The following is a 72089-nucleotide window of genomic DNA, read 5'->3' on the forward strand; positions in this document are numbered from 1 at the left end:
AAATGTTTTATGTTTTAATAATACTAAAAAAAAGGGGTGCATGTGTGCTCCGGTGTTTGGTGCTCAGGTGATCACACAATGAATATCAATGTAAACAATACATGGTATTGAATAAGACAGAAACAGTATTGGTACATTTCAGTAATCTTGGTAGAAAATATTGTTTAATATTTATTCATAATATGGATTTCATTATTTTCCAGTTTCAGGGAGAGTCCATTGTATTTCAACCCACAAAATGTGTGTTTGACCCGGGAGGTTCCTCGGGGACCCGCTCCTCCACCAGGAATAGATAGGCAGGGTATATTTACCATGCCCCCTATACCTTTTTTCCTCATTTATTTAGGACTGAGGACACAGTCCTGAGCCATATGATGGCTACTAACACATCTTTGTTGATGTGGTGGCAGCCATTCAGATCTAATCTTGAGCTCTACTGGCCTGCAAATCCTTCACAATGTGATGGTTATACCCATTTTGAGCTTTAATTTCTTGAAGAATAATGAATAAATCTTCACCAAATCACAAACAGAATCACCAAATCACTTTCTGCACCAAGATTCATCTTTCTGCCAAAGGTGGTGTGATTCTGTGTTGCTGTTTTCACTGTTCAATTTGCCCATTGAAAATGAATAAGGAAAATGTGCTTTGGTACCCCCCATTTTTTGCGGTTGACCCTTGATGGATGGAGGTGGGATCCCCTGGGCTCACAAATGGAATATTGTCTTCAGGAGTATTAAATGTTGGAGAGGGGCAGCAAACACCTCTTCCCTGTTTAATTGTGATTTGGCCACAAGGGATAGGATTCCCAGAGCCTTTTAAGGCTTGGGGAGTGAGGCCACATGGCCTGCACCCCATTTGATTGGAACCGGCCCCTGGTCAGGGAAGAGACTGCATACACCCTCCTCTTAAAATGCATGTTTTGCCACAGGGGTTGGGTCACTGGAGCCCTAGAGACAAACCCTACTCTAGTATATGCCAAATACTGTGAGCGGTGTGGGATTAGCAGCCTGCTGGGGATTTGGCCACAGGGCCTGGCTGCAAGACAGGTCCTTTGGCTAACCCCATGCCATGCATAACCGAAGACTGTGCAAGTCGCAGATTTTGGATGAGTCCAGGTGAGGATTTGGATGCAGGGTCAGCCTTTAGCACCTTCAGACCTTGGTTATTTTGAGAGAATCATGTCTTTTTAGACAAGTGTTGCAGAGAGTGTACACAATTTTTAGTAGATCCTTTCTAATACCTTGTGGTGTATTTCTCATTAGAGTTTTACTGTCTGCAAACAGTGTGGTACAGAGTAAACTCTCTCCATAGAGTAAACACTATTTAGAGTATCCACTTTTCGAATCATAGCAAATTCATTTCTCAATTTAGGTTCTGTGAGAGGTTTGACACAGATTAAAGCTGTCCGTTGTAGACCATTCATTTTGGATCAGATGTTGACTTTTCTTGATGAATTTGGCTTTGTCTAAACAGTTGTATACATATTAAATAATTGCATCATTTGTGCAGCGTGTTCGACTCACCTTCTTTCCAGCTTGGAAGAGGAATTGTAAGCATATTAAATAATGTGTGCAATGAGGAGAAGCACAATTGATTGGAACAGAAGAAGATGTTTAGGGAGTATGCTAATTTTATTTATACTGCAATGAACCACTAAGCTGAAGGGTAATCAACAGCAGTTACAGATCATGGTGACACATTGTTTGAGATAGTTGTCATAATTGATAGGACAATCTGTGCAACATCACTACAAATTTCTGAAACTATCTGACTGCCATGTGTATCAACTCAGATTTGGATAAGTTATGTTTATAACCATAAAATACCCAAAACATTCCTCCTCTTCTTCTGTTGCAGCAATACCGGTCTGTCTACTGAAAAGAAGGTAGTGACTTTATCAGTGTAAGCAGAGAGTGTAACCACTATGTATATTTTTGTTTGTTAAATTCTGTTATAGGTAGGGCTCAGAATAGGCAGCAAACAGCAATGATGAAACAGGCCATTATTTATTTTCATTTATACATTTTTGATAGTACTAGCAAGACCAGAAGGTAACAGAGCACTTCACAAATAATGCAAGATCATTATATTGAAGTACATGCAAAAATACAGACAAAGAAAATATTTTGGCCGGAGTGGTAGTTACAGTATGCAGACATGGGAACCGCTTGAGCTGAAAACATGCAAGACATAGTAGTCAGCTGAAACACTAATTTAACCACTGCACATGGTCAAGGCAGAGTGGGTGTGAGCTTTGGGACATAGCTCAGTTAGGGTGCGTGTTGAAGTATTTGTTGAGCAATAGGTGTTTAACATCCCGTTAAAACAGGAAAATGAGGGGTTGCAGCGCAGGTCTCTAGGGAGTCAGTTTCACATCGAGGGAGCATTTCCAGAGAAAGAACATGTCTGGGAGGATTTATTTTTCAGATTGGGGTGTATGAGAAGTGAGTTGGCGCTTCTTAGAGATCATGGCTCTACCAGCTTTCAAAAGTTAGTTCTCCAGATTGTTGGGGTTATGTGTGTGAAGGGTTTTGTGGGTAATGCCAGCAGTCTTGTAGAACATCTTCCTTTGATTGGAAGGCAATTGAAGATCTTGAGGGCCTATGTGATGTGCTCAAACCTTTGGCAACCTGTTATTAGCTGGGCTGCCATGTTGAGAACTGAACTTAAGGGGGCAAGGTGAGTTTTCGAAGTTCCTGTGATGATGTCATTACCATAATACAGTTTTGAGAGGACTAGTGATTGCACTACCATCTTAAAATCTTGAAGGGAAATGAAAGGTTGGATTTTCTTGAGGTGTTTTAGTGTGAAGAGTGCTCCATTGGCTGAGTTAATGATGTGGTTTTTCAACGACATGTTTCTGTCCAGGGTGATGCCTAAGGACTTAATGGTGTTGGACAGTGTTAGAGAACAATTTTGGGCATCCAAATTCTTGAGCCAGACTTGGATTGGTAGCAGGTAATTTTTCTGTGAGAAAAGTAGTAGTTCAGTTTTGTTGGGGTTCAGCTTTAAGTGGTTGATATTAAGCTAAGTTTGTATTTTGATTAGTGTGCTATTCACATGTAGGATATCACTGGGTGATTTAATTTTGTAATAGAGTTGGGTGTCATGAGCATATAGGTGATATTTGACCTGTGCTTGGTTCAGGATAACCTTAAGGGGTTCCATGATGATATTGAAAAGGTCTGGGGATAGAGTTGAGACTTGGGGTACACCATGAGGAGCTAGTGTTGGTTTCGAGAGACAGTGTTGATTTTTATTTGTTGCGAGCGATGTTGCAGGTAAGATGTGAACAATTTTAGGACTATGCCATTGATCCCAGTGTGGTTCTTGAGTGTTTTAAGTAAAGCTGGGTGATTAACGGTATCGAAAGCCGCCAATAGGTCAAGTAGGATTAGGAGGCAAGCATCACCTTCATCTAAGGATCTGCGAATGTCATCTGAGATATTGAGCATGGTAGTTTCAGTGCTACAGCCTTTCCTGAACCCAGATTGGAAGGTGTCATGGAGGTTGAATTTTTCTACATGTTGGTTTAGTTGTTGTAGGTCGCATTTTCCAATGTTTTGGCTAGAAAGGGAAGGTTAGTGATAGGTCTGAGGTTACTGAGGTCATTTGGGTCGGTGCCTGGTTTTTTGAGTATGGGTGTGGTTTGGCCTAGTTTAAGGCAGTCAGGAACACTGCCTGAGGATAGAGATGAGTTGGTGATTTTAGTCCAATGGGGTAAAGATATGGTTCAGGTTTTGAACTATTGTGGATGGTATAAGATCCGAAGTGTGGGATGTGGGCTTCAACTTCACAATTATATTGAAAACTCCACTTTCAGTCATGGGTTCAAAAGTGGACCAATTCACTTTATTTTTCAGTTGAAGAAGATCAAAGTTGAAATTAGTTTTTATAGAGGCCATATAGTCTTTGGTTACAGCAGGAGGGGGTGCTGCCATGTAGGGGAGTGAAGCTTAGGGGAATGTAAGATCTGTGACATGGACCAGGGATTGTTCAATTTTTGCAACTTTATCAGTGAAGAGGTTGGCAATTTCTTCACAGCGTTCATTGGTAGCTTTTGTTTCAGGTATGGAGGAAAGGGTAGTTGGTCATTTAATAATGTTGAAGAGCTCTCTGGGTCTGTACTTAACATTGTCAAGTAGGTTGCTAAAGAAATTGGCTTATTCTCTAAAGACGTGTTTCTTCTAGGAAAGCTATGCTGCTTTTAGGAGTGAGAGGTTCACTGTATAGGGGTTTTATCTCCATAACCTTTCTGACTATCTGAGTTGTCTCCTCTTGTTGTTAAGATCTGAGTTGAACCAAGATTTAGATTGGATAGATCTAGACTGCTTCAGTTTGATCCCTGACAGGTTCCTTAAGTAATCAGTACTGGCTTTTGAAACATTGCCCTTTGTCGGCTCCCTGGTAGATGAATTGTTATATATGGTGTGCCTCACATCAGATCTAAGTTTTTCCATTACCAGCCAAAAGAATACCAAGAAATACTGCAAAAGCCCACTCAGCTTTAGAAGGGTCATACTGACCACTTTATCCAATTCATTGACTGGATTATGTAATGTAGCTGAGGTAATAATATGAGGAGTTGTGTGATGTCAGGAATAAAACCATGCTGATCTGGAAACAATGCAATTACCCAACACAAGCACATAGCGAGAATTCAAAGTATATTTATGAGCTGGAGTTTATCAGAGAAATAGGCCATTATGAGCCTCTCTCATCAAAAGGTTTTAACCTTTTCATGAACACAAGTATATGTATAAGATGTGGATGGATATTCGCTTCCCTTATCAAAGCCTTCTCAAAAATTGCAGTAGAAGGGGGGCAACTGAGTGCCATGTTCCAAGATGGTCACACAGTAGTAGGGCTTTGAAGGTCATGGGAAGAGATAGGACATAATTATTTGCAGCAAAGTGGCATTGACTGCCATGACTTCCAGAGTAGTTTAGGGTGCCCATGGCCAAACTTGTGGTTTGTTGATTTTGCCCCCTGCGGAAGGATGTACCACCAGTTTATGGATAGGACTATGAGCGAGGCCTGGGCCTACTGAAAATTGCTGCAGCAGCCTGAGTCGTGGATGGTGAGGCACAGTGATGACCTGTGCGCTTCTGTGAGGGCTTCAGGCATCTATCCTGTTGGCCGACGGAGGCAGCACATATTGGAGCACAGAGAGTCTGTACCTGAGATTTGTCTCTGTTGGGCTTCTGCACAGTGTGTACCCTGGCGGTGCCCTGAGAGACCTGCAGCATTAATCCTGTCTGTCCCTTGTAGGGGGCTCATTGAAAAGCAAGAGGGTATGAGATGAGAACAGACCCAGAGACCAGGCTTTGTTGAGCTCCTCCATGCCACTGGGCATGGCAGTGTGCTGTATGGACTTTAGAGGTATGACCATGTGGTCTGGGGTCTGCAGGGACGTGAATAATGAGGCTCCAACCTGTGCTGAGATTAGTTGGGGGTTTCGGAGATGTCTCCCAGCTCGGGCATCTATCATGATTGGAAGGGTCCCAGTGTGGAGGAAAGAATCCTAAAATAAGTTGGACCATGATATCTTAAGATATAACAGGCACCGGGGGACTCTGAGTACTGCAGAATTCTGATGTCTATTGAGTCAGCATTAGAGGTAATTGTGCAGCCGCTGTGACAACCTATAGATCTGCATGTGGCCTCCCAGGCTGATGTTATGAAAGGGGAGGTGTGCTCTACCCTGCCATTAGAGAGAGGGCCCATAGAAGACAGAACACCTAATTCTATGGTAAACTGTATTGAAAGACACAAACTGCCAAGCTTTAATGTTCAAATGAACTCTGTCCATGAGAAACTTTCAAGAATTTGGGGATATGGTTTGGAGAAGATCTTCGTTTCTCGACGCAAATTAAGAAACTTACTGGAGTGTGCTTTGGCACTCTTAAATCTCTAAGACGATTCTTCCCTCTGCTCCCCTGGCCAGCTAAGAAAACTGTCACTCGAGCTCTTATCCTCTCTCGCATTGACTACGCCAATGCTCTGTACATTGGTATCCCAGTCTATTTGGTTAAAAACTGCAGACCATACAGAATGCCGCGGCTAGACTTCTGTTTAACATCTCCAGAAGATCAAGCGTAAGACAGCACCTGCGCGATCTACACTGGCTCCCTGTGACATGCAGAGTGCAATTTAAAGCTCTCACTCTGGCCCACAGAGCCCTGCACGGCCTTGGTCCAATGTACCTCATGAAGCGTTTTGCTTTTTATGCTCCGAGCAGGGCGCTGCGCTCAGCCTCCCAACTCCCAGATTCCGTAGGATGCGGCTTGGTGGCCAGTCCCTCTCTGTGAAAACAGCTAAAGCTTAGAATTCTCTTCCCTCGGAATTAAGCGACATCCATGACTCCAGGTTATTTAAAAAGCAACTCAAAGCCTTATTCTTTAACCTTACAGTCTAAACTCCTGTGCCTCCCCAGGACACGGTAACTTTGCACACCAGGATACTCTTGTGTAATTGTGCCCGATATTAAATCTTCTATAACATAACATAACATAACACAGTCGAGAAGAGAACTGATGTCATCTGTGTTGACAATCAGCATGATCTCAATGCTGTGGTTGACACGGAATCCTGATTGTGAAGTGTTGAGTAGGTGGTTGAGGTGCAGGTATTCAGTGAGCTGTTGGTTGTTGGCTTTCTAAAGTACTTTTGCCAGGTAGGGGAGCAGAGAGATAGGTCGGTAAGATTTGAGGTTGGGACGGCCAGCCAAGGGCTTCTTTAGGAGGGTTCTGACCTCTGTGTTTTTCTATCCATCTGGAAATGTTGCTGTGGAGATGGAGGTGTTGAGGATGATGGGGAGCTCCAGGCTGATTGGGTTGGCTCTGAGGTTGAAGAGATGGTGGGGGAAGGGGTCGAAGGTTGCCCCGGATTGGATGGATAACATGATAGTTGAGGTGGTTTGCTCAGTGAGTGGAGACCAGGTGGTTATCGTTTGGCTGGTGTGCGCTAGTTGCTTGAGGTTGTCTAGGCCAGGGGGTGATGAGTTGGAGGACAACGTTGTTGTAGATAGTGACAACAACTTTGGATGTGGATGTAGCCTAAAAGGGTGTCTCAGAGTTTTTGGGAGGGGTAGGTGGTGTTCTCTGTGGCTAATGGGATGGCAAATTATTTGACAATTTTGAATAGTTCCCTTGAGTCATTGGCTGCTGTGTTGATGCGGTTCGTGATGGCTGCTCTCTTGGCTTCCTTATGTGCATGTGGTAGTCGCTGAGGGCTGCTTTGTGGGCAGCTCTTTTGAAGGGGTCCTTGGAGATATGCCATAGCTTTTCAAGTCGGTAGCAGGTGTGCTTAGTGGTTCTGAGCCCTGGGGTGTACCATCTGGCTTCTCTTGAGGCTTTGTTGGTTTTTTCTGGTTTCAGCGGTGCAACTATGTTAGCATATTTGTCGATCCATGTGGAAAAGTTCTGGCCAGCCTGGTCACGATCTGCTGAGGTTAGGGTTTTGGGTTGTGTGGTGCTGACTCTGAGGGCCTGGGTCCATTGACTCTTGGTAACCTTGTAACATCTGCGGGTGGTGGTGCTGTGGTGCTTGGCGGTAGTATGTTGAGCTTTGCTGGCGATGATAAGTGGATGATGGCGTGGTTGTTCTGTGACGTAGGTGAATTTGAGTCTGTCACTCGAGGTGAAAATGGTGTCTAGTGTGTGTTCGGCTTTGTGCATGGGTACAGTGTCTAGTTAGGTGATGCTGATATTGCTGAGGTTCTCCAGGAGGGCGTCGGTGTTGGTTTTCTTTGGGTCATCGAAATGGAATATGAGGTCACCGAGCAGGACGTAGTGGTGGTGGTTGATGGCAAGGGGGGTGATGAGGTTGCAAATGGCGTCGTAAAAGACAGGTCGGGGTCCCAGTAGTCTTAAGCTAGGGTGCCTCTTATCGTGGACTTGGCATTGATTTGTAGTTGGAAGTTGAGAAGATCCATGAGGGGTATAGGGTCGTTGTTGGTGATGGTGCATCGGGTGGTTTCCTTGAAGATCATAGCAATGCCTTCGCTGTGTTTGTTTGCTTGGTCTTGGTGTATTATGTTGTAGCCATCTGGTGTGGCATTGGCAATGTTGAGATTCGAGGTGGGGTTTAGCCATGTTTCGTGATGAAGGCCACGTCAGGGGAGAGGGTAGTGATGGTGTCCCAGATTTCCATGGCGAGTAGCAATTCATTGGGCTCTAGACAAACACTTGTCAATATAGGCAGCACTATACTCTCGATTTCACCACTTCTGAGAGGGCTTTCTCTACCCATGTCATACCTTCTTTAAAACTTAAATCTTCAACTGAGCAATTTAACAATATAAAGAATTGGTTCATATTTTCTTGGTTTTTAAGCCTCCTTGCTAACCTCAGCCTGTGTAACTATATCCTAAACTCCAGTGGGGTTTATCAACACTTTGAGGTCTTGTACATGGTTTTGATTGGTCTATTTTTATTTTAGGTGAGTGAAATCCAGAGGATGGGGCACATGGCATGATGCAGTTCCTTTTCCCCCCATTGTTTTGTCTATTTTCTTTCAAAATATACTACCTTTGGACAGAGCACCAGGGAGCCAGCTGACTCTATTTGTTCTATTTTTCTAATTTTCTATTTTTCCCAGTTATTCTTACCCTTTTCACCAGCATTTCATGGTCGGCTGACCTCTATATTAAGATCATTGCCTATCAAATTGATCAGGTTTCTCACCTGATGCAGAGATGCATCTTATGGCATTAATGAGGGCTTGACTCTTGCTCTCTGCATCAAACAGAAATATCTGTTGAATTTCTTATATTCTGTAGCTTTCTTAATGGTCTTCCCTGCAGTCTTGATTCAAGTTCTGCTTAGAGTTTACCTCCATTGGCTCTGAGGATAACTCTTTGCTTCCAATGCTGCAACAAGTCCTGTTTCTCCTGTGCAGTTGTTGTATCCCTTTACTGACCATCTTCTCCACCAGTGTTTCTTTAGGTAAATCTATGGACATCATTTTGGCTTGCCCCTTGCCACCCCTGGCACTGCTTTTTGCGACCCCTTGACTCAGTGGTGGCAAATTCAGTGCCTAGAACACAGTGGCAGCTCCTCCTAATGAATGCTGGTTGGAGCTCCACTTGCCTGGTTTCTGTCAATGTCTTTAGTATACAAACAGTGAAACAGTGAATAATATTATTCACTATTAATGTAAAAATAAATGGGGTACATTAGCTGGATTATGATCCTTTCTTGAAGCTAAGGTAAGTAATAAAAGCTGTTAAGTGTATGTTGTATGCATGCTTGCGATGAGAGTGTGTTTATGTGCGTGAGAGTGTGTGAATGTGTTAGTGTGTGTGAGTCAAAGTAAAGGTCAAATGACGTGCGATGTCACTTCGGCTACCCCTGGCATTTTGGTGAATTGCCATCCATGGGTAAATCATTCTCTTTTTTGTCCTTCTGTCAGGTCTGTGGGCACAGCAGCTCTGTAATCTGCTTGCTTTGCCTAGAACCTCCGATAATATACTTCCTGGTTCCAGTGAGCCTTGGTAAAGCTGCTGCTGCAGTGCAGGAAGGTGTATTGGAGTTCTGCTTCTGGTCTGCCAGTCTTCACTGTACAGTCGAGTGGTGTGGCAACAGTGGTGCAGCCAACACAGATTTAAGAAAACCCACTGATTCGACCGCTGCTGCCAATGCTGAGTGTAGAACCTGACGGCTAGACAAAGCACAGTCATTGATCCACAATTCACCTTCAAATAGATGAAGGTAAGGCACCTGTGATGACAGGCACACTTATTTTCGGAGACCTGCGGACAAAGAAAGACCAGTTTTTTTTAAGAATCTGGGAAAACTGCAGCCGTCGCGTCTCATCCTGCTGCCATCTTGCCACCCAATCAGAAATCATATTTCCACCTATTTAACAAAAAACATCCAGCAAGACTACAAAAACATCCCTTAAAAGCACTCCCTGGCTTAAAAATACATCCACATTTTAAACGAACCCTGCAATTAAAAGCCATTAACCACTAACTACTTCCTTTCAAAAATAATTATGTGTTCTTGCTGTGCAGTCACCGCAGCTCACCTGTCTTCATCACACCGGGAGCTGGAATAATCGAAATTGAGGTCATGCTACCAGATGATATATAAGAAAAGGGCAAATGAAATCAAAATAGCAGCGTATGTTCTATATGCATTAATTTATAAATTATTTTAAAGGTCTAAAAATGTGTTGTAAACAGTTAAAAGTTACAAATATGAAAGTCATTCAATATGTTTCATGTGTTAATGTATTTATAAAACAACTGAAACAAAACGTATAATTGTCAAGATTATTTTTAAATAGCTATATGATAAATGTAAAATGTAATGTTTAATTGACATTCTTTAATTATTAAGTCTCTTTTTTATGTATGTTATTATTTATAGGCTTTTGAATCTTTTCTTAATAAATATAACAATTTACTGATGCATTTTCCATATAATATGAATAATATGAACCTATTTGCTTTTTTAAATCAGTGTATCATATTTAGTGATTCCCGATGTTGTAGGGTGGTGTATGTATGTAGATATTATAAACAATTTTTTGATTGATATGTTAGAGGTGGCGTTTATGTGGTGTTTCATCTCTGGCACAAGTATCCCTCTCTACAAGCTTTAGAGAAACTTCTTATTCATGCAGTCTATCCATTGGGTATTTCTGGTGCTGTAAATGGGGAAAAAGGGCAGGTACTCACCAAATGTGACCGAAGGGGGAGGGATCTGGAGGCGAGTTTATGGATGGGACCAGGGTAAGGGGCTACTGGGAAACATTTAGCAGGAATCAAAATTTTCATAGTTTGAGTGAGAACATGGTGTGAGTTTCTGCAGTCTGTAGTGTATTTTGGGTGCCCTTCAGGACTAAAAAAACGTTTAATATTCACTTTCAAATGTTACATATGTAAAGATTGCCTCTGCACATAGTTTAGGATGGAGGGTTCATCTTCAAGTTTTAAGAACGGTCCGAACGGAGTTTACCTTTCCTTACCTTAGCGTGAACATAGGTGGGTTGATTGTACTTGAATTAGAGTATTAATGAGTAGGAGTGATGTTTGGTGTTGGTTCAGTACCTCCAGTCTTGAGAGGATCATTACGATAATTAATCAATCTTTTTTTTTATAAAACACATTTTCTAAAATAATATTTTTAAGATCTTTGGATTTCCCAGCCTCACCGTCAACTTCAAGGGTCGTTGTCTTTGGATCGACCGAATCTTCAGAAGTAGAGGGACCTGTCCGGGGAGAAACAATAGGGAGGGGAATGGTGCTCGAATCTAGATCAGCAGAGGTTCCCCCCGGATAATCTTGCTTGGGAGGCTCCAAAGTAGCCATCTCAGAGTTTTCTGGGAGCAGTCCCAAATCTTTCCTGTTAGCCCGAGCTGCTGCCTGTCCTATGTATTTTTTGACCCTTTGAACCAGAGCTGGGGAATCAGGTTGGGCTGCACAGTGCTTCTAGAAAGATTTTGCATATTTAAAGTTGTCAAGAAATGTATTTTGCTATTCCCATAACAGGTTAGCCATAATTACAACATGGGATGAAAAAAAGGGGTTTTGGCACATGGAACTCCCCCAGCAACCCACAACCCAGTGGTACAAGGACCCTTCATGCACCAACAGGCAGCAGAGCACATGTACTTACTCCCCTTGTAGAGAAACTGGTAGTCCCTGATGGCACAACAAAAAACCCCAATCTAAAGAAGTCGCATGTTTGTTCATACTCTGAAAAAATGGTCCAGCACAAACCAAAGTCCTTAATGCGACCTCGATGTCTGCAGTATTATTCCAGTGCAGACCCACTGGAAACAGAGGGCCCGGAACTTCCCAAGTGACAAGGCTCTCACAGGTTGTACTGTGATTATAAACTGTAACCTAAAGTCCGTGGAAGAGAGAGAAAAATAAAAGCATTCAGAGCTTGACCTGCCTTGCCCAGTCCTCTCAGCTGTATCTTTACGAGAACTTTCAGACCGGGTATTCAACCATCTCCTCCCAGCCAGTTATCCGCTGTCCTGCCTCTGGCCAGGAAAGAGCGTGGAGAGAGCCAGGAAGGAGCAAAAGCAGCTTTCCCACAAGCAAAAACTTAAAGAACCTCTGCATTGAAACGTCAAAGTGCTCGCACTCTGTTCTCAACTTGGAACTGCTGAGTTCTACTGGGCAGACCGCGGAAATCACCTAGCTTCACTCGAGCCTCACCGGTTCCCGCTTTAATACCAGGAATCCTCCGCAGCCACTCCTCTGCGCAACGTCTCAGCCTTCATCCCACGTCTGTTATCAGCTACTGCAAAAATCCATCATCCGAAGGTGGAAGGGGAATGTGTGGCTTACGGCACAATCAGCCCGGAGCTGGTAGCCTGCAGCCTCCCAGCTAACTCAATGCATCTTAAAAAATATCCTCTACTTTCAAAGTTTAATCTTGATTAACATCTGCGACAGAGGTGGCAGGGAGTGTTTGATCATGAGCCGATCTGCTCCCTGGATCTAGTAAGGATGGACATCTCTGTGATGGCAGTCGCCCTCCTCCACAACCCCCGGTACAACCTTCACCTCCTCCCTGGTAGAGCCCATCTGGACTCTCCGTTCCCGAAGACGATGGGTTGGCTGTAACAGATAAGACAGTATCCTCTGTCCCATCAGCGGTGCAATCTCAATTCGGGTCGGAACTGATCCAGGAACACTCCTCTCATGACGACAGATCCTTCACTGCGCAATAGGGTGCCAAGAGTCTCCTCAACTTAATTCTGGAGGAGATCCGAGAACTCAAAATGTCTCAATCTGCGGAAATTGATTCAATCCATGCCCCCCTCACTAATATCAAACAAAACATGGCCAAGATCATGGCGCAACCTTTTGAGGCGGATACAAGGATCTCGACATTGGAGGATCAAGTTTCAATCATGAATGATAAAGTTGCAGCTTATCAGAGTCAAAAATCAGCAATGGATATGAACTGGAGTGATTGGAGAATCACTCCAGATGCTCCAATCTTCGTATCCTTAAGGGGCAGCAGACATTACAATGGGTTGACTCTTTTATTAAAAAAAGTGTCCTCTCAGAACATAATGGATATTTGACTCTCATGCAAGCCTATAGGGTGCCTGCGCATCTTCCTCGCAATGCCAAACTCCCGCAGACAATCCTTGTTAACTTTGGGGACTACAGGATCAAGGAACAAATTCTATCTAAGGCCATAAAGCTGTGACAGATTATCTACTCAGACGTTCCACTTTGCAGTATTTTCCCTGACATATCTGCCTCCACAGCCAAAATTGCAAAAAGCACAGTTGATGGACAGAATGTAGAACAATGTCATACATTCACCCCAGTACAAGGATCTGGGCCTAAATCCATCGTTTTTTTTGCACTCCACACCACCCTGGGTTAGACACTGGCTATATGCAAATCAGCTCTGACCCTGTGCCTCATGGGAACAGTCCAGTCCGAACTACCAAGCCATGTCTTTCCCACACCGGAATCAAGCATCCAAGGACCGGTTTCTGGCAATCAGCCTTCATCAGCCTGGATAGCTTGACTCCAGTGGTGTGGAGAGCCTGGGACTCACGTCTGAGCATACCCAGCCCACTCGGGGTGAAAATTGCAAAAAACACAGTTGATGGACAGAATGTAGAACAATGTCATACATTGACCCCAGTACAAGGATCTGGGCCTAAATCCATCGTTTTTTTGCACTCCACACCACCCTGGGTTAGACAATGGCTATATGCCAATCAGCTCTGACCCTGTGCCTCATGGGAACAGTCCAGTCCGAACTACCAAGCCATGTCTTTCCCAGACTGGAATCAAGCATCCAAGGACCTGTTTCTGGCTATCAGCCTTCATTCAGCCTGGATAGCTTGACTCCAGTGGTGTGGAGAGCCTGGGACTCACGTCTGAGCATACCCAGCCCACTCGGGGTGAAAATTGCAAAAAACACAGTTGATGGACAGAATGTAGAACAATGTCATTCAAGCAAGCCGGGCTGAAGACGGCTGGAATGCCAGAAACCGGTCCTCGGAAGCTTGTTTCCGGTCCCGGAAAGACATGGCTTGGCAGTTCGGGCTGGACTGTTCCCATGAGGCACAGGGTCAGACTGATTTGCATATAGCCATGTCTGAACTGGGGTGGCAGAGTGGGCTAAAGAATAGTGATGGATTAAACCCAGATCTTTTGACTGGGTGTGAGTGTTTGATTGATTCAGATACTCTGTCCATCACCACCCCCTTTTGTTCCACAGCGAAAAGGCAGATAGAGTTTGTTAAAATGTTGCACCTATTCAAAGAACAGGGGGTGCAGGCAATGATTGCACAACAGAGCAAACTAAAAGTGCTCGTAAAAGGCAGATTCCATGTATTCTGCAATGTCCCTGAAGCGCTGGGATTATTGCAACAAATGTCTTCAAATAAGTCCTGATTGCTTCAATCTTGGCCAGTAAAATTGCAGATGTCACCAGTTTTTCTTTATCTCTTTATCGGTCTCTCGTCTTTTCTTAGTTTGGTGTTCTTTCCTTTCATATAGTGTCTGGGGGCTGATACTGTTCTTTCTTCTTTTTTCCTGCTTTGTCTGTTCTTTTTACTGGGGGAGCGATAAGGGGGATGAGGAGGTAGTCCGGTAGCACCTGACACATTGTCATGGTGCCAGTTATGGGGAGTTGGGTAAGCCTGTGAGGTGTGAGCAGGGACTGCTCACTGTGGCTTTCAGGGGAGGGGGGTCACGGGTAGAATGGGAAGCATAAGGAAAAACAACACCCATTTGTAAAATTTAGATTCATCCAATTACTATTCATAAATTCATATTCTGTCAGGGTATGGTTGGGGTCAATGATTGATGCTGCATTCTTTCAGCACACCTTAGCCTACCTCGTAATCCCATTAGGAACATATTGTGCAGTGTGCTAATGGATAAAAAGGAAATTTTAAAGGCTGTCTCTTTTAACGTTAACGGTCTTAATAATAAAAAGAACATTTGTGCCATTGAATCATGGATTAAGACAGAAAATCCGGCTGTTACTCCAATTCAATAGACCCATATAATGGCTGGGAAGCTAGTAGACTTTCCTATGTTGAGATCCTGGGCAGTATATTGGTGCTACTCCTCTTCCTCTGCATCACATTGCGGCACAGTGATCTTCTTGGGTAAAAAACTTCAAGCCGAGGAGGTTAATTCTGTAAGTGATCAGAGTGGAAGGAGGTGTTGGGCAACCTGCAATCCGAGGAATAGACTTCTAACTTTTGCAAGCATTTACGCCCCAGTAGAGGATAATCCTTTACACCATATGAAGAACTTTTTCTAACTCTAATTCAGATTTCTGTTGAAATTATTACATTTTTTAATGAACCTTGGTAAAACAGAGATAAAGGAGTTTCTCACGCAAAATCATGGTACAGCACCTCCTCATTTTGGGGCCGATTATGATTGTGGTTTTTCCGCATCCTCCTAGCCGGCGGAAGCCACCGCTGGCCCGGAGGATGCGGAAAAAACGCTGAAACCTCCAAAGACCCACCGCCATATTAGGATGGCTGGTGGGTCTAGAATTCCGTCCGCCGCTGTTCCACCGCGGTCGCATTACAACCGCGGCGGAATAGCCCTAATATGGTGGCGGTGTCTAACAGACACCGCCAGCCATATTAGGATGGTGGGAAAGACATGCTTTTCCGCGGCGGCTTTTCCGCCCTGGAAAAGCATACGGACTTTCACTTCGAGGGCCCGTTGCGGGCCCCCTGGGTGAAGGGGGTTGGAGGTTGAATGTCTAATCATAATAGATCCTAATATAGTCTTTGGGTATGACCCTACTCTACATTTTCCCGACAAGGTGGTTAAACTAATGTATTTTGCAATGGCGGTTGCCAGGTCACTCCTACTTCAGAGATTGCGAATAGATCTTATACCAATAAAAGGCGAGTGGGATCGGAAAATGAAGCAGGTTAAAAAAAGTGAGCACCTGTATGCACTGCGAATTGGGAGGATCAAGAAGTTTGGGAATGTCTAGGTGGCCTTTTCATTGACTGTTGCATCTCTTAATATAATTGCACACCTTCTTGGACTTGATTGCACTATAGACACCTATGTCTTAGCAATTTATTGCACTATAGACACTTTAGTTGCTATTAATAAGTACCTGAAGTTGCTTTTTTATGATGAAATATTATCTACTGCACACATGTTGATATTTCTGCATATTTTAATGTACCAAATGCATAATCGATATTTTTAGCTTGTTTTAAAATAGGCATTTGACATAATATTTGATCGTAAAATACTATCCTCAGTATTACTTAAGGTTAGATTTATAAGATTCACTTGCATGTACATTTTAATGTATTATGAGCACGTTAGCTATAATCTTCTCAATGATGATATGACAATGTATCTGGTCTCTAATGATCTTTCTAGTCCTAGGCCATCTTGATTTCGGTCTACCTGTTCAACTCTCCAGCATTAGACTTTGTATGTGGAGTTGAACAGCATTATTATTTGACATTTTTAATGAATCATGTGGATGAATTTATAAAACTTTCTTGATGGATTTCAATAACAGAATGAAACAAAAAACATTCTCTAAAAGAATGTATTGTCTGGATTAAAACGAGAAGTGACAATAGTTAGATGATTTACTGGCCTACTGTTTTAAGATAAATTACAAGCAATACTTTCTTTCCATATAGACTGCTCGTGTTTTAATAAACAACAAGGTGTGATTTTATCTTCTACATGTTCTATGTCTTTATGTAGGCAAATACTGTATAAATTGATAGGAGGGATACATTCTTGTTGTCCTGAAGAAGGTGGTCTTATACTGTTATGTCCTCCGAAACACGTCGATGCCTAGTTTTGTTAAATTTGCGGAACAAAGTTTCACATGTTGAGAAAAAAAAATGATAACATGTTATTTTTATTGATTCCTACAAATTAAAATGTTTTTGTGACAAATGTGTATGTCTTATGTGTTGTCTCTCCTTTTACCGTCTATCTTTGATATATTTTTCAATGATTTTTATTACCTGTTTTAAGATTGATTTTATTTTTCGGAAGTATTCATTGAATATATGTCTTGGAGATTAAATTTGATAACTGATGATTGTCTTTTTGGTTCCTTTGAAGACTGGTGTGTATGAGTATGTGGCACTGAAATAGTTTTTGAATAACTGAGGTGATTGAATTGAAATCTCCAAGAGAATGTATTTGTGATGTTTTAGTCTGCACAAATAGCACATGAATGACATTTGAATTTGAACGTTATCCACAATTACTCAATTCCAGCTACAGTAGTACTCTACTGAGCTGTCTAATTATAATACAAATCTGTGATCTCCACATTTTATAATGCACTCACATTAACAATCTAAATTACATCATGATGAGTCAAAAAAGGATCATGGGGATGTACTTCCCACCCACTTGTTAAAAGACCCAAGAAGTTAGACTTCAGGCAAGTGCTTCAGAATTTGAAAAAAGTAATTTGTGTTAGATTAGCTACTATTACATAATATAAAGGAAAAATTATATATATGTTATCGAAGAAAATTCAATGCTTTCCAAGGGTGGTGCAAACATACCTCTTGTAAGCCACCTCATGACCAGTACGTAGTAATGAAGATCCAGTAGCCCAAGTGCAATTCAAGATGATTTATTAAGTCTTAGCTGGAGGTTGGAACGTTCATGTAGAGAAGCCCCACTAGGAGCAGCCTGCCTACCTGCTCTGCCAGTACTCCAACTGTCACACCTCACTTCACAGGCACCCAAACATTCCATTAATCATACCACACCAATATGACACGCAGCACTTTCACACTGGCTGATCAGCTAGGAAAAAAGCAACAGGAGAGAAGGATAAATACACATACAGAATACTACATATCGCCCCCCTTTATATAACACAAATACGTGAAACTGCGAAATAGGCTAAAACTTTGACAAGAAGATCCATGAAAAGAGATATTACGTCAAAGTACAAAAACGGTAGAAGGAATAAAGCATTAACCAGAAGAACCATAATAAAACATTGAGAAAAATACAATAGATAGATAGCTAAATATACAATGAAGAGCAACAATATAGCATTGAAAATATATAAAGAAGATGAATAGGTAAATACACAAGAGAAAATGAAGAAAATGCATTGATAAATAAAAATGAAGAAGATGCATAGAAAAATATATAAGGTAATATATCACACCTCCTCCCCCTCTATAAAAAATCATGAAAAATGGCAGAAGAAACAACATAATATATAACAAACACAATCGTGCCCATGACCACCACCAACCACACCCACTAGCCAGACAGGCATGAGAGGAGGCACAACACAGCACAACATGAAATAGCTGTTAGAACGACTGACACACTTTTAAAACATAAAAAGAATGGGTGTAGAGCACCTGACCAAACGTCCCCAAAACATGGGTGTGGGTTAGTAACCCATCTTCATCAGCAAAATGTAGTAAGATAGCAAAGAAGACCCAGAGCCAAAGTGCAGTTCAAGATGATTCATTAAGTCTTAGTTACAGGTTGGAAAGTTCATGTAAAGCAGTCCCACCAGGGGCAGCCTTCCTGCTGTTCAGCCAATACTCCAACTGTCCCACCTCACCTTAAAGGCTTCCAAATATTCCATTCATCATCACCACACCAACATTCCATGAAGCACATTCACACTGGCTGAGTAGCTAAGGAGAAAGCAACAGGAGAGAAGAATAAATACATATACAGGATACTACATAGTACTTCCAGTCCATCACTCTATATTGCAGCCAAGGGAATGTTAGGTAATGTAGTCTAGCTGTGCTTACTAAAACAAATTGCAACCAACACATCTACAAACAGGTATGGGCTGGCAAAACTATCAGAACTTCAAAGAGTGCCCATGATAATAACAGAATAAGATATGCACACAAGTAGGATGTGCATGCAGATGGATTCATATAGTGGGTGCATAATAGGGCTCTAGGGGAATATTCCCGTGTGCTGAGTATAGTGAAGGATTGGGCGGATTATGGGCCATATGTAGGTAATTGCCAAATACCAAATTTGGTGTTTTTGATGTAGGTAAATATTCGGTAAAAAATACCGAATCGTTAATGTTCCTTATTACCGATTCGGTAATACCGATTCAGTAATAAGGAATACCTACCCATTCATTCCTACGGGCTTGGAGGCCCATAGGAATGAATGTGAAGACATTCGGTATTACCGATTCGGTATTACCGAATCGCTAATACCTGGAGGTATTTCAAGTGTGCCAGGGTGTCCAAAGGACACCCTGTTGCACCCCTGAAAAGTGCATGTGTGCACATGTGGCAGACATCCATGCCCTAGGGGCATGGATGTGTGCCACATGGCACTTTTAAAAAAGCAAAAATGTGCTTTTTTAACTTGAAGTTGGTGGTAATTAACGAATTCCAAAGGCCCAAAAGCACTCTTAAAAGTGCTACCTACATTGTATTTAAGGAATCGGTATTACGGATTCCTTAAATGGAAGGAAATTAGGAATTGGTATTAAGGAATCAGTATTTACCGATTCCTTAATACCGAATCCTTCCCTACATCACGAATGCCTAAATTCTGGTCGGTAATGGTGAAATTTACTGAATTTTACCCTTACCGACCGGTATTTGGGCCTCCTACATATGGCCCTAAGTCTTTTAAGCGGTGGGTTTGTGTGATGGAGGCACTACAGCATAAAGAAGGATGGGTGAACATGCCTTCGGAGTAACAGTGCCCTGGGAACAACACCGTTCAACAGACCCTATTACCTCCTGCCGATTCTCTTCTGTTTCAGTGTATGTAAAGCAACACCATCACAACCTAATGATGTAGGTCAGGTCAATAGCACCAGGCTTCTACTCCAGGGTGATGTTGCGGGTCCCCAGCTCTCTGATTGCCACTGACAATAATTCATATTGTCCTTAATAATGTACATACCATTACCATTACCCAATCAATTGAGGTATTCATTTTCTTGACATTGAAAAGTTAAAAGGCTGAGTCAGCCTTGTAGGGATGCAACAAGTGATCAACTCTCTCAGCTATCTGTCTGATTATAGTTTTTCTATTTGCCATGAAATACTGCCTTTTGAGCACCTCCTACTTCACAAAATACATCATGCAGTACGCAATTAGAGTGCAAGTACCACAGTGAGCAAGTGGTGACAGGGCTTCTCTGTAACTACCTTGTTCTTTTATTCATCTGTCTGGCTGATTCTAATGCCCGCATCACGAGGGAAAGCCACTCCCCCTCAATAGCCATTCCTTGCCAACAATTTTACCCCATATGTAAGTAATTTGTAAGCCAGTCTTTGTGGTTATTTGCACTAATGAGGCTATTACTACCAAATAAATCATAAACCAAACATCTGAATACGTTTAGATAAAATAATACTGTGTGAAACCTATGCTTTGCAATTTGAATATGGCTTGTTTAGTTCAGTGGTGCTTGAACAATTTTCAGGGTGGGGATGGTGCCATCAATGTTGCATCTCTGAAGTCAGAGGGATTGTGATAAATCCGAACATCACACAAAGAACAAGTGCAGTAAATGAGTCACGTCCATTCAGGAGGAGAGTGGTAAGGGTGTGTAGCAGGGATTCTGCTCATACACAGAACTGTGCATAGAGACTTGGAACCTCAGTGAATTAGGGTGTACTAAAACTCACCTTAGTAGCCAAAATCCCCTACCAGACTAGCAATCAGTGTCTCATTAGTTCTTCCATACCCCCAATGATTAGACAACCCAGAACATGGAACTTAGAATACCTCAGGCAATGTGGAACACATGAACACCCTTTCGTTATACTCTCATACCAGTCCAAAACGGGGAGTAAATGAAGACACGTGCAAGTTTGAAATATTTAATTCTAATGCCGTGTTCTCAGGCGCAGTATCTCCGCTAATACAAGCAGACATATTATAAGCAACAAGATCATCAGCATAGTTACTATTCCATAAAATACACAGGGAGAAAGCATGTTAAAATGCTAAATGAAAAAGACTAGATTACGTCTAGATCTCACCCTCCCTTGCTAGTAGATTATTTTAGATCTATAGAAGGTCTCTTGGGATTACAAGGGCGGCCCCATACCTCTGGTCCTAGTAGAAATGGATCACATCCTTTTCTACACCAGCTCTCTGTATGCAAATGTTCTCTAAGTGTGTTTGAGCATGCCTGCGCAGTGCATTATTAAACACGCCAAAATCAGAGCTGCATATATGTTATGTCTAGAACGTGCGCTGATCAGTCCGAACACCAACCCCTTGTTTTTAAATAACCTTGAAGGCCTCGGCACTCACTGTTCAGACAAAGCTTACCAAACATATTATTCTCGAGTGAAGCAAAACACTCTGCTAGACTCTAAACATTTATTATAATGTGTGCCATGTACAAAGGCAGCCGAAAGGTAAAATGGCGTTTAAACTTCTAATAAGCTCATGCTAAGTTAACACAGTGCAAATGCAAGGCTCATCCCCATGACAGGTGTAGTATGTAACTGGTGGAGTATGGTGCCGTAGGTCCCTTTCATTTAGAGGCATCACATTTTAAATTGACACAACCACTACATTTGCATAGACATACAGTTTTACTGATGAAACTGTACAACGCACCAGGGATATTTTGTGGATTTCAGCCAGTGTCAGCCGGTGTGTCATGAGCCTGAGCTCAAGCCAGGAAATGGGCCCCTGCCCCCTGCTTGAGCTGTGAAATACAGCAATAATCAGGGTTCTGTAGGTCTCTCTGCCAGACAGCTGCACTAATGGAAGCCGGGACCCTAGTTCCAGCGAATATGTAACTTTTGCCATTCACCAAGTAAAGAACAATCCCATAGATTCATCAAGCATCCATTTTGCGATTCCTTTTTAGCGAAAAATAAGGATTCGCTAATAAGGAATAGCAAAAGGCTATGCATGAAGAACTCGCTTAAAAAATTGTGATTTCTTAAAATTCCTTAATTGCGACCCGCAAATCGTGAGTCGCATTTAAGGAATACCTCCCCATTCATTCCTATGGGCCTGGAGGCCCATAGGAATGAATGGGAAGACAATCTCAATTTGCGATTCTCAATTAGAGAATCGCAAATTGAGAATGCAATTTCAAGGGTGCCAGGGTGTCAAAAGGACACCCTGTTGCACCCCAGAAATCTGCATATGTGTACATCTTGCACACACATGCCGTAAGGGCATGTTTGTGTGTAAAATGGAACTTTGAAAAATGCACTTTAGTTGATTTTTCAAAGTTTTTGCAAATTACCTTGAAGTTCAACTTCAAAGTAATTTGCTCCTGCTACTAGCGAGATCGCTAATTTTATTAACTTTAATGCATTGCATTTAAGGAATCTCAATTTGAGATTCCTTAAATGCAATAGTGTTGGAACTGGCCCTTCTTGCAGGGTCATCCTCAAACTTTTTGCTTCTTCCTCCCTTATTTTTCCTGACCCGTGGCTGTTGGCAATAGGACTCTGCACACTTTACCACTGCTGATCAGTGCTAAAGTGCATATGCTCTCTATGTAAATTGTTATTCTGATTGGATATACATGTTTGGCATATTTGTATCACCACGAAGTCCCTAGTAAAGTGCACTGGGTGTGCCAGGGCTGGTGATGACAAATGCTACTGTACTGTAAGGCTATCTTGCTCCATAGGTTAAAATGGGGGATGCTGGCTACAGTGGTTAACAGCATTTCTTCCCATAGGAACAAGATGGGACATAAGTATCTAGTATCCCTGAACTCAGAATTTAATAACACATCTTTTAGGAAAGGTTGTTTTTAAATCCTGTGTTTGAGAACAGCACTTTTAGAAAGTTGCTGTTCTCTTGTCTGACCCTTCTGTGTGCCTGGGCCTGTTTGTGTATTGACTGTCTGGTTTGAGAGTGACAGGGGCTGGGGGATTCCCCAGGAGGCTGGATGAGTCAGCACTAGGCTGAATGACTGCATTTGCAACTGGAGTGGTGGGAGGAGTTAGCACCTGGGCTGAATAGGGCTGTGCCTGCCTTCCACAATGCTAGCTCCACCCCCCTGCTGGGCGGGTGAGGGCCCTGCCCCTCACTCTGAAAGGAAAGATGCAGCCAGCAAAACAAAGTACTCAGGAACCACCCATAACTGGTTCAGACCGGGCTCAGGGCCCACATGCACCAAGAGAACAAAGACGTTAGGGGTATAAGTACAGGACCCCTGACAACAGAAAATTAGATCCTCCTGGAAATCAAGAAGGAACCTCTGCCAAGGAGAAAGCTGAAACTGAAGAAGGAAGACTGTCCTGCTGTTGCTCTGCTGGACTGACCTGTTGCTTTGCTACCAAGGAGAGGGGAAGGACTTTGCTGTTGAGCTGTGTCCCCTGTCTTGAAGGAATCTCCAAGGGCCTGAGTAGAACTGGCTCCCTGTTTTGAAGTCCCAGGAACAAAAGGACTTCACCCCCAGCTTCCCTGAACTTTGCTGAGAGAGTTCTGTCCTTCATAGAGTGCTTGATCCAGTTGTGGGGCCTCTGGAAGTCGTACCTGTGCTGGGAAGCTTGAAACTAAGATTGAGTGACTTTTGAACTTGAAAAGTGTCGCATCGCTTGCTTGCGGAGCGCATCCCCGACAGTGCGAGAAGTTTCCCGCCGCTACGGAGGTCGAGATCGTCGCAGCGCCTGACGCCGCTGCCAGAGACGTCGCATCCTTCATTTGCGGGACGCACCAGACCGGTGCAGGAGAATCGAACATCGCTGCGAGTATCGTCGCAGAGCCTGTCGTCGCTGGGTGAGAACGCCGCACCGCTTGCTTGCGGACCGCATCACGTCGCTGCGAGCATCGTCGCAGAATCAACGCATCGAGGAGCTGCGAGAGAGAGGATCACCGCTGGACCGCGCATCGACGCCCCGGAGATTGTCGCAGCCCCTTCAAGATCGTCGCATCGTACCTTTGCGAGAACAGACTTCCTACGGAACCTACGCACCGGAATCCATACAAGTGGCCTTCCTCCCCATACAGACCGGATTCGTCGCAACACGCCCGCTGCTGCAGCGGGGCTGTCGCAAACGCCTCCCCAGGGTCTCAGGAGCAACGCATCGCTTGTTTTCCACCGCACCAGCTTCTGCTTTTGGAACTTTGTTGCAACTAAAAGGTACTGTGAGTAAACGTGACGCAACTGTGAACTTTTCACGCATCAGTAGAGAATTCTATCGCAACCTTAAGAACTCTTTTTGAAACCATATTCTTGAACTGTGTATGTTGGATTTTTGTCGATTTGGTCTTGTGTAGTTTAGATTAAAAATACCTTTATTTTTCTAAACTGTTGTGGAGTCAGTTTGTGGTGTTTTCACTGTGTTACTGTGAGTGTTGGTACAAATACTTTACGCATTGCCTCTGGTTAGCCTAGACTGCTCGTGCCAAGCTACCTAGAGGGTGAGCAGGGGTTATCTCAGAGGATTATCTCCTTGCCCTGACTAGAAGCAAGGGTCCCTATTTGGACAGTGGTACCTACCTCTGCCAACTAGAGACCCCCAGATCTAACATTGGTGGTCAGGCGGTGGGATTTGAACTTGTATTTATACTTGACCCACAGTAATTGGTGTACATCACTAGTGAGTGCAGACCACTACGCCACCACATACTACTGGTTTTTTTGGTTGGTTCTATTTTTGATCATAACCCTGAAAGAATCCAAGCATCATGTCTCAGAATGGTAAACCAGCAAGTGATGTTGCAGAACTGGATTTTGATATTGAAATGTTAAGTGATTACAAAGTAGGTCAACTCAGGCAGTTCTGCAAGAACTTTGGATGACCCATGAAGGGCTGCTCCAAGAAGGAGGAGCTACAGGAGGCCTTAAGGGCCTGGTGGGAGACCAAAGAGGCTGGGGAGACAGATGATGCAGAAGTGGATGAGGATGCACAAAGGGATGGTTTCAGGCCACAGGATCTGCCTGTGTCCAGAACGGCCTCAAGGGCTAGCAGCAACCATTCCACTGACAGTTTTTCCCCAGAGGAGTTGGAGGAAAACCAAAGGGCTAGAGATCATAAGTTAGAAATGTTGAGGCTTGAAATGGAGCTGAAACAATTGGAAATGGATAAAGTGAGAGAAAGGGCGGCGGAGGAGAGCAAAAATGCCCGTGCCCTGGAAGAATTGAAATTGACCTTGGCCCATGAATTAAGAATGAGGAAGCTTGAGTTGGAGCTCAGGAGGCACGAGGCCATGAGGGTCTCAGCTGAAGAAGAAACATGGGTAGCTCAAGAGGTGAGCTTTGCTGAGTTGGAGGTGGAGTTCAGCTCAGATGGTGGCAGCATGATTATGATATCTAGTGTGGAAAGAAAGGTACAAACACCCAGAGATGTGGCGCCTGACTTGAGGGACGGGGTCGACATACACCAGGGGGTTCAGGTTTATGATGTAGTTCCAGTGGAGTGCAGTGTCCCTGAAGTAGATTGGGGGACTGGCACAGGGGACCATATTCCTAGTGGTGGGAGGGACACTCTACTGACTCTAGATGAGAGGTACAGGGAGAGGGGTTCCCCCATGGTAGAAACCTTGGTGTGTGTGTGTGAAGACCAGCCAGAAAAGTGTCGGTTGTGTGACAGAGGCAGTCAGATACTGTCTTGCCAGTCTCAGGAGAGTGGTGTGGGGTACTTGTGTGAGGCACTGGAGGGTGAGGCAAAGGGTAGCTTGGTTAACAACTGTGGGGGGCTGTGTGATTCATTTGTTAGAGAGCATATTTTAAGTCCCTGTTTTCCAGAGCTATGCCAACACCCATTGGAGTGTGAGTTCTCTGACCCCAGAGAGCTTGCGTTGGAGGCAGACCTCTTGGTGGATTCCAGAGAGTCTGAAGAGGCATTGGGGAGTGATCCCAAAACGAGTGGCACAGATGTCTTCCTGACCTGTGAGGTGGAAGAGGTTCAGTGTAGCCCGGTTAGGTCCCAGTGTAGTGGGAGGGGTGTAGGGGCTCATGTCCGGTCTCAGTGGAGAGGGAATGAGTGTGGGACGGTGTGTCTCACGGTGCCCGAAACCCAGTCTCAGGGCCTGGAGGGTTCCTTAATCGAACACCAGGTTGGGGAACTAGACTGTACTAGTAGGCCATTTGAGGAGGATCTCCTAGTGTCTGTTGAACGGGGAGCGCCTGTAACCAGGCCTCCATCAGTTCTAGTGTCTGGCAGTGCCACTCCAGTTGGGAGGGTGCAGAAGTCCAGACTGAGGTTTGAGAGGGGGAAGGAGTCCCCAGAAGTCCTGGCATGTCAGGCAAGTGCACAACCGCAGGTTTTGGTCCCTGGGTTGGGAGACAAGGTTCAGGATCTGCCTGACCTGGATGGAAGGGCATCTGTAACCAGTGCCCTGACCAATATGGTTCCCAGGGGTACCCCTCCAGTAGGGAGGGTGCAGCGCTCTGGGAGTGGGTGCAGAGGGAGGGAGGCCTTGCCTCTGACCCCGGTACAACCTGAGGGGTTAAACCCTAGGTTGGGAGACCAGTTGCTGGACGGAGGTCCGGAACTGGTAGGAAAGTTGTGTTCTTGGTTGTCTTGGTGGACAGGGTTGCCCCTGGAAGGAGGGCAGGAGTCTCACCCTGGGGGTGGACTAGGTCACACCCTTGTGTTGGCCAGGTGGGTACTGTCTACTAGTGTGGGCACATCCGTGAGTGAAGTCCTGGTGCGCCAGACAATTGTTCCACCGCAGGGGTTGGTCCCTGGGTGGGGATGCCAGGTTCAGGTGTTGTCTGACCTGGAGACTTTGGAGCCTAGGTTTAAGGGCCAGGTCCAGGGTGTCCCCCCTGACCTGAAATACCAGTTGCAGGATAGAACCCCTGAACTGGTGGGTGAATGGTGCAGGACACCTGCCAAAGGTGCCCTGACTATTCTAGAAGGGGGTACCGCTCCAGGTTGGAGGGTACAGAGCCCCAAGGAAGAGGAGGACCGGGTGTGGCGAAGCCCACCTCAGCCTCCTGTCCAGCCGCCGGATACACGTCTGGGACTGGTGGGTCAGTGCCAGGATGTTAGACCTGACATGACAAGAGAGGGAGTGGACAAAGGGTGGCAAGCACCTGGGGCTACTTCCCCCCACCCTCTGACGCCACAGGGGTTTGAGAGCCCTGAGAGGCATAAGGCCGGGGTCTCATCCCTGATCACTGGGGGTGGTCACTGTGGCTTGCTGTCGGTCTGTTGGGACACACCTGTGAGCAAGTTAAGTTTAGGTACTGCACAGGTGGTGTCCACAGGTGAGGAGAAGGGTTCCACATGGATTGGCATGGTGGACCCTGAGAGTATGGATAGAGTGATCCAACTGGGTTTAGGACGGCGTAGAACAGGACTGCCCTGCTGTGTGGGCCAGTTTCCGTGTTCTATCGCCTTAAGCAGGGAACACCATCGAGGTATCATTTGGTCTACCCTGGCTTTAGGCTGGAAGGGGGTTGTGTTGGAACTGGCCCTTCTTGCAGGGTCATCCTCAAACTTTTTGCTTCTTCCTCCCTTATTTTTCCTGACCCGTGGCTGTTGGCAATAGGACTCTGCGCACTTTACCACTGCTGATCAGTGCTAAAGTGCATATGCTCTCTATGTAAATTGTTATTCTGATTGGATATACATGTTTGGCATATTTGTATCACCACGAAGTCCCTAGTAAAGTGCACTGGGTGTGCCAGGGCTGGTGATGACAAATGCTACTAGTGGGCCTGCAGCACTGATTGTGCCACCCATAGGAGTAGCTCTAAAATGGTGTCTCAGGCCTGCCACTGCAGTGCCTTTGTGCAGTTTAGAACTGCCATGTCCTCCTGGTCAGTGTCCCCACTGACCGGGCCTAACCCTTCCCTTTTTGTGCACATCAGTCACCCCTATGGAAGGCCCAAGGTACCCCCCTGGGCAGGGTGCAGTGTATGTAAGAGGTAGAGCATGTACTAGTGCAGGTGACATGCTCTGGTAGTGAATGGCAGCCATTTTCGTTTTTCACTACTGTAAGGCTATCTTGCTCCATAGGTTAACATGGGGGGTGCTGGCTACAGTGGTTAACAGCATTTCTTCCCATAGGAACAATATGGGACATAAGTATCTAGTATCCCTGAACTCAGAATTTAATAACACATCTTTTAGGAAAGGTTGTTTTTAAATCCTGTGTTTGAGAACAGCACTTTTAGAAAGTTGCTGTTCTCTTGTCTGACCCTTCTGTGTGCCTTGGCCTGTTTGTGTATTGACTGTCTGGTTTGAGAGTGACAGGGGCTGGGGGATTCCCCAGGAGGCTGGATGAGTCAGCACTAGGCTGAATGACTGCATTTGCAACTGGAGTGGTGGGAGGAGTTAGCACCTGGGCTGAATAGGGATGTGCCTGCCTTCCACAATGCTGGCTCGACCCCCCTTCTGGGCGGGTGAGGACCCTGCCCCTCACTCTGAAAGGAAAGATGCAGCCAGCAAAACAAAGTACTCAGGAACCACCCAGAACTGGTTCAGACCGGGCTCAGGGCCCACATGCACCAAGAGAACAAAGACGTTAGGGGTATAAGTACAGGACCCCTGACAACAGAAAATTAGATCATCCTGGAAATCAAGAAGGAACCTCTGCCAAGGAGAAAGCTGAAACTGAAGAAGGAAGACTGTCCTGCTGTTGCTCTGCTGGACTGACCTGTTGCTTTGCTGCCAAGGAGAGGGGAAGGACTTTGCTGTTGAGCTGTGTCCCCTGTCTTGAAGGAATCTCCAAGGGCCTGAGTAGAACTGGCTCCCTGTTTTGAAGTCCCAGGAACAAAAGGACTTCACCCCCAGCTTCCCTGAACTCTGTTGAGAGAGTTCTGTCCTTCATAGAGTGCTTGATCCAGTTGTGGGGCCTCTGGAAGTCGTACCTGTGCTGGGAAGCTTGAAACTAAGATTGAGTGACTTTTGAACTTGAAAAGTGTCGCATCGCTCGCTTGTGGAGCGCATCCCCGACAGTGCGAGAAGTTTCCCGCCGCTACGGAGGTCGAGATCGTCGCAGCGGAGTCACGTCGCATCCTTCGTTTGCGGGACGCACCAGACCGGTGCGGGAGAATCGAACATCGCTGCGAGTATCGTCGCAGAGCCTGTCGTCGCTGGGTGAGAACGCCGCACCGCTTGCTTGCGGACCGCATCACGTCGCTGCGAGCATCGTCGCAGAATCAACGCATCGAGGAGCTGCGAGAGAGAGGATCACCGCTGGACCACGCATCGTCGCCCCGGAGATCGTCGCAGCCCCTTCGAGATCATCGCATCGTACCTTTGCGAGAACAGACTTCCTACGGAACCTACGCACCGGAATCCATACAAGTGGCCTTCCTCCCCATACAGACCAGATTCGTCGCAACACGCCCGCTGCTGCAGCGGGGCTGTCGCAAACGCCTCCCCAGGGTCTCAGGAGCAACGCATCTCTTGTTTTCCACCGCACCAGCTTCTGCTTTTGGAACTTTGTTGCAACTAAAAGGTACTGTGAGTAAACGTGACGCAACTGTGAACTTTTCACGCATCAGTAGAGAATTCTATCGCAATCTTAAGAACTCTTTTTGAAACCATATTCTTGAACTGTGTATGTTGGATTTTTGTCGATTTGGCCTTGTGTAGTTTAGATTAAAAATACCTTTATTTTTCTAAACTGTTGTGGAGTCAGTTTGTGGTGTTTTCACTGTGTTACTGTGAGTATTGGTACAAATACTTTACGCATTGCCTCTGGTTAGCCTAGACTGCTCGTGCCAAGCTACCTAGAGGGTGAGCAGGGGTTATCTCAGAGGGTTATCTCCTTGCCCTGACTAGAAGCAAGGGTCCCTATTTGGACAGTGATACCTACCTCTGCCAACTAGAGACCCCCAGATCTAACATATAGCAATTTAAGTAATCGCAATTTTGCGATTTCTTAGATTGCGATTTTTGCATTTCGGATGATGCATCCCAAATGCAAAAATACCGGTCGCAAAGGGGCAGATTCTGAGAATCTGCCCCTTTGCGAGCGGTGTTTAGCTTGATGCATCTATGCCTTCGTTTTGTTTTAAATCTAGTAAAAATGTCCATCACACTTCAGCATTACAAAATAACATGGTTCATTTGTGATTTCTTAACTCCGGTTTTGAAATGTTAGCACAGTTCATTTACAGATATTCATCTCTTTGTTGTGCGTTAACGAAACAATGACATCATACAGGCTTCCCAAAAACTATTTTACTCTGTGTCAGAAAAAGTAAAGTAAACATCAATCTCCGTGTTAACGTGTTAAAAGAATAAGCAGCAATTTTTCAGGCGATATGTCTGACTTTCGACATCTGTGACATGGGGAAAAAAAACACTAAAAGCATCATTCTTGCTCTTTCGCTTTCTTAACTCAGCGTGGTAATTTAGGGTGCTGCAGCACCCCAGCAGGTTGTAATCAACCCCACAATAACTCAAGTGAATGTGCTCACTGAGCCCCTGCGTTGACCTCACTGAAAGTGTCGCTGGAAGGATGGAGGGCCCAACAGCTGCAGAACTCGAGTCCTTGGTCCTGGACGACGGTGGATTGATCGGGGCACAGCTGCAGGAATCTGATCCTTGCTTCCTAAATCACAGACAGCACTGGATCGAGGAATCCAGTCCATGCTGCTGCTGCACGCGGTCCTCCTCGCTGGCTCCATCACCTGGCTGGCATTGGGGGGAAATCTGGTCGTGTAGGTGTTGCTTTGTGTTGCTCCCTGCTGGCTCCTTGTGAGGAGACCTGGCTGTCTTATAGACAAGAAAGGAAAGCCCTCGCAAACTGCACTTTTAAAGGGCTTCCCTTCCTTCCCGCCACACCGCAAGCTGGATGGTGACATCACACGTGGTGCTGACCTCATTGTGCTCGTCACCGCCTCTGCGAAATGCCAATCATGTGAGTACATTCCGGTGAGTTGAAATGTGGTGTATGTTCACATGATTACCATTTCTTTGGAAAATCCTGATATTCTGCAGTGAGGAGCGGAATTCTCCCTGGGCACGGAGAAGTTACGGTAGTCCTGGGGGAAAAAAAGAATTGCTGGTACTCAGTACCGGTGAGTACCGGCCCATTTAAAACCATGACTGAAAGTTTCGTAGTGACATACCTTGACAAATGAAGTGGGATATGTATATACCTTTTTAAAGAAGTCCAGGAAGAGTTTACAGAGACTAAAAACGAGGGCCACTGGGATGCGTTTGTACTAGTGGAAGCATGATCGGGATCTGCCTGTCCTGATGCTTTTCTTTTGCTGCTGTTAATGTCAAAGATGTGTTGAAAACACTGTTGCTCAGATTTACAAACCTGCCACACAACGCAGCGCAGCACCCAAAGGAATATATGATGATACAACGAATTCCGTTGCAACGCATGCCTTTACCACGCATGCGTTACAACGGAATTCGTTTACCACGGATAAACTTTTCCTCGAATAATTGCGTGGTGACGTCATACGTCGTTAAGAAAAAACTGCATTTTTTCCGATTTCTCTTAAACGACGCTGACGCCGACGTGCCTTATGGTGAGTTGTTTTATTTGGGGGGGAGACCCCCCCAAGCCCCCCTTTTTTTCTTTTTACCTTTACCACATATGCCTTTACTACAAACATCGTAGTAAAGGTATGCGTGGTAAAGATATTAGTTGTAACCACGCATGTGTTGTACTGCATGCGTGGTTAAAGATTTCGGGGAAACGGCTTCGTTGTAAAGGCCGTTTCCCCACCCAAAGTTGCTGGCTGAGCTGTTTGCGAGACCAACAAAGTGCCATGTCTACAGCGATATGGCCCTACCGTGCTCTCTTCCTAGAGTGGCACACACATACACCTTTGCACCAAGGTTTAAAGGTGTCTGCGTAAGTGTAGAATAGGTTTGGTACTGGAAGGGTTCCCTTCCAGTACAAAATACCATGCTAAGAGTAACTTTCCCACATTGGATGTGTGCAGTACTGTGCAACACACATGCATGGTTATGAAAAATATACCAATTTCTCCTTTCGAATGCCTGCTTTCAAGATGCATTAATTTTTGGCATTGAGCCCTACCTTTTATTGTCAGTAGATAGGATTTTACCCCAGAAATCATGGCTGTTGCACAGGAATGCCCATGTACCAACAACTGGACTCACCCTTGATGCAGAGTAACTCCAAGCAAGGTTTCAGGCTGCATCACTATAGGCATGTGTACGTGGAAAGCCATGAACACATGCCTATGTTTTATGCACAAATCGGTGAGTAGTGCATGAAACCTCCAGGAGTAAAGTCTGAGAAGTCCCTGCAGAAGTTCCCACTCCACTCAACAGCTGCCATGATCTAGAACCACCCATTTCCCATCTGATCTAACAACTAAAACATAGCGATGTAATTTTGGGAGTACTGGATCCCACACTTTAGAAAGCCATGAGAACATTCCTCAGGGTGGAACTAACTCATTTGAGTTTCAAGAAGTAAATAGTACTCTTTAACCAATTCAATTGAAGTATTGATCCATGTACACACTTGTAGATTCGTGCATTCTGGCTCCGCAACACAAATGACTGGAGGCTTTGTGCTTTAGAACTGTATCCTGTATTTGGGTTCCCAGTACTACAGCACACTCAGAAGTAACGTTAAGACAATGTGCAGTGTTATAGATTACTCCTGAATTAATAGTGTATGATGTTGTTGGAACCCACTATAGAAAACAAAGTTATTGGTTTTGTTAATGCCTGTTTCCACTTTGCAAAAGAGAAACATACGAATAGATTAGTAAGAAATAAAATTGGAGAAGCAAAACATTGGGTACACATTTATTTCCATGCTATAGGAAACCGGCTTTCGTCTTAATACATCTTCTGCAGCTCGGCCTAAACCAAACACAAATATCATCTCCCTTCCTTTGCATTGGAAATGCACCAAATGTTGAAAGAGTAAATTGCAATAATAGAGTGACATTAGTTTAAAAACTGTATGACAGAACTAGGGCACGAAGCAATTATTAGTATACACCCTGTCTTTCATCAGCTGCACTCATAAGCTGTGATGAAACATGCTACAAATTAATGAAGCTAATGTATACAACATTTACTGGTAACCTACTGGGTCTCATGCGCCTGGAAACATATCATCCATGGTGCTAGGAAACCTGTCCCACAATACCAAATAAACAGACACTACCTTAAATAAAAGAAAATGATACATGCAGGGTTGACCTTTGTATTTTTGTGAGCTCTCAAATTCAATAATTGAGTTTGTTGTAGAAATATTGGGCGGACTTCAGTCAATCCTAAATGCGGTCTCCCGCATTTTTTTGGAGCCCACACTTTTTCCAACAGTGCGCCAGCCCTAAAACAATTGTCTTGCGAGTTGTATTTAACTAGAAAGGATGTTATGTGCACTAATTCAGGTTAGAAAAAAGTCTCTCGAAATGCCTATCGTGAAGTGAAATCTAGCCATAATTGGACGGTAGTGGGCACCTAACTGCCCTGTTCCAGTGGTCAATGCACCTGCTAAATTATAATAGATATGCCCCTTGCAGGTTGTGGTTACTTAAAAACAGAAGGTTCCATTCTTAAAATGGTCTAGCTTTTTGGAGACTCTGGGGCAGATTTGTCGGACTTGCGCCACGTTTACGCCGCCGTTGCGTCACGCAATGGCCCGGAAACGTGGCGCATCCCTGCGACCTATTTACAACGTGAAGCATCTAGGCAGATGCGTCACGTTGTAAAGCCCTGTGCCACATGAAACCTGCGTCAGATTTCATGTGGGCGGTCTGTCGCAGGGTGGGCGTTCCCTCGTAGGAAAGCCCCGTAAAACTGACGCAGTGAAATCTACAAGATTTCTCTGAGTCAGTTTTACGACGCTGCTGGGTCAAATCCTTACGCCTGCTTGAAGCAGGCGTAAGGAGTGACGCACCACGTTATGTATGGGTGGCCTCTGTACATTGCAGGAGTTGCGTCGCACTTGCGACGCTACTCCAGCAATGCGCCGCCCGTACACCACAAGATGCGTCACGCATCTGCCCTTCCTTGCACCATGGTGCGCTGCATTGTAAATGCGGCGCATCTGTGGTGCCGCAAGGAGGGAATTGCGTGACGCATCAGTTCTGGCGCATCCCTGCTGATTGGCAGAGATGCGCCAGAACTCATAAATCTGCCCCTCTGAACTTAAAAAAACATGTTTACTATTCGGTCACAGTAGGGTGTTCCAACGTGAAGGGGTACAAGGACTCTATGTAGCCGTAAGAAGCAAGCCTGGAGACAGTCAGGTGAGGAAAAGTATATTAAGCAAGAAGATCAGACATTTGGTAGGCAGAAAGGGAAACATCATTTACTACGAAGGCATCCCCACGCATAACGTTTACCACGGTACACTTACCACGCAAACGTTTTTTCAACGTGGGTGCCTTCCACGACCGTCTATACCACGAAAGTACGTTCAGCGTGGGTTGGGGGGAGACGTGGTATTCCGTCCAGTCGTGCTGGGGCGGCTGGGGGAGGGTTGGGAGGGGGGCTAGGGGGGCTGGGGGGGTCTCCCCCCCAAAAAATAACAACAATTAAGGAGCGATTTAGATTTTTAAAAAAACGCTCTGTGTTATTAATGAAGTAAAAGGAAAGAGCCTCCCCCAAAGACGTGCAGTGTACGTCAAAAAAGAAGTCCTTTATTTATTTTGGAAGACGTGTTTTGACGCTTGTTTCCATGGTAGATGGAAGTAAGGGCTGCTGGAGAAAGACGTGCAGGTAAGACGTGGTACAATCCTTCGTTGTAAATTCCAGCGTGGTAAAGCCACTTGCGATGTAAATTTCGCGTGGTTATGCCATGCGTGGAACTTGAAATCGTTGAAAAATCATATATTCAGGCAGAAATGGTAACTAGAATCCCACTCTTGTCATTTATATTCGTCAAAACCCTAAAACATTCACAGGAACCAGCAACAAAAACGTTTGACCTCACTGCAATGGCTATGGATGACACAGGAAACTTATTTCATTGGCTCATACTAAGGACAGTCAGGAACCAGAACAGCGTACAGCAAAGTCAGAAAGCAACCCCGAAGTCAAATTCGACATCGAGAAATAGAATATTGAGGGCCAAAGAGAACAGAGTACATCATTTCCTGAAATAGATACGGTTAGGCAAGAGGTACGGCCTTGAGTGTAGTGTTGGACATAGTTTCAAATTTCAACTTTGAAGCACGGGAAAGTTGACCGATGTGTGTAAGCTTGCAACATTTGGCATTTCACAAACTTTGGCCAAACTTACCTGTGCAAAACTATTTCTTCATAATGCAACAGTTTTTTTTTCTTCTCATTGCAACATCATTTTCTCTATAAACATTTTTTGAACACATTCTGTGTTTTCCAAAGTTTCTCACGCAAATCGAATGCGATGGGGATTTTTCTCAGACTCTTTTTTTAGCCTGGCAATCTAAGATAAGTTCATAAAGATTGCAAGGCTTTAGAAACAAATCATAACTTGCTGAGTTATCACAGATAAGTCTTTCCTTTTTAGTTGAGTTGATGTCAGGACTTAGTTGGGCCAGCCAGATTTGAACATTAGTTTGTCTATTGTGTGCATGGTCAAAGTGGTTAATTTGTGAAATAAAAAGTGCCGGGGCTCTCCTCAGGAGGCAGCGTTAGCAAGAGAAATGTGCCGGTGCAAACCGCCTCCGCACTAGAGCCCCAGCACTTACTCTTCTGGAGAGGACTTGGCCTAATGTCTAGAACTGCCGATTTCGGAACTGGGTTTAAGGCTCGGCGTGGCTCAGCACCTTTTGATTCTGTGGTAAATCACATGCACTCTGAATGAAGTTGTCCTTAACTGGTGCTATTGGTGCCGGTGCTTGGCATCTTCTTGCTGCACTGCCCTACACCATTGTGAAAGGGCAGGAATGCATTATATTTATGAAATATGGTGCCTTCCCTGTTCTTTCTCTCTGCACTGGTGCACAATTTGTGGCCTAGCGCCAACGCAGGCACCCTCGCATTTGTGTGTCGCAAAATGCAGCAGACATGGAAAGAGGAAACGAGCGGAAATTAAAATATTTCTTCTAGTTCCGCCTGCTCTTGGGAGGGGTAAATGTTTTTGCGCTGTCCCAGGTTTACGTGTTTAAGTAAATCTGGGGCATCATCAAAATCCATGGGTGTTGCATCGGAAAACCCACCACAACAACCATGGAACACCTCCATGGCAACGCAGTAACTTGAGCTTCCTTGCATTACTCCATATCCATGAGGTCTTGCAGCTTTGTGTGGCCACATAGATATGGTTGAGAGGTTTGCACCACTGGAGCATCAGAAACAGTGTCCACCATAAGCGTGGAAGGGTATACTCAGACATGAGTCCCTTGCTCACTGCTCCATCAGGATTCAAGCAAGCCGGGCCGACGACGCCTGGAATGGCAGAAACCGGTCCCCGGAAGCTTGTCTCCTTTCTGGTGAAGAATTGGCTTGGTAGTTTGGTCTGCCCTGTTCCCATGATGCACTGGGCCAGGGACAGACTAATTTGCATATAGCCAGGTTCTGAGCTGGGATCGGGCAGTGAGCTAAATAACGGTGATAGATCAAGCCCTGATCTTTGGACTGGGTAAGAGTGGTCTGCTTAATTCAGACACTCTGTTCATCACCACCCCCTTTTCTGAATCATTTTGTCCACCATAAGCGTGGAAGGGTATACTCAGACATGAGTCCCTTGCTCACTGCTCCATCAGGATTCAAGCAAGCCGGGCCGACGACGCCTGGAATGGCAGAAACCGGTCCCCGGAAGCTTGTCTTCTTTCTGGTGAAGAATTGGCTTGTTAGTTTGGTCTGCCCTGTTCCCATGATGCACTGGGCCAGGGACAGACTAATTTGCATATAGCCAGGTTCTGAGCTGGGATGGGGCAGTGAGCTAAATAACGGTGATGGATCAAGCCCTGATCTTTGGACTGGGTAAGAGTGGTCTGCTTAATTCAGACACTCTGTTCATCACCACCTCCTTTTCTGAATCATTTTGTCCACCATAAGCGTGGAAGGGTATACTCAGACATGAGTCCCTTGCTCACTGCTCCATCAGGATTCAAGCAAGCCGGGCCGACGACGCCTGGAATGGCAGAAACCGGTCCCCGGAAGCTTGTCTCCTTTCTGGTGAAGAATTGGCTTGGTAGTTTGGTCTGCCCTGTTCCCATGATGCACTGGGCCAGGGACAGACTAATTTGCATATAGCCAGGTTCTGAGCTGGGATCGGGCAGTGAGCTAAATAACGGTGATAGATCAAGCCCTGATCTTTGGACTGGGTAAGAGTGGTCTGCTTAATTCAGACACTCTGTTCATCACCACCCCCTTTTCTGAATCATTTTGTCCACCATAAGCGTGGAAGGGTATACTCAGACATGAGTCCCTTGCTCACTGCTCCATCAGGATTCAAGCAAGCCGGGCCGACGACGCCTGGAATGGCAGAAACCGGTCCCCGGAAGCTTGTCTCCTTTCTGGTGAAGAATTGGCTTGGTAGTTTGGTCTGCCCTGTTCCCATGATGCACTGGGCCAGGGACAGACTAATTTGCATATAGCCAGGTTCTGAGCTGGGATGGGGCAGTGAGCTAAATAACGGTGATGGATCAAGCCCTGATCTTTGGACTGGGTAAGAGTGGTCTGCTTAATTCAGACACTCTGTTCATCACCACCCCCTTTTCTGAATCATTTTGTCCACCATAAGCGTGGAAGGGTATACTCAGACATGAGTCCCTTGCTCACTGCTCCATCAGGATTCAAGCAAGCCGGGCCGACGACGCCTGGAATGGCAGAAACCGGTCTCCGGAAGCTTGTCTTCTTTCTGGTGAAGAATTGGCTTGTTAGTTTGGTCTGCCCTGTTCCCATGATGCACTGGGCCAGGGACAGACTAATTTGCATATAGCCAGGTTCTGAGCTGGGATGGGGCAGTGAGCTAAATAACGGTGATGGATCAAGCCCTGATCTTTGGACTGGGTAAGAGTGGTCTGCTTAATTCAGACACTCTGTTCATCACCACCTCCTTTTCTGAATCATTTTGTCCACCATAAGCGTGGAAGGGTATACTCAGACATGAGTCCCTTGCTCACTGCTCCATCAGGATTCAAGCAAGCCGGGCCGACGACGCCTGGAATGGCAGAAACCGGTCCCCGGAAGCTTGTCTCCTTTCTGGTGAAGAATTGGCTTGGTAGTTTGGTCTGCCCTGTTCCCATGATGCACTGGGCCAGGGACAGACTAATTTGCATATAGCCAGGTTCTGAGCTGGGATGGGGCAGTGAGCTAAATAACGGTGATGGATCAAGTCCTGATCTTTGGACTGGGTAAGAGCGGTCTGCTTAATTCAGACACTCTGTTCATCACCACCCCCTTTTCTGAATCATTTTGTCCACCATAAGCGTGGAAGGGTATACTCAGACATGAGTCCCTTGCTCACTGCTCCATCAGGATTCAAGCAAGCCGGGCCGACGACGCCTGGAATGGCAGAAACTGGTCCCCGGAAGCTTGTCTCCTTTCTGGTGAAGAATTGGCTTGGTAGTTTGGTCTGCCCTGTTCCCATGATGCACTGGGCCAGGGACAGACTAATTTGCATATAGCCAGGTTCTGAGCTGGGATGGGGCAGTGAGCTAAATAACGGTGATGGATCAAGCCCTGATCTTTGGACTGGGTAAGAGTGGTCTGCTTAATTCAGACACTCTGTTCATCACCACCCCCTTTTCTGAATCACTTCAGTGGCAAAAGCATCTCATAAATAAGCCCCCAGATGTCATGCGGCTTAATAGGTATATGGAACTCTGAATTTAGATATTTGGTAGAATTGTATTGCTTAATTTATATGAAGCAACAATAGTTCCCAAATACCGATTTTTGTTTTAGAACAATTTGGGTTATTGGGTAATATCATTCTCAATCAACAACCATTCTTGCCAAAGTGAACCACAAAAAGTTACTAAATTAACCTGTGCTGAACCCTCTGGTAGCTTAGCACAAATGTGGTCAGGTTGAACTTAGAAGCAATATGTAAAGTATTTATGCAGCATGCAAACAGTCACAAGGTGAAAACACAACACAAGAAAAATCCAACACCAATGTAGAAAAATAGAGTACATCTTAATAAATAAGATGACAAAAGTGCATCAAAAATCCAATCAGTAAAATTGAAGATATGCAAAGTCTTAGGTACATGTAGTGCCAAAAAATGCCAACCATGGCTATCTGGTTGTGCCGGACCACAACAAAATGACTAGTTCAGGTCAACCATGATGGAGCGTGACCCGAGTACAGGACCGAGTTCAGCTCGCTGACAGTGTACCTTGTACATGAGCTCTTGATGCAAGGTCCTGCATTGTGCTGTGTTGATTTGTGTTGGCTCCGATGGGACCGCTGTCTGGATTTTGTGAGGTGCTGCATGGAGTTGCATCATACTGTGATAGTTTTAATGAGGCCGAAAATCAGGAGGCGAAAGATGTTGCATCACACTGCCTCAATTCTGATGAGGCCGTCGATCAGGAACTGTGAGGTGCTGAGATGCAATATCCTGCGTTGAGCTAAGTTGCGCTGAGTTGGATCTGATGAAGCCACCGATCAAGAGCTGCAAGGTGCTGTGAGGTGAGTTCCGGCGTCGAGTTGCGTAGCATTAAGTCACTTTTGAGGGAACCCTTAGTTGGGCCAGAAGGTGTACACTGAAGCCAACTAAGTGTCCATGTCATGTGGGGGCATCTCTTTGGGGTCACAAATCACTTAACAGAGTCCAGCAGCAGGGTACAGGCAAGTTCAGGTGGGTCTTGACAATCGGGGCATATTCAGTACAGGTCTCCGGAGCTTGTCATGTCCCTGTAGCTCTCATGGGAGGCCATCCAGCTATCCCTTGGAGTCACTTGTGAAGTCCTGAGTCAAGAAGTAGCTCCAGGCTTCCTTCTTTAGGAAGCAAGGCAGCAGAGCTGTCTTTCTTCTAAGACTTCCACAGGTAATCTGATGAGTGGTTTAGGAGGTTCAACATTCATACCTGCTGCCAGCCTTAGAAGTGAGTGTACTCCTGATACTCCCCTTATCCATGGTTCTGTAAAGTTCTTCCATTCCCCTGCCAAAGCTCCAAGTAGTTGAGGGGGACAAAAGACTGATGTCAAGTTTCTTTGTGTGTATGTTGGAGGCTGCTCTTTGGAATGTAAGTGGGGCAGGGAGCAGCTCTGCCCCAACCATCCTGGCAGGATGGCCCATCTTGTCAACAAGTAGCCCCTTTTGTCTCACTGTCTGGGAGGAATGCACAAAGGCCAACATAAAAGCTAATCACAGTTACGGGACTCAAGATACACGCAAATGCCACAAATGATAAGTCTTTCTAAAAGTCGCATTTTCAGAATTGTGACTATTATTAATTGGGTTTCTAGATGTAAGAGTATGCACCCTGCACAAGCATCCAGGTCAGGATAAGCAAGATACACACTAATAGATAGCCTGTCCTCGCCCTCTGGTAGCTTGGCACAGAGCTTCTATGCTTATCTAAAGAGGCAATATGTAATGTATTTGTGCAACACACACACACACACACACACAGAGCAACAAAATGAAAATATCACAAAAAGACTCCATACAAGTTTTGTAAAATAGATTTATTATATTCTGAAGAAAACGACAGCAAAATGGCAAGAAATCAATAAGTAGAAGTCGAGAAATTAATTTTAAATGAATACGTGTAAAAATAACGCTATGAAGCAATAGCACTTTAGAAGTTACATGAGGTCATGCTGATCAGGGGCAAAGTCAACAGTCCAGGCCGACCACAATGAAACGCAAGTCAGTGACAAGAGCCATGCAGGGCTGGGGTACAGAATACTTTGACCCTGATCTGATCGCAACAGCAAGATGCAAGGTGTAGACCAGTGATGTGTCGATGTCGATGTGTCAAGGTGATGTGTTGATTTTCTTCACCCAGCAGTGGAGGTGCTTCAGGGTCCATTGAGCAAAGCACCAGTTTCAACTGTCATGGTTCTGAAGATGATGCACAGGGTAAACCCACACTGGAGGGACGTTGTGTTAATCTTATCCGTGCAGTGGGGGTGATCAGTTGGTACCGAAGAGATGGTTCCGGATGAGATGCGGTGGTTCCAAGTGCAATGCACTGGGATTTGATGCATCAGATCTGCTACTCACAGACTGGAGATGCATCAATTTCCACGATGCAAGTATCTGGGTCCACATCCAGTAAACCAGGCAGGGGTTGAGACTTTGAAATCCCTAAGTCTTAAGTAACAGAAGGCAAGTCAACAATCCCTTGGAGATCATTACAGTTGCTCTAGCTCTCCCTCATCATGGTCAGAGAGCGGCAGGTACGGGGGCTACACAGCAGAAAAATAAACCTTCCAGGTCAGCAGTCCAGCAGAGTGTCAGTCCTTAATGCAGCACAGAATTTCTTCTGACAGTGTCCAGTTGTAGGTCCAAATGTGTTTGATTTGATGGGGTCAGAGACTCAGTACTGCTACCCAAATGTGCCTTTGACATGGAGGTGACTATAAAGAAAGGTCTTTGAAGTACACAGAGGTACTTTCTTCCCAGCCCTGGCTCCAGACTATCAGTAGGGCACAATCAGCCCTTTGTGTGGGAAACAGGACACTGTCTATTCAGGTGTGTCAGCTCCCCCTTCCCTTCTTGCTTAGGAAGAGTCATTGTGATGCAGCTAAATGCAGATGAGTACTCAGACACACCTAACCTTCCTGTGTTTGTGGCTGTCTAGAAGGAATGCACAAAGTGCAACTGTCACCCACCCCAGATGTGTATTGGAGAAAGGCCGCATGCACACATAGCAGAGAAATGTCCACTTTCAAAAAGTGTTTCTAAAATAGTATGGGTAAATCCAACTTTACCAGTAAGGAGGAATAATCATTACCATTACAAAGATATAAATCATGATGCAGCTACTCCTTATCAATCAGGATTTACAGCTTAAAAGTGTTGAAGGAATTCCCATTGTTAACCTATGAGAGGGGTAGGCCTTACAATATTGAAAGATGAATTTGGGTGCATGACACTAGCCGGACATGCAGAGTTTAACAATAAATGTCCTACCTTTCACTTACGCTGCATCCTGCTCAATGGGTTTCCTAGGGCCTACCTAGGGTGACATGTGTAATAAAAAGGGAGTTTAAGGCTTGGCAAGTAGTTTTAAATGCCAATGAACTGCACACACAGGCCCGTCCTGCAAGGCAGGCCTGAGACAGATTTGAATGAACTCGTGTGGGTGGCACCATCAGAGCAGCAAGCCCACTAGCAGCATTTAGGTTACAGGCCCTGGGTATATGGTAGACCACTTTACAAGTCAACTAGATATGTCAATTGTGTATACACCATTGTTACCATGTTTACGTAAGATGTACATGCACGTTACCACTGGCCAGTAGTGGTAAAGTGCTCAGAGCCTTAAGGCCAACAAAAAGATAGATCCAAAAGAGGAGGTAATCAGGCAAACGATTTGGAGGAAGACCATCCTAATGGTGACTGGTTTAACAGTGACTCAAAATCGGATTCTGCCATTAAGAAGGATTTTAAATTACAATTCATTAAGTATAAATAATTAACACATTACAATTCTTATAAGTAAACCAACTTTGCCAGTCTAGTGTAAGCCATTAATACCATGTTTTAGGGAGAGAGCACAAGCACTTTAGCACTGGTTATCAATGGAAATGTGAACAGGGACCTAAAAGCAACAACATTAATTCAGCACATCAGGAGGGATGAAGTCAAAAGGGTTGGGGGAATATCACACAAGTGTGCCAGGTCTAACATGATATTTACCACTTTTTCTCACATCATTTACCCCTTCCTATGCATTAACCCCCAACCACCCTTTAACAAATACATTATGTTCTCGAAGCCACACCTGTTATGTGGTATTCATCCACAAAACATATTTCTCCTAAGAAGTTTTATAACCACCTGTCCCTGCTGTACAACTTTAACTTTTTGCAATTTTTCCCAGCACTGCTTAGAGTAAATACAAGGAGTTAAGCCAGCTGTCAGCTTCCTCAGTATTTGTGAGGGGAGATATTGTGCAGGGACGCCAACCAGTCTTAGTTCTCCAGAAGTGGTATTCATTTATTATTTCTTTCTGCTTCTGGCGCACAGCTTGTCTGTACAGATGGCAAATGAGCAGTTCCACGCAGAAGTTGTACATTTATCCTGTGCTTCCGCGAAGGATGGGGCATTATGGTAATACTGTTTGCATAAAATGAATATTAAAAGTGAGTAGCGACACTGTTTTATTACAAGTGGCCATACTGCTGTAACACGCTATCTCGTAGTGTATAAAGTTTGGTCTGGACTACAAGAGAAAATTCAGAAGTAAAATATCCATTCATTCAGTTGCTTGAGCACCACGTTAAAGTTTGTTAAATGCCACCAACTCATACATTTCATGACTTATACCTTACTATTCTGTGTCATGTCTGCGAATCACAATGGTCAGTAAGCAAGGTACTTGCAAAGTGCAGGCTGTGAAGTCAGTGAGCTCCAGATGTTTTCATTTAGATTCTTTTGTGTTGATTATGTGGACATGTTTTGCTGCTTTATTTTTTGGAGATTGAATGTGAAGAAGCTCTTTGTGTTTGCTGTTTTTTTGTACTTGGTAACCTAGAATAGTACACCTGTTATCAGGGGCATGTTTCTTTGGCAATGCGTGACGTTTTTAGACATTTTGCTATTGTAAGAGAAATAGCAATCAGGCTTATTAAAATAATGTTTTACCCAGTTGGTGAATTTATTTTCCATCTCAAAACACATGGCGTAGAAACAGCAAACTATGTAACAGAGGACTTTTAGTAAAGCTGAAATAACCTTTCCTATTTGTTTTGAGGTCTCAATACAGAGTTATTGCGTAGACGGTCATATACTGCTGTAAGTATGCGTACCTTACACATGTATACCTTAATATAAATAGATGTTCTCCAAGATATGTGTCGGGCTTCTCCAATGATATTCAGACCACAGGCTCAAGATTAAGACTTTTCCGTCAGGGTGGCAGAGGGCTTTTTGTTCACCACCCTGCCTTTACTCCATCCACCAAATTTAGAGGTGACTGCTGGCACTGAATAATTGCTGACGGTCTCTTAAACCAAACTTTTACAAGTTTTCCCTTTTCCAAAAACAAACTCTCAAAGTGTGAGATTTATGTTGGAGAAAAAAAACGAATACACCCATATCACGAGATTTTTCTCCCATGGTGGGGGTAAATGTTTACCTTCCATCACTGCCAGGAAATTCCTGGTGATGATGAACAGTACACAAACAAGTGCAATATGGGGGAGTGATTCAGTTTTGGATTAACCAGAGGCTGGAATCCTAGTACATATATGAAAAGAAAATTGCCTCTAACACCATAGATTGTACACACGTAATTATACCCAAATGATTTTTTAATTATCTTTGGGATATATTCGTTTATATTTTTTACAATTTTTCATGTTAGATTTATAAAACAATCAAATCTGTCACTAAACAAAACTAGACCAAAGCTCTCTTATCTTCTCTTCTCAATATATACATATTCATAAACAATGAAGATTGATTTCAAATGACAAAGTGCTCATCAATTATATACAGTGCAAAAAGCTTAAACATACAGTGCAATATACATTCAATAGTGTATCAACAAATGATTATAAAGTGCATCTCATCAGGCAGACAGTGTGGTCCTACTATTTTTTTGTCACCAAGGACTAAGGCAAGGGCTGGTTTCTACATTTACTGTCCTCAGGCTCATATGCTTTTTTAGCCAGGGGAGAGGTCAGGGATAGTGATCAGAGTTCGAGGATAGCCCCTTATGTAATAGGGTCTATTTTGTCAAATGTCAGGACCTAATTTAAACTCGGTTCTGAATAGAACCTCTCTCAAAAGGGGCCAACGCGTTTCGACCTTCTGGGCGGCTCTTCTTTTTACAAAGGTCTTCGTCAGGGATGGTGAGATTTTCAAAAGAGGACTTGTGTACCGTGTCAAATTCTTGGGAAACCACAGGGTTAGATTGTATAGTCCTTATATTCCTTTGCTGTGGCGTGAGCCTTTGTTTCACGTGTCCCTCGGTGCAGTTTCACCTTCAGGGGGTCGCCATGCTTGTACGCTTCAAGAGGTGGCATGGGCACACCGATGATTTCTCCGTGCGGGCAGAGCTTCATGGGTTTAGTGCCGCTTCTCTCCTGATAATCGGATCGATTTAGTGACAGGTTTGATTGTTTTGTAAATATAACATGAAAAATTGAGATAAATATAAACATATATATCCCAAAGATAATTAAAAAATAATTTGGGAACAGTACAAAAACGGCATTTGACCGCCACTCTAAATAGAGTAGGGGTCAGATAACTTATTTCTGATGGCCCACACTCCATTAGGCTATCGGAGAAAGGTTTATGACTATGAAGTGAACGTTACTCCATTGCATAAACCTGGTTGTTCATCAGAGTCTAATTCTGGTGGATGGACAAGAGTTTTGGTGGACAGGGTAACCTGTTGCTGTTGCAATAGAGTATTCTGTCTTCCAACCTCTAAATCATGCCCAATGATTTTGGGCCAGTGTTCATTATTAACCACCTTCTTCTTCTGCTATCTGTACTGTGTGCAATATGAAATGTTTCTGAACATAATCAGAACGTTGTAACATTCCTCAATCTGGATATTAACCAATTCTGTGACTGTCATTTGAATCATCAAACACAAAGGGGTAGGGAAGAATCAGGGCAGTCAGTTCAGTTCTCCTACCAATACTATTAAGCACAAATGCACTGACAGTTTCCCATCTAGGACAAACAGAAAGACAGTACCCTAAAGTGGGTACTAAAACTGTTTAAGGACGAAAGCCATTGAGGGGCATGCTTCATCATTGGGACCATCCTAGCACCAACCCAAACGGGTCTATTGTGCACGCTATTACCCAATCGGCATAGTTATTTGGAGAGCTTGGAGGGAATATATTGATGGCTGTAATGCTATCCCACGCATACGGTATCTCAAAGTAAAGACTATGTGCAGAGCGGAAAGAAAAACTTTAAAGATTAAAACACCCACTGAGTAGAAATATGTGACATTAGAAGAAAAGTGGGGATATTCTACGCAACTTTGAGGAGGTCGACATGTTTCTGCCCTTATTATTCCTTCTTTTTTCTTGCAGAAGTCGTTGTATTCTGTTTACCGATGCTGTTCCATGTTCCTTGTATATATTCTTCTATTAACTTCACCACAGGCCACAGCTTTATGACAGTGCCTAATGTGTATCCCAAAGTCCAGCATATTGTCGTCATTTTCTTGTGCTGCTTGTTGCCACACTTCCTACAGGCCAATAGATTTTCTTTCTACCACTCGCGTCTTCTGAATCTCTGCACACGCTATGCTGTTTGAGTTCATTGCCTTATGTTCATTCACATACCAGTGGTTTTGCCAGACTTTCCTCAGTGGAGCATTTTCTGGCACAAAGTACACTTCACCTCCTGTGCACCATTTTTTTTATCGCCAGCTGAAGGTCGACGAACTGCCACACCAATAATTCCTATCCTGGCATTGCTTTTTATGGTGCTGAAGTGGAGAAGGCTCAAGTTATCATCTTCTGATGGTGTGCCTAGATTAGGCCTGTGAGATGATGCTCTTGGCATTTGCTCATCTCCAGTTTTGTCTGAGGCCATGCTTGCTTTGTTTTGTATTGAGAACAAACTTTCTCCGTTTAACACCAATACTGTTGGAAAGTGGATTTGTTTTCATGGTTATCCCCACTTTGTGCTGGCCTCAGTATGATTTTTTGACTAGTCTGACTAGGATCCTGCTAATCAGGAACCCAGTCACTGTGAATCCTCCCTAAAATTGGCTTCGGAAGTACTTCTGTTCCTCCACAATTGGCTACTGGTGTAACCCTGTGAGTGCCTAGTATATGGTACTAATGTACCTAGGGCATAGGTACACCCGGGGTCTCCCATGGGATGCGCATAAGATATGCCACCCATGGCAGACCATTCAAAAAGTTGCTGCAGGCCTGCCATTGCAGCCTGTGTAAGCTGGCGTTAGTACCACTTATGATATACGTTTTCTTGCAACTGTGGTCATTACACTTAAACCTACGTCACCCCATAAGGCAGGTTTTTTAATCCTGAATGCAGTTTGCTGGGTTATAATTGTGAGGGTGCCCTTGCATGATAGTACACCCCTACACACCCTGGAGTCGATTCTCCAGGCTTTGTAAGTGCAGTCAGCCATTTTTATATATATAGTAGCCATCCGCCATTACACAATGGCTAACTATATAGTAGCTGTGCCAAACCTGGACATTTTTGGTATCAAACATGTTGGAATCACACGCCAACACTGTTACCGTTGTTAGAGATATGATTTCATGTCCTGAGGGACTCATCTGAGAAGCCCCAGTACTCTTGGCAACAGCCTTTCAGAGTCTGCCAGCAAATTAGTGCTGCTGCCGTCCCCAGACATGATCCTGCTCTCCTGCTGCTGAGCTGAGCTCAAGCAGGGGAAGGTAGAACAATAGGTTTCCTGTAACAATGTGGAGTGATCACCTCCCAGACAGGACTTAGTGTATTGGTCTGGGTTGGGGGCGCTTGCAGGCACCATCAGACTGTTCTTCAGGGCAAATTTGGGGCCATCCTGCATACTCTAGTTGGAACCAGTTCTGGGAGCCCTTGGCTCATGCTCTGGTGTGAAACTGAACAAAGGACATGAACGTATCATCCCCTCTGTCCAGCCTATCCTCTGGGAGGCACCCCTGCGTCGTCCTAATCTCTTTCTAATGGTATAAAATGGGTTACCTGTGGGTGGGTCCTTAGATTCGTTGTAGGGCAAGACTCAAGCCAGAAACCACGTCACTCTTCGCTCGTCTGGACACTTGGACTTCGCAGAACTTTAGCCTGAAACCGAGACTGCATCACAGAAGACTCCTACTGCTCCTGTTCTCATTGTTCTACAAGTGTTCTACATCATCTGTGTCTGTGTTTCTTCCAGGATCTTCTACAGACCTGTGGGCATCAAGGACACCCAATGAAATCTCACTAGGAGTGAAAGAGTCACTCCTCTGCATCTGCAGGCACTGTAATGAAGCTGACCGGTATGCTGCCCCTGACGCCCGCTGGTTCAGCAACACCGGTGGTGGTTCTGCAACCCTCTCAAGACCTGACCTGTTCTCTCTGCAATCTTGAGGTCAGTATTCTTTGTCAGAACCACTGGGACCCAACCCCTGTGCACTGTGTTGACTTGCTGTTGCCAAAGCTTGTTGGCCCTACACTCCAGATATCTTTGGGCTACAAGAATCTCCAGGGTCCAGCATCTCTTCCTGGCAAGATCGGCATCCTCACCATATCCTCTGCACCGTGTGCCTTTATATTAAGGTCCTCTTGTGACTCTTGTGACCTTGGCCTGTGGGTCCTTTAGAGAGTCTTCTCCTGCTTTAGTGAGCGACCCTGCTTGCTCGGGCCTGTTGCTGCTTCCAAGGCTTGTTGGCGCTCCATCTGGACACCAGCCCTTTGGTTCTCAACTTTTGGCATCGGACAGCTTGTGAACAGCTACTGGTCTACCTCTATATCGCCTTTTCCTCACAGCTGCAGCAACAAGGTCAGCGGCATCACTCCTGCATCTTCTGTCATTTGTGTGCATTGCTCTTCTGTGCCTCCTGGTTACCTCTGAGTGACATAGATGCAGTCCTCTCTGCTTGCAGGTTCTTCTCTTCAAGAATCCACCCTTGGATTTAACCAGACTCTTGCACAGTCTTCACCAGCTACATCTTTTCTGAAGTCCATCATTGTGGTCTACAGCAGTTTCCGACTTCAATTCACACCTATGCACCCAGCTTCCCTGGTGTAGGTGTCCTGGTTCCTGGGGTATCCATGGGTGAGGTGACTCTGCAACCTACTGTCTTCCATGGGGTTTCTTAAGGTCCCTTCTTCTAAACTGCAACTGTGACTTTCTTGTTGACTTCTATTGAGTAGTCGGCTGCATTTCAACTCTCAAACAGCCTCCGTAGGGTTCCTGGGTACTTACCTTGGGTGGTTCCTTGTGTACCCAGCGCTTCTGAGTCTCCTGGTCCAAGTCCCGACTTTGGTTGCAGTTCGCATTCTACTTTCTTAGTATATGGTTTGGTCATCCCCTGGAGACCACTGTAAATTGTGCTTACTTAACTCTTGCCTTTGTAGTATTTTTGTGTATTTATGTTGATCTCCCTGGGTCGAAGATATACCATTGTGTTAGTGTTTGTTGTGTAATAAATAGACATAGTTTTAAAACTACACGGTGTAGTTCTTTTTCATTTAATTCACACTACATGATTAGTTCTTTTAATACAAGCTGCTTAACACTCGTTCTGGATTAAGCCTGATGGCTGCTCTCCACAGGTACCACTTAGAGAGCTTTCTATGGTTGTCTAAGACCACTAAAATCACCATAAGGGTCATCTGGATTAGTTCACGGTGATTCACTTAAATAAGTGTGCACCATATACCAAGCCTGCACCTACAAATACAGTAACGGTAGTTAGCAAAATAATTTGAGGTTGATTATAAATTGTATGGTCTTTTCTTATTAGCGGCTTCTGAGTGGTCAATTAAATGGTTGCTTTCATTTTCATTTATGTTTTTTGGCCACCCAAAGGTACTGTGGTACTACAAAGGGATCCATAGAATCAATCAGTAGGTCTAGCGGGAATCCCAAGTGAGTTGTATTTACAAAGGGAAGTTTATTTTTTGAGTCTGGACCAGGTGTCTCAAACCTTTAGGGGTCCATTCCGATCCTGGAGAAAATCCGTCCATACGATTCGTATCCGGAGCCCTCTCCGTGCGACTCGTACAGATGCCTTATGACCCGACGAGTACGAACCGGACCGGGGTATCGGGACGCGATTCGTTCGGTCCACGTCCGCTAAGTGCGATTCATACGGAAAAGCACAAATTCACATACACACCGTACGGTGCGTACCCCTTAAGATCACAGGGGTACGCACCGTACCCCTGCGATCATGAGGGGTACGCACCGTACGCCGCGATCATGGGGTGTACACCCAGTTGCGTACCTGTTTCAGCGCGAACTTTGCGTTTACAGCTGTTTTCAGCTGCCGTAGAAAAAGGGTTGTACGGTGCGTACCCGACACGTATCGTACTTGCTGGGTCATAAAAACCAGCCGCGAACCGTACATATGTCGCGTACAGCGGGTTCTGAGGGAGAATTGTACGGAGATTTGAGTCGTACGGTTTCTGTACGATTCGTACGGAGTCCAGCTCCTGGTACGAATCGTACTTCGTCGTATGTATGGGGCACGTTGCAGGGTACGATTTGTACGGGAAAAACGCTCCAAACGCCTATTCGGAGCGTTTTTTCCCGAATCGGAAACGACCCCTTACTGTAATGAGAGCTACTTTTTTTAGGTAAACCTATTGAGAGCTACTAATATCATTAGCATTGTCATAGTGACCACCATATTCAAGGTTTATAGCAGTTTACTACCGGCGATTACCTTTGTGAATCAGGCATGGCTGCCAACAGTAATGTAAAAAAAGGCTTTGTCATTATGAAATGCACCTACTAAGTTGGATCACTGACATAATATCGAATACACAAATATAGAATTACCAAAATATCGAGGAAAAAATATAGAATGCAAAAATATCGAATTTCTATCTCCAAACAGGTAAGTACAAAAATATCAAATCAAAAATATCGTTTTAAAAAATATAGTTAGTCAAAATATCGAATTTTTTAAAATGTCTTAAAAGTAATTTAAAATGAACTAAATTATACATATAATGAACTAAAACATACTTAAAAATACTTAAATACCCTTACAATTATGAAATATTTAATTTAAGTTATAAAAAAATCATAAAATTTATTTTTTAATACATATATATAAATATTAACATAATAATATTAAACAATACACAATATTTTTACCGTAGGATAATGGGAGGGTAACATTTACTATCACCACTCCAGTGCAATAGTAGGGAAAACATTGGATAGCGTAGGGGTAAAATTTCCGATTCCCACTCCAGTGAGTGCAACAGTAGGGAAAGCGTTGGATAGCGTAGGGGTACAAAATTACTATTCCCAATCCAGTGAGTGCAACAGTAGGAAAAGCGTTGGATTGAGGGAGGGTAAAAATTACTATTCCCACTCCAGTGAGTGCAACAGTAGGGAAAGCGTTAGATAGCGGGAGGGTAAAAATGACTATTCCCACTCCAGAGAGTGCAACAGTAAGGAAAGCGTTGGCTAGCGGCAGGGTAAAAATTACTATTCCCACTCCAGAGAGTGCAACAGTAGGGAAAGCGTTGGATAGCGTAGGGGTAAAAATTACTATTCCCACTCCAGGGAGTGCAAGAGTAGGGAAAGCGTTGGATAGCGTAGGGGTAAAAATTACTATTCCCACTCTAGTGAATTTAACAGTAGGAAAAGTAATGATTTAATATATTAATAAAAATAAATTAAATTTCAATACCAATAAAACATTAATTAAAATTAATTGCCAATAAAATATTATGTAATAATTAATCAATTATAAATACAAATAAATATTAGTTATTAAAATGAATTACCTATTCATAATTAATTAACTAATTAATTTTCAATAACAAAAATGAATTAATAATAACAATTATTACCAATTAATAATTAATTAACAGTAAATTATCAATACACATAAATTATTTTTAAGATGTAATTAATTACAATTAAATTACTTCCCACCCAATTCCCCTATAAACCCACAATCCGCTACAGAAAATAAATGCATACAATTATCGTAATTATCAATTAATAAATGAATACAAATGAATTACCAATTAATAAAAATGTATTACCAATTAACAATTAATTAACAATAAATAAAAATCAATACCAATAAATAAATAAAAATTATTTACTTAATTACAATTAAAATACTTCCCACCCTATTCCCCTATAAACCCACAACCCGCTACAGAAAATAAATTAATACAATTAACATATTTATCAATTAATCAATTAATAAAAAATAATTACCAATTAAAAATGAATTAACAATTAATTCAAAATGAATACCAATAAATAAATAAAAATATTTAATTAATTACAATTAAATTACTTCCCACCCTATTCCACTATAAACCCACAACCTGCTAAAGAACTAAAACGCAAAATTTAAATAACATAAAATTCATTACTTTAAATAAATTACAACAATAATATATACTTTACACACATATACTAACATACAAAACACTTAAAAAAAATTGATATTATTAAAAATTCAATATATTTTAATACCTATAGTATATACTTCGATATTTTGACTTTCTATATTTTAAAAAATCGATATTATATTACTTACCTTCAATTCAATATTTTTGACCACTATATTCTATCCATTTGATATTTTGTCCATTCTATATTTTGACTTCGATATTTTGGTAATTCTATATTTTGAATTCGATATTTTGTCTTGTTACCGGGTAAGCTGTATTTGCATTTGAAAAAAAGTCTCCTCAATTCCAAATTATTTATCACTGAAATATCAGCTTTAAATATATTTTAGCTCTTCAGCCATTTTCTTTAACCCCTTCCAGGCTGATGACTAGCTCAGCTCGTCATGAGCGTTACCTGAGCTCGTCATGAACCGCGGGTTTTTTAAAACTGCCGCGCACAGCGGGAAAAGCCGCCGCAGCGATGTGGTTAAAATATCATTTCAGGAGTTCTGTAAATAAACACATTTTCATCTCAAATACACACACGTAATTTTGGTATATGTAAATTATTTCAGCTAAGCAATAGCTTCTACGTTAGTAGGTTTGGCTACACACTGAAGAGCTATTTTCAGGTAGCTGGAGAGCTACCAGTAGCTCACCAGCTACTCGTTGGAGAAACCTGGGCTAAAAGTTTCCTATTAAGCACAATTAAGCAAGATGGCTTGAGTTATTTTGTCAAGAGTTCTATTTTTTGATGTCACTTGTTGTAATAGTGTTGTGGAACATTTACAGACGTTCCCACCATTTCCTCTTGATTAGGGATTAGCACATATGTGTGTCAGCATTCATGCAGAGCGCTTACCCTCTTTTGGCATATCAGGGATAATAAAAATGGCTGAAAGCCTTGTATAGCAACCAATCTGCTCCCACAGAATAAAGACGTGAAGTAAAGTAGGCTTTGACATGTGCAGGACCCACAATGCAATCAAGAAACAGTCTCACGTTTTGGCATTACAGAGGTTTGTAATTCCTCTCTATGCTGAAATAACTATGCACTACACCAAGCGCTCAAAAATAGTTGCAGGTTGAGAGCAAAGTGATGCAGTATGGGACAAGTTGGTCCCTGTTCTTGCACCGTTGCAGCAGGACAATCCCTGCAGCTAATACCCTATTGCCTAAGGGTGGGGTTAGCCACTTCCTGGGTTATGTAGAGGGCCTGGCTACAGGCAAGGCCCTGTAGATAATCACCAGTCTGCAGTCAACCTCTTTGCCATGTACAGCATGGGGATCACCCCAGGGCCTGCACTCAAAGCCTGGAGACAGCCTGCCCTTCACGTCCCATTACCCCACATCTTTCATATTTATTTTTCTAAAGATTTCTTGCTGGTAGAAATGTTTTTGTTGGTTAACTGGGGTGTAATCCGTGTAAGGGTAAGCCAAAAGACAACCTCAAAAAACAACTATGCTCACCCCTTGGTAGTTTGGCACAGTGCAGTCAGGCTTAACTTAGAGGCAATGAGTAAAGTATCAATTCAAACACCAATAAAGTGAAAAACACCACACAAAATGGATACCACACCAGAATGGAAACTCCAAGTCATTTTTAATAAATAAAAGAAAACAAAAATGACAAAAATTCAATTAGTAGAACCGGAGATGTGCAATTTCAAAGATTTCAGTAGAGATCGCACCAAAAATCACAAAGTGATAAATATTGATTTCTGATCTTGTCAGACTGGGACAATTCACACGTTCAGGCTGACCACAAAGGAATGAGGGCGGACTACAGGGAACCAGTTAGGCATGCTGCGCAAAGAACCTTAAATCCTGGTTAACAGAGCATTGCGAGGATCAGCGTCGAAGTTGCATCAGAAAGCCAAATCAATGCATTGGTTCTGAGATGCAGTGAGGCTGCAGTGCAAGGTTCTGTGGTATTGTCAAGGATCCCATCGATGAGGGCTTCAGATGCAAAGTCCGACATCAGAATGAATCTCACACTTAGGATGATGTGTGTGTTCTGGGGAGATGGGAGGCCTCGATGTGCAGTTTGGGCTAAAGGGCTGAAGACTGCTGAAATGCCAGAAACCGGTCCTCGGAAGCTTGTTTCCGGTCCAGGAAAGGCATGGCTTGGCAGTTCGGGCTGGACTGTTACCATGAGGCACAGGGTCAGACTGATTTGCATATGGCCATGTCTGAACTGGGGTGGCAGAGAGGGCTAAAGAATGGTGATGGATTAAACCCAGATCTGTTGACTGTGTGTGAGTGTTTGATTGGTTCAGATGCTCCGTCCATCACCACCCCTTTTTGTACCACTTTGTTCACCATAAGGTGGCAAGGTATGCTCAGACGTGAGTCCCTTGCTCACTTTGCCACCTGATTCAAGCAAGCCGGGCTGAAGACGGCTGCAATGCCAGAAACCGGTCCTCGGAAGCTTGTTTCCGGTCCAGGGAAAGCATGGCTTGGCAGTTTGGGCTGGACTGTACCTGTGAGGCACAGGGTCAGACTGATTTACATATGGCCATGTCTGAACTTGGGTGGCAGAGTGGGCTAAAGAATGGTGATGGATTAAACCCAGATCTGTTGACTGGGTGTGAGTGTTTGATTGGTTCAGATGCTCCGTCCATCACCACCCCCTTTTGTACAACTTTGTTCGCCATAAGTTGGCAGGGTATGCTCAGACGTGAGTCCCTTGCTCACTTTGCCACTGGATTCAAGCAAGCCGGGCTGAAGAAGGCTGAAATGCCAGAAACCGGTCCTCAGAAGCTTGTTTTCGGTCCAGGGAAGGCATGGCTTGGCAGTTCGGGCTGAACTGTTCCCATGAGGCACAGGGTAAGACTGATTTGCATATGGCCATGTCTGAACTGGGGTGGCAGAGTGGGCTAAAGAACGGTGATGGATTAAACCCAGATCTGTTGACTGGGTGTGAGTGTTTGATTGGTTCAGATGCTCCGTCCATCACCACCCCCTTTTGTACCTCGATGTGCACTTTGGCATTGTTATCGACACTGGTTTTTGCAAGGGATGGGACAGCCTGCACTGAGGATGTGTCACGCTGTGGCATTCCCAAGGGCTGTGATGCATGTCTATTTTGGTGGGCCCAATCAATGCATAGTCACGATGCATCAGTTCTGCTCAGGCTTTCGCCACACAGCACAGAAGATGCATCAGTTCTGCTTGAAATACAGAGGCTGGCACAGCACCTAGGACCCCTTCCAAGGGTCCAGTACTGGCAGTGTAGAGTCACAGATGGCAGAGTCCAGGTACAGGTCAAAGTTTGTGGAAGCTTGTTGTATCCCTGAGGCTTCAGATCAGGAGGACAGCCAACTAGCCCTTATAGTCACTCTGGGGCTTGGCGTTCAAGAGTTTCAGGTCCTTCTCACCCAGCAAAGAGGTCAGCAGGTCAACACAGCAGGGCAGCAGTCCTTTCAGCAGCAGAGCAGTCCTTCTTCCTGGCAGTGTATCAACAGTTTCCAAAGTATACTGAAGAGTTGTTGTCTGAGGTCTTACATTTTTACCGAATTCTGCCTCTGAAGTGGAGGAGAAGCTGCTAGAGACTTTCTTTCAATTGCACAGGTGTCCTGCCTCCCCTGCCCTTGCTCCAAACTAACTGCTGGGTGTATGCAGCCTTCTGTGTGGAGCGACAGAAACTACGGTTCCTGCAGGAAAGTACGTTATCTATATTGGTATTACAATGCACAATCGCAATGGTTATGGGTTACGTGGATGTCAGAAGGAAAGGAGACCAAGAACTCTTCCATTTTGTATTTACAATCAATATTTTATATTTTGTTAAAGAGTTTGAATATACAGAAAAAGCAAAAACATATTATGAAGCAGTGCTTAATGTCCAAAGTGTCCTGGGTTGAATCCATCATCGTTCTTTAGCTCACTTCGCCACCCCAGCTCAGACACAGCTATATGCAAATCAATGTTGACCCTGTGCCTCATAGGAACAGTCCAGTCTCAACTGCTGAGCCATGTCTTCCCTGGTCTGGAATCAAAAATCCTGGGACCGGTTTCAGGATAACACCATCATCAGCCAGGCTAGCTTAAATCCAGTGGCAATGTGAGCAAGGGACACACGCCTGGGCATACCCTGCCTAATTAGGGTGAACAAAGCAAACACAAGGAGATGATGGGCGGAGCGCTGAAACTTTTCAGACACTCACCCCAGTCACAGATCTGGCTTGAATCCATCATCGTTATTTAGCTCACTTCGCCACACCAGTTCAGACACAGCTATATGCATGGGCGGAAGGGCAAGACTGATTTGCATATGGCTGGGTCGAAACTGGAATGGCATGGTGAGAATAAAAATGATGGATTTAGGCCCAGATCTCTGTAGTGGGGTGGGTGAATGTATGACATTGTTCTGCATTCAGTCCATCAATTGTTCTTTTTTGCATTTGTCACCCTGAGTGGGACGGGTATGCCCAGATGTAGGTCCTGTGCTCTCCCTGCCACTGGAGTCAATCTATCCTGGCTGATGAGGACTGAAACCCTGAAACTGGTCCTAGGGTCGTTTTTTCCCAGTCCAGGGAGGATCTGGCCTGGCAGCTCAGACTGGACTGTTCCCATTAAGCGCAGGGTCACGACTGATTTGCATATGGTGGGATCCAAACTGGAATGGCATGGTGAGCAAAAAAATGATGGATTTAGGCCCAGATCTCTGTACTGGGGTGAATGTATGACAATGTTCTGTATTCTGTCCATCAATTGTTCTTTTTGCATTTGTCACCCTGAGTGGAACGGGTATGCCCAGACGTGGTCCTGTGCTCTCCTTGACATTGGAGTCAAGCTATCCTGGCTGATGAGGGTTGGAATCCTGAAACTGGTCCTAGGATGCTTTTTTCCAATCCAGGGAGAACCTGGCCTGGCAGTTTGGGTTGGAATGTTCTCATTGGGCGCAGGGTCAAGACTGATTTGCATATGGCTGGGTCCAAACTGGAATGCTTGATGAGCAAAAACACAATGGATTTAGGCCCACATCTCTGTACTGGGGTGAATGTATGACATTGTTCTGCATTCTGTCCATCAATGGTTCTTTTTACACTTTCTAAACGTGGCATTTTCAAAATTGTAAATAACGATCTAAATGTATCCAACTATACCATAAGAGAGGACTTTTCATTACAATTCCAAACAGCAAAAATGAACTGATAACCTCTTCTCATTTGGAAATTACAACTTATATGTACATGTCCAATTTTTTAAATAAATGGCATCCTGCCCTGTGGACTGTTTAGCGCCTACCCTGAAGGCAAATTTTAGGTATTAAAAAGGAATGTTTGGGCCTGGTAGAAGGTGTGATTTCCAGGTCAAAATGACAGTTTAAAACTGCACATAAAGGCTTCTATGGCAGGTCTGATACATGTTTAAATACACTACTTAAGTGGGTGGTGCAATATTTACAAAAAAATGTCACTTCTTTTTAAGTAATTCCTAGCATGTTTTAAGGGGAGAGCACAAGGACTTTAGCACTGGTTAGTAGTGGTAAAGTACACAGAGTCCTAAGTCCAACAAAAACAATTTCACCAAAAATAGGAAAAGTAAAGGCAAAAAGTTTGAAGGTGACCCTGCAGAGAGGGCCTGGTTCAACACAACTCCCCTCCAGCCTAAAGCCAGGGGAGACTATTCAATACCTTGATTGACTTTCCTGATAGAACGTGGACAATGTCTCTCTTCTGCAGAGGCCTTTGTCAGTTCTACACCCTTCTGAATCCAGGTCACCCATGGGGACACCTTCTCCTCATGTGTGGACCCAAACTGTGAAGATTCTAATTAATTAGCTCACAGATGCATCCCAGTAGTCAAATAGTACGACCACGGACAACAAATCCCCTTGGATGAGACTTCTGTCCCCAACAAAAGGAAAACTCTGCCTATAAGGACACCAACCAACAGAGGCTACTGATAGCTGTCAGTGTTAAGAGGCAGGACCCATGCCGTCCTGGGTTCTCTGACCTCTCTGGGTTCCTCAGAGTGGGGTTTAACAGCACTGGGTGTTAGGCACCCTTCTTTCATGCTCCTTCCTACCAGGTCGTGAGTGGTAGCCTGAGACTGGCCACTCACTCCAAAGTTTGTACCTGGAGGCTGAATGGGGGCCAGGAAGGAGTCCTCTCTCATCCTGCCTCTCCATCCTGGCTCCTGTACCCTCCACTTGGCAATGGTACCCCAGAAAACTGAACTGTCAGTTTGTAAAGCTTGCATGGCCTTGCGGTACTGCATCTCCCACAGTCATCCCATGGAATTACAGTGGGAGCTGTGCTGAATCCTGTAGAGTACTGTCGGGCTGAGGTACTAGATGCATGAATATTTTTCTTTTTAAATTCTGACTTGGGTGCTCCCTCTGGTCCCCCTCAAACAGAAGTGCCAGAGTGTCAGTGTACCCCTAGCCTGCCCCTATGTGTGTTTTTTTTTACTTTTCCTTCAGGACATGGAGCCTGAGTACCCAAACCTGCACTGCAGCCACAAAATTTATCTTCACATTGCAACTGGCACTCAAACAACAAACAGGCCAAGCTTACCATGTGAACATCTTGAAAGCTTGGGAAGGGCCTCTGCCTGTGTCTCTTTGCAAAAAACAACGCATACATCAGGTGACAATAGAGAAACCCCTAGAAATCTCCACAGCCCCCAAATATTCCATCAGAAGTGAGTCCGTTCATTTTGGGCAGCAGCTCATGGAGGAACAGAAACAACAGCTCCAAGATCTCTGTAACTCCATCTCCACTGTAGTCTCCGAAAACCCAGGACGTGCAACATTAGTCGAGCATAAGATCGCCATGGGAGGGGCTGGTCCAGTACGGTTAAGACCCTACCATATCACAGCCGCAAGGAGACAGGCCGTTCACAATTAAATAAAATCAATGTTGGAAAGTGGTATCATAGAAACCTCCTAAAGTGCCTTGTCCTCCCCAATCGTCCTGGTACCAAAACCAGACGGAAGCATAAGACTCTGTATTGACTTCCTTTAACTGTACACCGTAACCACATTTGATGCATACCCAATGCCCCGTGTTGATGAGTGAATAGAGAGATTGCAAAACGCCAGAGTGTGCCTACAATCAATTTGACCAAAGGGTATGGGCAAAATCCCCATTCGCCTGAAGCCAAAGAAAGCACAGCATTTTCCACCCCTTCTGGCCTATACCAATTCAAAGTACTTCCCTTTGGCCTTCTTGGTGCCCCTGCCACCTTCCAGAGGCTAATGGATGTTCTTTTACCCTCCCATCAGGAATATGCTGTTGCCTATCTAAACGGTAGAAAAGGGGGTGGTGATGGACGGAGCATCTGAACCAATCAAACACTCACACCCAGTCAAAAGATCTGGGTAGAATCCATCACCGTTCTTTAGCCCACTCTGCCACCCTTGTTGTTGCCTATCTAAACAGCATAGGGGCATATTATCAAGCAGGGCATTACAAATTATCTCCATTTTAGCGGCAGAAAACATCCGCTAAAGCGGCGATAATGGGCTTGATAATATGGCCTTGTGAATTCCAATAGAAACCCATGTTCTGGTGTGAACATGGGCTTCTATTGGAATTCTCCAGGGTAAGAAAACCACATTCAGCACAGACCACATAGAATACCTGGGTTGCAATATTCAGGGAGGACATATCAGACAACAAGTAAACAAGCTAGAAGCCATCACCAAAATCCCTCGTCCCACTACTAGAAAAGACGTCCATTGCATTTTAGGACTTGTAAGATATTATCAGGGGTTCATCCCACACTTTTCAGATATAGCCAGTCCCCTTACAGACCTTCTAACAAATCCAAAACAAGGAAAGCCCATTCTCTGGTCCAGTACTCTGGAAAGCAGTTTTTGCCAACTAAAAGAATCATTATGTGTCGCTCTTATCCTAAATTGCCCTGATTACAAAAACACCTTTGTTCTGCAGACCGATGCCTAAGACAAGGGTCTTGGTGCAGTCCTTTTCCAACCTGACTGTAACAGGGATCTACGTCCTATTCTTTTCCTTAGTAGAATGCTCTTTCCCAGAGACCCGGTACGCAACAAAAGAGAAAGAATGCCTGGCAGGGAAAAGCGCCATGGAGGCCCTTCAGTATTATCTCTTAGGTTATCCCATTTTGCTTCTCACAGACCATGCCACTTTATCTTGGCTTTCCCAACACAAAGACTCCAATCCTAAAATACTACGCTGGTTCCGTGGCTTACAGCCATTCACCTTTCAGATCCTACACATTCCAGGTAAGCTGCAATCAAATGTGGATTTCCTTTCCCATTTCCCTGTTTCTGAATATCCCTCACATCCATTCTCAGAGGGAAGTCAGTGTGAGCAGTCCGGGACACGTATGGGTAACTGTCCAGAGAACTCTAACATGGCACCCATGCTGCCCTTGCCTGGAAGTGAGGGTAGCATTCCACAACACCGACAGAGCCTGGAGGTCAATCCCCAGAAGCCCGACTGCTGGAGGGCAGAGCTACGGCAGACAAAAAGGTACTGACAACAAGGAACAACTAGGAGGAAAAGAAGAAAGACGGATTGGCGGAGACCCAGAAGGCAGGAGGCAGAGGAGAAGTGGTCCACTTCCAGGTAGGGCCAAGCAAGCTTAGAGAGGATGGAACCATCATCCACAAGAAGGAGGAGGAGAACGCTGGAGAATACCGCTCAAGCCCAGTACTCCCACAAGGGAAGCCATGGCTGCGACTCCCCTCCCCACTGCCCTGGAGGGTCATGGGTTCAGGCAAGTGTGTTGCTCAACATTACTTTCAGTAAAGGCTTGGTGGGCTGGTTTTCAGGCTGCACCAACTTAAGCATCATTACTATACTCCTTCATTTAGGTATGACACTGGACAGGACATTGGTGAAGGGTGTGCACTAACCCCAACCCCCTTTGTTTGTATATGTTAGTAGGGCCATATCTTGACCTCGCTTTGCTTTATCTTTACGATTTGCTCGTGAGGAGACAACCCCAACGACGTGGACAACCGGCGTACAATGCAGGATTGGACCCTACCCCCTGTTCATGTGGTGACCAGGATAGAGACTAAGGCCAAAATTACAGACATATTTTCATTGGATATTCCCCTCCCAAGAAGAATAAGAACTATAAAACTTACCGATAAACCTGACTAACCCTGACTACAGCCTTGTGTATCATTAAGGGAGAGACCCCTTAAGAACACTTGTTGTGTCCAATCCATTACAGGTACCTATATGAAACATAACTGTACAAAAGCAAAAGACATTTAAATAATGAAAGAAATTCACACCTTTAAATAAAAAGCATTTATATCCAATGTTAAAAAAGAAGATTGGGATTGGAAATTTCAATTAAATGGTTTCTGTGAAATGATTTGTCATAATTGATATGTACTGACTTGCACACAATATATCCACAGAGAGCGAGATATGTAACAGCTCGAGTAAGAAAATAGATGGTTAAAAGCTATCAACAACACAAAATACATTGCCTTAAATCTTGCCTATAGTTCTGTGAGCAACAAAGCATGTGCAAACATATAAACAATTGTGCACAGTTACATATACTTTCTTTGCCACTTTATCAAAACAAAGGAATAGTAAAAAGTCATCCAACACTTCCAATGCAATCACACACGATTACTAACCTATGACGCCCTGAAATCCTGTGCTCATGCACAATGCTGTCACTCTACATAACTGAAACTACAGTTCCTGACTGCATGTGTTGTGGATTCAACACAAAGAAGACCAACACCCCAAAAAAATTAATAGATAAAGGAAACTAACCCATTCAAATATTGCGTGCATACTTTCGTGTGCAGTGAACCGACATTTGACTGAGTCTCTAACTAACAAAAACTTAAAGCATTCTGGATGAAATACACTTTTTGTACGCTTTCTCATCTTGATTATGATGTATTGTTTTATTACAGCTACATGCAGGCTAGACACAGACATGTGGTATGTTTCTTGCTGGCTTTAAGACTAAGGGGTATAGTCACAAGAACGTGTGATAACTACAGCAAGAGTAGTGTAACACAACTTTTAACATCACAGCCTATCGTGGAAAAACAACTCTGTGACAATGTGGAGTTCGCAACACGGCGGTAGCATGCGATCGTTTGCAGAAATTGCGGCCAATACCCGCGACACAACCACCTCGACAGAAATAAAAAGACAAACCCCAAAGCGGAAAAAACTGTGATGGGAAAAAGCGCGATAACAAAACAGTGACAACCAGCGCGAGGGCAGTAATACTCATGAGCAATGTGGGGAAAATCACAAGAACAGCATAGGGAAAATGGCGCAGAACAAAATCCATCAACAGTGGAGTACCAAGGATGCACCTTGGCCAACTGCAGAGGACAACATGTACACCACAACATCCAAGCACCGTGGAAGAACAGAACCGACAGGCACACCGCATGAAAGAGACCAGTGGCAGGCAAATCAGAGCCGCAGGAGCGACACACCCACTGTACAGCATAGCACATAAGCAGGAGTGCACCTCAACATTGTCAACATCCCGGTACAAACAGCACCCCCACCACATTTGAACACAGGACACAACTGGTTCAGCAAATGTGCACAACCTGGCAAATCACATCTGAAATCGCAGGTAAATGTAACATGACAATTTACAAGTACAACCTGTAACCTGCAAATATGTTTTATTCACACATGCAATGCATTTGGACATCTACTGTTGCATGATTGCCATGGACGGTCACAATGTGAAGTGCTCATCAGAAGTAACTGTCAGTGATGGTATTCCTACGGGCCATTCCTGCCGCTGCTGCAGTGGGATGTGGGCCACCTGCCCCATCATAGGCTGGTGCCTCTGGAATTGGGATCCATGGGGCCCGGTGCGAACACAGATGTTGTGAGGCACACAAAATGCAACGATCAGCTTGCACACAATGTCCAGGCTATACAGAAGCTTTCCACCTCTGCTGTCCAGGCACCTGAAATGTGACTTCCGCCTGCCAAATGTGTGTTCAAGGAGGCCCTTGGAGCGTATGTGGGCAGCATTGTACTGCCTCTGGGCAGGTGTGGCCGGGTCTCAGAGGGATGTCATCATCGAAGGGCAGAGTGCTTATCCTTGATCACCTGTAACAGTGCAGGGAGAAGAGAGTCAGTAATTCGTTCGGCAGGATGTGATGGTACATCCACCAATCCAGTGACGCCTGTGCTGGCTGTGTGTGGGGTGAGTGTAAGGCAGCCAGCAGGGAGTAACTGATGCTGGCAACCTCACCAACAGTCATCAAGCACTCAGAAATGCAATGTCATAACTACAAAAGAGGATAACACGAGTCGCACAGAGCTAGTGCCCCGGATGCCCAGCGGGTGACACGGGCCCACCACCACAGGATGCTGACCTGCGGGAGACTGGGGTAGGGTCATATGGGCAGAGCAGTGCCTCAAATGTGTTGTGGCTGCATTCCGCATCTCTACACATTCAGCTGTTGTGTGGCTGTGGTGCCATGAAATGTCTTTATTGGGCGCAGGGGGTAGCCCAGGATGAACATGTAGTGATGTGGTCGTGTCTGATAGGTGGTCGTATAGTTTGACATGTTGAATGTGGTTTGGTATTGTGTGCATTCACACAGTCTGCATTGTGCTTTGGAGGCTTTGGGAAGTGTGGTGTGTTTATTTGGTACTTACCAACTAGCAGTCCCTTTCCATATGTGCCATCCTGGAAGCGCTGGATGATGATGGACTGTCGGAAGATGAACGAATCATGCACACTGCCTGGGTAGTTAGCGACGACATTGGTGAAGAGTCCCCGGTGGTCCACTATTGCCTGCACATTGATGGAATGCGTGTGATTTCTGTTGCCGTAGTGGTGTGCAGTATCCACAGGGGGCACAAGAGGGACATGTATGCAGACGATTGCCCCTACACGGTCGGGTATCCGGCTATGTCGTTGAAGCCTTGCTTTGTCTCCAGCTGTTCCTGCACAGTGTTGGGGAAGTGAAGGTACTGGGGTATGAATCTGAGGATGGCATCCAGGACAGGTGTGATGAACTTTGATAGGGCTGGCTGTGAGACCCCTCTAACTCTGGCAGTTTTTGGTTGGAAAGTACCAGAGGCAGCACAGGTGCAGCACAGTCAGCAGCTTTGTCTGCAGAGGGATGTTGGTTCTCCGCTGTATTGGGATTATCAACCTGTGGGTGAAGTGGGTCATGATGTGGCTGATGGGTTTCCTTTTGAGCCTGTAGTGGGCAATGACTTTCTCGGGCGTTAGGTCTGTGAGAGTGGTGCATTTTCGCTATGTCCGCTGTCTTACTCTGCGCTACCTACGTGGTGTTCCGGGTCCGGGTTCTGGGGATGGTGGCGTTCCTGGGGGTAATGGCGGTGGGTGTTGTGGCCCTATTGGGGCTCTGAGCTGCATGATGAGTAGCTCCATGGTGCTGTTTGTTCTTTGGGTATGGCTATGTGCGGGGCTCCGTTCCCTACTGCAGGTAGTCGTCCGTCTTTACACCTGCGTGAGCCAGGTGATAAATACCTGTTGCTACCGCGGCTTATCACCTGTTTTTGATTCGCTTCGTGGATCTGTCAGTTCATTGTGAAAGTGGTGTTGTTGTTTTTTCGTGCGTTTCTGCAAGGGAACGCCTACTCTGCATCTCATTAGGGTTAGTTGGTGGTGTCTGCTGTGGTGTTAGGTTTTGGGACTATTATTGTGGGAATGCTGACGATTTCTGCTGTTTGCACCAGCTTGTGAATGGGCGAATGGGGTGTTAGTTCTATCTCCACTTTTGATGCGTTAAGGTGGAGATGAATCAGAGGTAAGTCCTTGTGAATATGCCCCTAAATATTTTGTTTAAACTAAGCAAGCAAACATAAGTAATAGCTAAATAGAGATAACATGTCTACCAGATATGTGCTTACAGCACTTTTTTAAACACAAAGGGGCATGTTCAACAGGAGCCATCGCGGAATTAACTGCAATTTATCGCAGCCAAAGTTGTGATAGATTTACCCCACCATTCACAAGCTGGTGCTAACAGCCCACAGCACCAGTTTACCCGCGATAGCAGCTGCAAAAAACATCGCCACAGAGGACCCCCGCAACTATCGCTAATGAGATGCAGAGTAGGCATTCCTGTGACAAAAGATGCGACAACAATACACCTCAACATTCACAACTACCAGACAGATCGGCGATGAGAACACAAAACACGCGATAAGGCGTGTTAGCAGCAAGGTTTTTACACCTGCTCTGAACTGTTGCAAAGTTGGAACACAGTCTGCACCACAAAAGGGAGCACAGCCACACCTGAAGACAAACTGATGCCATGGAGCAACTGAACATGCAGCACAGACACCCAAGAGGGCCACAACACCCACTGACACTACACCCATGCCTGCTACATCCCCCTGGCCCACCCCAAACACAGATCAAGAAACTGCACACCAGCACCACGAATCACAAAATAAATATGTTGTCTCAGGTCCCACTAGCAGGAAAGTCAACATACATGCCTGGCAAGAACATAGGGAACCACGCATATATCGATGCAATCACCAACACAAAACACCATAGAAACAAAAATAGTACACAACCATTCGGATGAGTCCTAGGGGGTCCACACTGGGCAATCCGTAGGACACAGCCTGGAAGACAAAATACAATAGAAGAAGGTGTGCCATGCGTCCAACCAAGTAGGGAGGGAGAGAGCGAGGGAGAGATGCGGAGTGAGACTGCACAAGCAGCACAAGGCCTTGCAGGGCACATGGCACCATATGCCAATGTGTGTGTGTATGGCTATACGTATACCATGAGCCCAAGGCCGTGTCCAAATCGCAGTCACACAGCCACATCACATTCCGAAAAAGCAAGGAGTAGTCAGAAAGCTCCATTGTCCCAATGCAGAAGGCGGGAGGACACCTGCACCTCTGACTTTGGTCCAGAACGCGCCTGGAACACCCTGAGAAAGATGCCATGGCAGATGCGGATGACTCTCACACCAGGCATTGCGCAAAAGAACTATCTGACTCATCCACACCTCACACACCGAAGACCCTGCCTGAGGTACCCCCGCATGGGATGGCCTTGACTCACACGGAAACAGCAACCCATGCTGCCCAACGTTGCAGACACATTCGAACCATTGCTCAGGGCCGTTGCATATCCTCCACACAACTGCCACAGTACAGAAGAGTATGGATTCCACGAGATGCACCAAAGCAATGGCGGGCCATACCAGGCACATGCACAACCCTCGTCACATGGGACACTACCGTGCACTCATGCTGCATTTATGAGGCGCAGTGCCACTGGCAGTGCTGCGGATCCGTTACCGGCTCAGCTTCCGCATTGCCTACATCAACTCCATCCAGCCCTGGTTCCACTGCCGAACATGCACATTTGAGTGTCGCATGGAAGTCTGCCTATCCAACACAACCGTAGATTAATTGGACTAAGACTTGAGTGTGCACCCCCTGTTGGAAGACGAGCAGGAGTGTAACCGAGCCAGCCGAGCATGGGATGCTTTGACCTCCTGTTTATGCATTGGCAGTTGTGCATGGGATATTGCACAATTCCTCGTCTAAAGTGACCACATCGAGGCGCTACCCTATTGGGCTGTTTTGTGGATTGGTGAAACAGTATGTGCTGTGCACACCTGCCCGGACCAGTTAATGGATTGGCTCACCCTGGTGTTCCTTCAAAACAACAATGACGTACTATTGGAACACATTGCATATGAAGCTACGCAGGCATTCATGGACGAGTAACTACGTCCCTGAAGCCACATCTGACTGTCACCCAAAACACAGGTCACAATGAGATGTTGCTACATGGGGATGGCTCAGAGGTGCCACCACAACAGAGAACACTTCTGCCTTCGTCCAATTCCTGGATGCATGGGCGTGTAAAAACGTGTGTGTACACACACCTGTGCAAGGTGAGGTAGGTCCATGGTCGTAGCAACACAGCTTAGTTTGGCAACGTTGCCAATGCGGACACACTCCTGGGGGATAGCACACACACAGCACTGTGGCACGACATGTGAACACGTAGGACCCTTTCACCTGAGCACTGTCAGCAGAGCAGACAAAATGTGCACCCTGGTGACAGAGCACCATGCAGATCCCAGGAACAGTGAGTCATGCCCCCTCACATGGGACAATGGGCAGAACCAAACAACTCATGACTCATCCAGCATGGCAAAGTGGGCTGGGAGCTTTGCCATCCATAATGACCTTTGTCCATTTCAAAAAAACAATGTCTGAACCTCGACATGTACCCATGCTGCATGCAAGTGTCGTAAGCATGTCCCTGCATGTTGTGGCCGTTGCCTCGTCCATACTGAAATGCAAATCCCAATAAAGTCCATGTCACCCCACTGGTGTCTAAGTGTGTGGTGTGTTCATTTGATTGTCCACTTGTGTGCCACAATGAGCATCATTCCTACACAGGGAGGAACTGACTGACGCAAGTGCAATGGTGGTGTGTCCCTTTTGCAAGTTCAATATCTGTGGGCCAGACATTGTCATGTGATAGGTGCAGGCCGACATGTGCACTTATGTGACTACAACAATGTGAGTATGGTGTGCAACCCCTGATCACGTGAGCACTGTCATACATCATACCGGAATGTGGCCATACAGATATGTGGAAGTGGGTTTGCGACGTGCAGTGCTATTGTCACATGTGATGTAGGACAGCACTCCTGGGCTGCTACAGATTTGGTCACTTCTATCCACAGACCCATTCAACACATGGACGTGGGGCTATAGTGTGGGGGGTCATGAGATTATTGATGATGTGCAATGGGGACTCAGCTAGTACTCACCTTCAAAGTCATCCAATTTTCCATGTGTCTCAATCAATCAATCAATCAATACATTTGTAGAGCACGCTACTCACCCATGAGGGTATCAAGGCGCTGAAGGGCGGGGGGTGCTGCTACTGCTCAAATAACCAGGTCTTGAGGTGTCTCCTGAAGGTGAGATGGTCCTGGGTCAGTCGTAGGTGTGCGGGGAGGGAGTTCCATGTCTTGGCTGTCAGGTAGGAGAACGATCTTCCTCCGGTGGTGGCTCTGCGAATCCGTGGGACGGTGGCGAGCGCGAGGCTGGTGGAGCGGAGCTGGCAGGTGGGGGTGTAGAACGAGAGGCGGTTTTTGAGGTATTCGGGGCCCATGTTGTGGAGCACTTTGTGTGCGTGGGTGAGTATCCTGCACGTGATCCTCTTGCTGACGGGGAGCCAGTGCAGGTTTCTCAGGTGGGCGGATATGTGGTTGTGGCGATGGATGCCGTTTCTGAAGTTTGGCTGTGGTTCCTGCGTATAGGGTGTTCCCGTACTCCAGTCGGCTGGTGACGAGACCCTGGGTGACCATCTTTCTGGTTTAGGTGGGGATCCACTGGAAGATCTTTCGGAGCATGCGCAGGGTGTTGATGCATTAGGATGAGACTGCATTGACTTGCTTGGCCCTCGTGAGGGAGGAGTCCAGGATGAATCCCAGGTTGCGCACGTGGTCCGTAGGTGTCGGTGCAGTGCCCAGCATCGTGGGTCACCAGGAGTCGTCCCAGGCGGAAGGGGATTGACCGAGGATGAGGACCTCCGTCTTGTCCGAGTTGAGCTTCAGACGGCTGTGCTTCATTCATTCTGCGACATCTTTCATTCCGTCCTGGAAGTTGGCTTTGGCGGTGAGAGGGTCTTTGGTGAGGAAGAGTATCAGTTGGGTGTCGTCGGCGTAGGAGATGATGTTGATGTTGTGTTTGCGTGCGGTGGTGGCGAGGGGGCTCATGTAGATATTGAAGAGGGTTGGGCTGAGTGAGGAGCCCTGGGGTACGCCGCAGATGATCTTGGTTGCCTCGGAGCGGAAAGGAGGGAGACGGACTCTCTGGGTTCTTTCAGAGAGGAACGATGTGATCCAGTCCAGGGCCTTTCCTTGGATCCCAGTGTTGTAGAGACGGGTTATTAGGGTACGGTGGCAGACAGTATCAAAGGCTGCCGAGAGGTCCAGGAGGATGAGAGCGGTTGTCTCTCCGTTGTCCATCAGGGTCCTGATGTCATCGGTGGCTGTGATGAGGGCAGTCTCGGTGCTGTGATTGGCTCGGAATCCAGACTGGGATGGGTCGAGCGAGTTGTTTGCTTCGAGGAATGCAGTCAGTTGTTTATTGACGGTCTTCTCGATGACCTTAGCCGGGAAGGGGAGAAGAGAGACGGGGCGAAAGTTCTTGAGGTCTTTGGGGTCCGCTGTTGGATTCTTCAAAAGGGCGTTAATTTCTGCATGTTTCCAGCTTCCAGGGAAGGTGGCTGACGTGAAGGAGCTGTTAATGATGTTCCGGAGGTGGGGTGCGATGATGGTGTCGGCTTTGTTAAAGATATGATGAGGGCATGGGTCGGAGGGGGAGCCGGAGTGGATGGTGTTCTTGACGCGGGTGTTGTCTTCAGTGCTGATGGGGGTCCATGCGCTGAGGCTGGTGGTGGGGGTCATTGGTTTGGTGGCTGGGGGCGGAGTCTGGGGTCCGAACCTGTTGTGTATATCTGCGATCTTGCGGTGGAAGAATGCGGCGAGGGAGTTGCAGAGGTCTTGCAAAGGTATGATGTCGTTGTTGCTGGCTCTGGGGTTGGAGAGCTCATTGACGATGCTGAAGAGTTCCTTGCTGTTGTGGGAGTTGTTGTCCAGCCGCTCTTTGAACGATGTCCTTTTGGTGGTGTGGATCATCTGGTGGTATTCGCGGGTGGCACTCTTGAGGGCTGTCATGTTTTCTGATGTCCGTTTGTGGCGCCAAGCTTTTTCGAGGGTTCGGCATGATTTATTTGCGATTTTGAGGGCGTCTGTGAACCATGAGGTTTTTATGTTGCTAGTCTTGCCTGGGGGTTTCTTCAGTGGAGCGAGGTCGTCGGTGCAGTTGGTGATCCACTGTGCGAGATTGTCTGCTGCATCGTTGGTGTCAGGGGTGTCGACAGGTGGGTTCTGGCTCAGCGATGTGGTCAGCTAGTCTGTGGTGACTAGGCTCTAGCATCTGCGGTGATCTGTAGCATGTGGTGGTGGGATGTGGTCTTCTTGAAGGTGAAGTGGATTCAGCTGTAGTCGGTCCAGTGTAGTCTGGTGGAGTGGCTGAAGGAGACGTGGTTGCTGGCGGTGAAGATGGGATACACATGCGCGTAGCCATAAGTTACCATGGTGTACCTTCATGTACAATCATTGGCTCCACATCCAGACATACTCCCATACGTGAGAGTACATAGTAATGACACATCTGTGTGATTCAGAATGTTTTATTCACATTCAGGTGATTGACGGAGCTGGTGCTGTACATGGCAATCCAAGCCCACATCACATGGAAGCCCAGTGGTGTGCCAAACACCGTCCTTTGGGGATTGAGCAGTGATTAGGAAGTGAGAGAGTGCATTCCACAGCAGGATTGCTGTGTAATTGCTCAGCAGTGATAAATGGCCATCCGTGTTGGGGTCCGGGTGAATGTCGCAGAGTTTTCTGGGTATCAGTAGGAGGTTTTCCAGAGCATTCTGCATAGGTCATCACCAGGCAGGGACAGGGCACATGGCAGTGATGGTTGCTACTGCCACATCCTCACACAGTAATTCCCCTCCCCTTCTTACTCCCCTGATACAGGTTCTGTGTCCGGTGTGTGTGGTGGGGTGATGGCTGCATCACTGTGTGACACTGACACAACAGACTGCGAAGGTGATGGAGCAGCATCCCTGTATGCCACGGACACATCAGGGTGCTGTGAGACAGACGTGGTGGTGTGTGTTTCCTGTAGTGTGGACAGTGCAGGTGGTGGGCTCACCTCAGAGCAGCTGGCCTGCCCTGCTTCTCAGGATGGGGTGCGGAGACTATCTACGATCCTTTGGAGGCAAACTGGGAATCATCCTCGACTCAACGCTGTCAATGACCAAGCAAGTCAACGCCATCTCCTCCTCCTGCTTCAACACCCTCTGCATGCTCCGCAAGATCTACAGATGGATCCTGACAGATACATGAAAGACAGTCACCCAGGCCCTCGTCAGCAGCAGACTCGACTACTGAAACGCCCTCTAAGCGGAAGCCCCAACCAAGCTCTTCAAACGACTACAACGCATCCAAAGCGCCTCGGCACGACTGATCCTCGATGTACCATGCCATGGCCATATCACACCCACCTGAGAAACCTGCACTGGCTCCCAGTCAATAAGAGGATATCCTTCAAGCTCCTCACCCACGCACACAAGGCACTCCACAAGACCGGCCCACCCTACCTCAACAGACTGCTCTCCTTCTACATCACTAACCGCCAGATACGCTTCGCCGACCTCTCACTCGCCGTTGTCCCGCGCATCCAAAGAACAACCACCGGTGGGAGATCCTTTTCCCACCTCGCCGCCAAGACAGGGAACACCCTCCCACTGAGCCTATGACAGATCCAAGACCTGCTGACCCTCAGGAGGATACTCAATACCTGGCTGTTCGATCAGTAGCGCCCCCCCAGCGCCTTGAGACCCTTGCGGGTATGTAGTAAGCTTTACAAATGATTGATTCATTGATTCATGCATTGGTGCAGATGAGCAGGGGGTCCTCTTCATCGTCACAGAAGATGTGTCTGGTCTGCTCTGCAGGAAGTGTTGGTTCTCCTTTTGCAATGTGTAAGGGGAGAAGCAGGGTTACAGAGTCCTACATATATGTTGGAGATTTCATTCTGACTGCATGCCAATGTGCATTGTGGCTGCTTTTGGGTAGTTGGCTATTTGATGGTAGTCAGTGTATTTGTTCGACTACATGACGGATGTTTGGTAGTACCCAAGCTTTGTCATCACACAGTGTCATGCAATGTCAGAAATGAATGGACCATTACTACACACGTATGGGACCTGTTGTGAGTCGTATACTATGGTGCTGGTGTTGCACTTTGTACCTCATTGCCGTCATTGTTGTTCTGTGATTGCTATGTGTGTGCTGCATAGTGATGTTGGGGATCTGGAGGGGGCCCCTCTGTGCACATTGTGGACGTTGGCCCACTTGATGTTTCGATGTGTGCTGCAGTATGTCAAGGCTCTCAGTGACATGTTCCACGGTCATTGTGGGGGTGCAGTGTGCTACAGGTATTCGTGCATGTGTGCCATTGTGCCCATCTCACCCTGCCCCCACCGTTCCTGGTCCTTACTCACCC

The sequence above is a fragment of the Lissotriton helveticus genome, chromosome 10 (genome assembly GCF_964261635.1).
Source record: "Lissotriton helveticus chromosome 10, aLisHel1.1, whole genome shotgun sequence".
Lineage (NCBI taxonomy): Eukaryota > Metazoa > Chordata > Amphibia > Caudata > Salamandridae > Lissotriton > Lissotriton helveticus.